Consider the following 72,089-nt stretch of genomic DNA (forward strand, 5'->3'; position numbering starts at 1 on the left):
TGGAGAATCTTTGCTTTTAGGAGACCTGGAGCCACATGGAGATGTGGTCTTCTGTACCCGGGAGCCTAGACACTGGTGAGCCAAAATGCCTTGGGGCTGCAGTCAGAACATTTGGTGACCAAGTCCCAGAATGAGAGCTCAAGCTTCCTGACCCCTGGCCAGCGTCTTTCCCACCATCTCAACATCCTTCCATGGCCTTGGAGTTTCCCCCCTATCGGTACAGCAGAGCACCTTAGATGTGGACCCAGCCCCTTCTCGTTTGGGTTTTCTGTCTACACTTGTGCAACTGCTCCTTCCAGCCGTCTACCCCGGTGCACCCTCCACACACACAGACACAGACGTCTACAGGGACTGAAAAGCTGGTTGAATGCCGTTCACCCATGAGCAATACCGCCTTCGACCCCAGGACAACCAAGGCCCCTGACCTAAGCCCTTTGACTTCGAGGGCCTTGCTCCGGCCTCCTAAGCCATGAGTCTTCCCATGAGATGAGGAGTCTGAGGGGCTAAGGAGACAAGCCCACCGGGAGCCCCCTGCCCACCTGGACTATGCTCCAATACACACGCCTACGCCTGGTGGGTGGCCAAAGAGCAGCTGTCACGGGGAGGGCTGTAACGGAATCAGGCCATCCACACATCGGTGTGCAAAGCCCCTGGGGGTTCAGGTCAGAGCTGGGATGGGAGGGCAAGTTGGGCCCCAGGCCTGCCCATAAAACTGAGTGAAGTGCCAGCTTCACAAAGGAATTATATTCTATTTGTATTGGGAAAGAGGCTAAAGAGAAGCAAAGCCAGAGTCGTGGCCAAGTCTCAGGGCCTGCCTCTAGATCTGGCTAGAGAAGCCCAGCCAGGTGGGTACCCCACCTGCAGAGTCCCGTGGCCCCCAAGGAGGCCCCACCCTGCTGGTGGAATCACCCAGCGTCACTCAAGAGTCCTTCTCCAAGGGATCAGCTGCACTCTTCATGAGAGTTGTTTCAAGCCAAGATCCCAGTTACCCTTGAGAACTCTTGCAAGTAGACTGCTGGCCAGGGTGGCGCCAGGCAGCCCAGACCTCAACAACCCCACGACCTTCTCCTGACCTCTGCATAGGAGCAGGGCCAGCAGAAGCCCTAGATGAAGTCCAGTGGGCAATGTGTTTTGGAAACACAGCTGAGGCACCAAGGACCTGCTTTCTGTGGGCAGCACTGGAATTTAAACAGGCTGGGGCACTGAACTCTTACCAGTCGGAGAAATGTAAGTCCTGGATTTAGGCTCAAAAGCTCAGCTAAACAAGAATCAAACGGAAGAGACCCCAATAACCAGATCATCGAGACCGCAAACTGCCAGCGTGCCACAAACTTATCTGAGCCAACAGCCTGCTAAAACAAAACCAGAAAACAAATGCAACCTTAGATTGCATTAACGGAAGTATAAGAGTCCAAACAAAGCAGGTAAAAAATGGGTCAGGCCATATTTGGTGTATTGTGTTCTGTTTTAGGTAGCCCATTTTTAAGACTATAATTACAAACCAGAATATTCTCTAATCAATAGAATGATATGGTGAGGAGCTTAGAAAGTAACCTTGAAAGAATTTTTAAGGAAATGGCTGTTTAACCTAGAAGAGTCAGGAATCCAGGAGATTTGACAGCTACCTTCCAATATCCACGGAGTCATATGGAAGAATGCTTGCTCCAACCCGGGTGTGACAGTGGATGCTGAGAAACACACCCCGTCAATAGAAATTGACACGCTTTCTGGAGAACAGCATGGCCTTCTATACCAAGGCCCCTAAAAATCCTCATACTCTTTGGTCCAGGATTTCTATTGCTAGGAATTTAGCTCAAAGAAGTACTTAGAATGTGGCAAAGATTTTTCTACAGTGATGTTTACTGCCATGTTATTTATCATATCGAAAATTTAGAAACAACCTAAGTGTCCAACAGTAAGGAAATGGTCACACACATTGTGATACATCCATGCCACAGACAATTTGGCAACCGTTAAAAATACGTCTTCGAAGACTATTCAGTGCTATGAGAAATGTTCACAATGTCAGGGAAAAGAATGAGCGGGATACAAAACCTATAATGAAATACAATTCTAATTTTGTAAAACACATGCATGTTTCTTCCACAAATGGGAAGAAATACACCAAAGCACTAACAGCGCTTATCACTGCATGTTATATTTATCAGTGATCTTTCTTTCATATCCATTTTGTTATGCTTTTCAAGTTTTCTGCAATGCATATGCATCATCTTTATAATCAGAAAAAGAAGTATTAAAAATATTTGAAGAACGAGGATTTCCCTGGCTGTCCAGTGGTTGAGACTCCCCGCTTCCACTGCAGGGGTCTCAGGTTCGATACCTGCTCAGGGAACTAAGATCCCTCATGCTGCACAGCGTGACACACACACCTCCCACCCCAAAAATTTGAAGAGCAGCTGTGGGCTGAATAGGTGATAGACTCACGTATGAAGCAGCAGCTAGAGCTGCTCAGTACCAGCTTCCCCATGAGGTGGAGGCCTCCTTGTCACCGAGTGTCAGGGATGGGGGGGGAGGTTGAACAAGAGGGCTGCTAAGTGTGTGAACCAATAGGATGAAAAGGGAATATGACATTTACTGTGGTCCTGCTATAGTCAGGATGCTCCAAGTCTGAGATCTACCATCAAAATAACTCCTGTAATGATGTAAAGCTGGTAACAGTTAGAGCTGGGATCTCAATCCAGGACTTCCTGCCTCTTCAGCCCATGTTTGAAAGAGCCTTTTCCCTTTGCAAGAGCCAGGCCTGCTCTAGTCACCTGTTTATATGCCCAGCCTGCATCCCTTCTTGGGATCAAGGAGCAGGTAGGAAATCTTGCAATTTATTACAGAGACTTTTCTCCCATAGATTTGTGAAGTCTTAGGGTGGAGATCTCTCTGGGACAGGAGGTGCTCAACGAGTAGCTGGAACCCAGCTGGATTCTCAGACTGCAGTGCCCCCCCATCACCATGCATCTTGGGGGGCACTCATGCGGATCAAAACTCCAGCTGATGGACTCCCTTTTAAAATATGTAGAATAGATTCCTTTTCTATCCATGAAGCATGAAGTTACCCTCAGAGGCAATTCATCCAAATGTAAAATATCCTATTTTCTCACCTCACCTTTGCTGCCTTAGTCACCTGAAGCCATTTGGCTAAGGTGTCAAAGAACACAGAGCCCAATTCCCTTTCACAGAGGGCAATACTGAGTCTGCTGTCAAAAGTTCTAGACACGAAATCTGAGACAGTGATGTGTCTGTCTCCCCTCAAGGCTTTGGACTTCTAGAGGGTTACTTGAGGGAGTTATTTTCATGAGAGACCTTCAATGGGTCCTAGGAAAAAAAAACAAGCCACAAATGTAATAGTGCTTAGAACTTTCTGAGCACAGATGCATTCTTGTGTTATCAGCCACTGCTCCTTTCCCTCCCTCCCCCCACCAGCTACACACACACACACACACAAGTACAAGCACACACACAAACACACACACACAATCTTCCCCATAAGGACTCTGAGGGTCATCTAATTCAAGCAGTTCCTGACTCTTGCCAACAGAGCATGGAAAGCAGGGGCTGTTTTCAGGAAAGTCTGGCCCAAATGTGAGAGGGTAATGTTTTCAGGGGACAGGCCCCACCAGGAACACCCGTTGACCTAAGGGAGGTCAATTACAACCTCCATTTACAGACATCAGTCTATCAAGGGACTCGGCTCTGAGGGTCAATGTCACTTGCATAGTCTGTCAAGAAATAAAATGTCTTCCCATCTCAGAACCAGGGGAGGAGGAGCGGGGGAAAGGGGTATCTTGTTTTCTGAGTTCCAAGAATTTAACAGTAGCCTTTAGTTGAAAACAGTATAGCAGTTTCTTAAAAACTAAAAAAAGAACTATCATATGACCCAGCAATTCCACACCTGGGTATATATGTGAAAAAAAATGAACACGCTAATTAGAAAAGATACGTGCACCCCAATGTTCATAGCAACACTGTTTACAATTGCCAAGGTATGGAAGCCACCTAAGAATCCATCAACCGATGAATAGATAAAGAAGATGTGGTATATCTATACAATAGCGCACTACTCAGCAAAGGGAAAAAAAATGAAATTTTACCATTTGCAACAACATGGATGGACTTGGAAGGTATTGTGCTAAATGAAATAAGTCAGCCAGAGAAAGACAAATACTGTTTGATTTCACTTATATGTGGAACCTAAAAAATACAACAAACTAGTGAATATAACAAAAAAGAAGCAGACTCACAGATACAGAGAACAAACTAGTGGTTACAAGTAGGGCGAGGGCAGTGGGGAGGGGCAAGATAGGGGTAGGGGGTTAAAAGATACAAACTATTATGTATAAAATAAGCTACAAGGATACAACACAGGAAATACAGCCAATATTTTATAATAACTGTAAATGGAGTATAACCTTTGAAAATTGTGAGTCACTATATTGTACACCTCTAACTTATATAATATTGTATATCAACTATACTTCAATTAAAAAATAAATAAAAGTAGCCTTTAGTTTTCTTAAGGTAAACTATATTTCCAGATCCTCCTACACCTGAAACATTTTCTAAGAAAAGGCAGTCTTTGGGCTTCCTTGGTGACGCAGTGGTTGAGAATCTGCCTGCCAATGCAGGGGACACGGGTTCGAGCCCTGGTCTGGGAAGATCCCACATGCCGCGGAGCAACTGGGCCCATGAGCCACAACTACTGAGCCTGCGCGTCTGGAGCCTGTGCTCCTAACAAGAGAGGCCGCGATAGTGAGAGGCCCGCGCACCGCGATGAAGAGTGGCCCCCGCTTGCCACAACTAGAGAAAGCCCTCGCACAGAAACGAAGACCCAACACAGCCATAAATAAATAAATAAATAAATAAATAAATAAATAAATAAATAAAATTTAAAAAGGAAAGGCAGTCTTTGACCATGAATACATACTTAATGAGAATCAGAAATGCCAAATTGGACCTTTGCATCCAACAGGAGAACACTTCACTGCCAACCTCAATAACATCATCTCCAGAGGATATAAATATTCCCCTGGAACAACCAAAGAACCCTAATAGCCCACTATGGGTATCTAGCTGTATGACTTGGGGAGCTCATTTGACATCTCTTGATGTCACTCTTCTGCTCTATAAAGTGAGTGTGGTCACCAAAATTCCTCCCAGTTTTAAATTGTATAATTCGACCCACCTATGAATTTACCTAGACCCAGGGTTAGCAAACTACAGTTGGCGGGTCAAATTCAGCTCGCTGCCTATTTTTGTAAATAAAGTTTTATTAGCACAGAGTCAAGCCCATTTATACCTATTATCTATGGCTACTTTTGGACCACATTGGCGAAGTTGAGTAATTGGGACACAGTTGCCACAAAGCCAAAATAATTGTTCTCTGCTCTTTTACAGAAAAAGTTTGCCAACTCCTGGTCTAGACCATTAGAAACTGAGGTAGTCTGAGTCAGACGATGGGAAACCAGATATTCTGTAGGGAACACACAACAGTACATCCATAGCCTGGGAATCTATTTATGTTTTGAGCCTGTGCCATCTCTTGGGATGGCACAGCAGGCAGCAAACTTATGGAACGTGTTAAGTAGAACTTTCTCGTCGTTGTAATCAAACTGCTGCTTCTGAGCTTCACTGAGTGTGCCCTTGGCAGGCTCACCTATCTCCTCCTGCTTCGTTCCCTCCGCTACCCACTGATTCCCATCACATCCCTGATCACCCTTCCTCTTCCCAAACTTCACTGTTTGGTTTTTTTTAAGTCTGTCCTCAAACAGAAGGCTCTCCTTCCCCTTGAGCATTTTCATTGCACTTCTCTGGACCATGTCCAGGTTCATTATGTCTCCCATAAGCCTTGCGGGCTTATGACCAAAACGACACTCTTTCAGGAGCAAACCGTGGCGTCAAGCAAGGAGGGAAGTTTGGGCCATGGGGCTCAGGGGTCGGGGGCCAAGCTCTGTGGTTGGACCTGGATTGGAATCCTGACTCCCAAACCTCCTAGTTATGAGGTCTTCATCAGTAACTGCCAGGCTGCCTCCAGAACCTCTAAGGTGGTTGTAGTCATGGGCTGATGAGACACGGAACTCAGAGAAGAACCTGCAAGAATGCACACCTGAGATGGAGAGTTGGCTGAAGATGCTGTGCGGATTCCCCTCCTCAGAGAAGTCAGCTGTGATTTCAACTGTACCTTTGTACATGTTATGTGTGTGTATATAGATATACAGTTGAACTCATAACTGACTTATCTGAAGATAAGAATCTCTCTCTCTATATATATATATGTATATACATACATCCATATGTATATATACACACATACATACATATATGTATGAACATTTATATAGTTGTATTGATATTAAGTGTGTATATACATACAGTTGTATAATATATAATACAATATATATATTACCATATATATACATATTTACTTACATATATTTATACCATATTTTTTAAACTAACAAAATGTTTCCAAGCTGAGCACACTAGGCTCCTTGCAGGCACTCAGCCTCACCCATCTTTCTGCACATCCAGGGGCCAGCGTGGCACATGTGACATATCAGACTGCCTTGGTGAAGGGAACCCAAAGGCCACAATGCGGCCCAGAAAAATAAATTCCAATAGAATTTAAAGCTGTAAATGAGGAGCTATAATTGCTCCATAAATACTTGGGAATTCATGTTTTAAGTGGAACGGCTCTCAGAACCTGCATGTAAAAAGTTATTTAGCCAACCTTGATTGAACACTGACTACGAGCCAAATCCCTTCAAATAGGACATGTTCTTTGCACCACTAAGTATTGGTTTACAACTCATTAGCCATTTGACAGGGCAGCTGGGAGCGCAGGGGTGGAAGAGAAATGTAACCCTGGAGGGTCCCGAGCCATTGTCACCTGGAGATAATGCATCTCTGTGATGTGAAGGAAAGCCCGTGAGAACCCATTTCCAGTCACAAGCACTTAGTGGATACCGAGACATTTAGGAAATACAGAATACCCCAACTCTTCGGGTCTCTGACCTTGGTGCCCTGCATCCTGTGAATACAGTTGGACAGATTTTCCTCTGAACTGCTTACCTTGCAAGTGGCTCATTTGTCCCTTCCCTGCTGGGCCACAACAGCAGAGACTGGCCTCAAGAGGCCCTTGTCCCTAACCTCAGAGTCGACCATCTCAAACACTGACAGCCAGAGGAAGATTACCTGAGAGCTGAGAGGAGCCCAGACCATCTCCCGCCTCACCTGGATTTGCCCTGGGTAAATCTGAGTGTTTCAAAAAAGCAAAAGAGTTTCCAAAGGCCTCCGCTCGAGGCTCCCATTACCCCCGAGCAGACCGCTATCTCTAATCAGGATCATGCATTAATGACAGAGACAAGTCCTCAGGAAGATGAAAGGCCTTGTATAATTAAAAAGATAAGAGCGGTCCTGGGAGAAGGAAATTGGGATTCAATTAACACGAGCGCTCTGCCCCTACCCTCCCCCGCTATCAAATGTTCCACTGAGAAGTGCCCTCTCTGCTGCCAGAGAGTGAAAGGCTGAAGGGCTCTTATTTATGGCCTGCTTGGAGTGGGGCCTGGGGCCTTCCTCGGCTGGGGAGTTTGTTTACTTAGAGCTCAAGAGGGGAGGGGAAGAGCAACACGAATCCTGAAAAAGGAGGTAACAAGCTGCTTTTGACTCCTTTTCTTTCCTCGTCTCAGCTCCTCTGATCTTCTTGACAGGGGAAGAAAAATACTCAATAGAAGGTCTATTTCCTTCCTCCTTCAGCCTGAGGCTGACACAACAGGCTAAGGGTCACTGCTGAGAAAGCTCTGCGGGGTTATTTGTGTTGGGAAACCAGGCCACTTCCCCCTTTCCGTCTTTCTCAGGTTTCCGTGGAGGCAGAGGGAAGATAAGGTTGGAGACGCAGCTGCTCGAAGGGTCTGTGGGACTGGACATGTGGGGAGACGGGCCTAGGGGAACGCTACTTCTGGGGATCCTCTGAAGAGTTCTAAAGCCAGGAGCGGAGTTCACTGGGGTCTGTGGTCTAAGCCGGGGTCGACAGGGTGGGGACAGCTTAGGGTGCTCCAGAAAAGAGCAGCCGCTGACACCAGGTCTGTGGGAGTGGGTCCCAAGGTGCCTTTACTTGCAATTCTTTTACTTCGCAGCCAACTTAGCGGTAAAGGCAGACCTGGGCCCCAGGACCTTACAGAAATATTAGAACATGGCGGTCCACTTGGATGGATGGGCTATGTTTTGAAAACTCTGCTTTGGCTGAAGGTTGGTGAAGCTTCTTTCTGCCTCTCTTTTCAAGGGGCTCATGGAACCCTCCCCACTAGAACACATCTCCCAGTCACCCTGCAGGGCCCTCGAGGCTATGTGCCACCAGGCCATTGGGGTCCATGAAGCTAAGGAGGATGGCTTTGAGGAAACCAACCCAGGACATCTGGGACCGAGAAGATAGAGAATAGTAGAACAGCTGGAAGGAGTGGAGAAATTTGCAGACAAAGCAGAATAACCAGGATATTAGATCTTGTTCTCAGCCCAGTTAATCATCTGGAAGCTCTATTCAAGGCTGTACATTAACCTCACTTGATACACTGCAGACACCTCAAGTTCAAGACATTTAAAGCCAGCCTCCACATTTTAACCATCCAATATCTTTTCCTCCCTTGTTCCCTATTTCAGCGAATGACTCAATTAGGACTTTCTAAGCCTCAGTTGTTCAATCTACAAAATGGAAGAAACAACGCCAGCTCTGTCTCCTTCAGAGTTGACAGAATCAAGTAGAGAGCCCAGAAACAAACACATTTTGGAAAATATAAAATGCAAGGCAGATTGCCAAAGCTGGAGACCTTGACTCTCCTCTCCCTCAATGTCCACATTGGTCACCTCCTTACTGACTCTCAAAGAAGGGGCTCTGTGTCACATGAAATGAGGATGCAACCGCACTCTGGAAACTGCAGTGGGCTGCACCTGTGAGCGGGTGACAAACCAGTGCAACCCAGCTCCAGAGAACTCCCTCAGGTGCAATGCACATCCATTTCTGCAGAACCTTATTAAAGACTGAAACTGAATTTTTAGTGTGGAACAAGGGGTTGACAATGTAGCAGGAATTCTAAGCTAGATGGGAGAGGAGAACGGTTGCATAACAGGTTTGAAGGAGAGCTATTTGGACCAAGTTATAATGTGAAGACCTTAGAGACAATCAGTCATAATCTCTTCATTTTTCAGGCGAACCATGTAAACTGGGAGAGGGTGTGGATGTCAGCCTCCAAGATGGTCTCCTGGAATTCATGCCCTTGTGAAGTGCCCTGCCAGGCTGATGGGGGCTGGCCTGTATAACCATTAGGATATTGAGGAAATCACAACTTGTGACTTCTGAGCCTAGCTCACAAAGCACATTGTGACTTCTGCCTTGGATCACTCACTCTGGGAAGCCAGCTGCCATGTCATGAGGACACCCAAGGTGTCTTTTGGAGAAGCCCACGTGCTGAGGAATTGCAGCCTCCTTCCAACATCCACATGAGCAAACCATCTTGGAAGCAGATTCTCCAGCCCCAGTCAAGGCTTCAGATGAGTGCAGCCCTAGACAATGTCTCTAGAGACTGTGAACCAGAACTTCCCAGTTTTGCCACTCCCAGATTCCTGACCCACGAAAATGTGAGATAACAAGTGTTTGTTATTTGAATTCACTAAGTTGTGGGATATCTATACAGCAATAGATAACTAATACAGAGAGTGTATGTTACCTACTTATGTTCTATATTTTCACAATGTATCCAGGTCATTATCTCATTTTATTCTTATACTTACTTGTTCTCTCAAAAGTAGAGAAGCTGAGGCTTGGAGAAGTTAAGTAGCCTTTCCAAGTTTACATTATGCATAGTGGCAGAAACAGGTAAAGAAGCCAAACATTGCAACTTGTTTTCTCTTTGCACACAATCCAGCTTCTGAAATCACATTATGTAGGCATCTGAATCCTTTGTCATTGTCTAGGGCCTGCTCTGTTTTCTAAGAACTGCTTGCTGCATGCTCTAGGGCACCGGTGGGGACAGCATCACAGGTAGATTAAGGAGTCACCTCAACTTTAGCACAACCTGCTAAGCTAGCCTGAGTATTCCCAGCCATCATCTGACAAGCCTCAACTGAGTGCCTGCGTATGACAAGTGTCAAAGAAGCCACATCTACAGGATGCATTTCCTAGAGGCACAGTTCAATAGAGAGCAAGGGGGTGAAATAAAAGAGAAAAGAAAAAATAAGAAAGCTATAACATTTGAGCTTGAAATGTCACAGGGAGCCAAGGAAGTTGTCTGATGGATTGCCCTGTCATCTCCAAGCCAAAAGAAAAAAAATTTCAGATCCATCAATGTGTTCCTGCCCTTTTAATCCAAACAATATTTTACAGCATCAGAATGCAAAGATACTATGTTCTTAGACATCTGGCAATGTGTGAGGATTGCCGAGCACTTCACCAGAAAACAGCAAGGGAGAACCACAGGTTGTTCTAATGTCTGCACATCTTCTTGACCCAGGTTATATGTAAAAATATACTATAACATACACAAGAGCCTACATGGTGCTATATGTTCATTTATTCATTCATTCACTCACTCATTCATAGGGAGCCCACTCTCCACGTGGCTCTGCCCTAGACAATGAACATGAGGGACACCTGTGTACCTATGCTCCAGCTGCCCAGGTCAAGGACATCTCCTGCCTGCCCTGGACCTGTTCCTCCCTCTGGCTGGCTTCCTGGTCAGTAGGCATGCTCTCCAGTGTCCTCTCCTCAGGCTTTTCCTCTACGCTTCTACCGTCTGCCCCTTGGATCAAATGTTTGGCTTTTGGGCTCAGGTAATATGGGAACATAGCTTTATTTGCAGGGTAGGTTGAAAAACTCCTAACTTGATATGAAAAGATGACTGGCAGCATGAGGTATATGCTGAAGCTTTGAGAAGGACAAGCACTAAAGTACTGGATTTGTAGCAAAGCTTCCAGGTGAGGTGCAATTTGATGGGGTATTTGCCAATCCTCAAACAAGTCCTGCCTTCCCTCATCCCCAGGTCTTAAGTCACACTGCTTCTGCCTCCTCCAAGCAATCCTTCCTGATCCCCTCAGTCAGTGTGATCTTCCCCTTTCTCATCATGTTTTGTTCCTCTATCTCAGTGATCTGCTTTGTATTTTAATTACCCATGTGTGCACCTACCTTTCCCACTAGATTGTGGGTCATCAGAGAGCATGATTGTATCTATATGCTTATACAATAACTAGCACAGCGAAAAATAAATCTTTGTTACAATGACTATCATTATCTACTCTCATTTGACAGATGATGAAATGAAGGCACAGAGAAATGAAATAGATTTCTCAGGATCATACAGAGAAGAAGTGGTAGAACTAGGATTTGAACCCATGTCATCTGACTGCAGAGCCTGTGCTCTTAACATCTTCACAAGACTGGAAGGCATTGCTTGCTAGTGATTCCGTATCTACCTGTCTTCAACTTCTCTGTTTCCTGTGGGAAACCAAGTCAGTAGACAAAACCTCTTTTCTACATCCTTTCAAATGTTTTAGGACAGCCAGGAGTGTTTCTGCTGAATTTTCTCTTTTGAGGTTTAAATATCCCTTCTCTCAAGTGTTCCATAAGGTGAGCTGTTTCTAGCTCCCTCACCATCTTGGTCACCCTGCTGAATAAATTTGAGTTTTTAATAATTCTCATAGAAGATGATACTAGAAGTAAACACCATATTGCACATGTGGTTAAACCAGCATGGAGTAAAATGAGATGATGATTCCCTGTTTGAGGTGGAGCAGAAGACAGACACCTGGGCTTAAGGAAAAGCCACTTATAAGGGGACAAGGGTGATACGGAGTCAGAAAAGGAGACAGGAAACCATGAAGTGGTAAAGCGTTAGGGAGGCTACAAGAAGGGTACATTCTAGTAAAAGTTTAAAGTGCTATGAAAATGAAGAGAAGAAAGAGTCTAAAGATGCAGGAAGATGGCTTGCAATGTGAGATTTTGCAGAGGGGTTAAGGATGATAAGAACAGAAAAGATGGACAAATCTGCTGGCTTGGGGAGAGCAGTTGGGAAAAAAATGCAGGCGTCATGGAAAGAGCAGGCAATGAGCAGTGTGACTTCATGTTACAAAAGGAAAGGGAGGAAAACAGTGGCCGGTGGGAGCAGGGGCAGGCAACAGGGTCACGTAAAACATTGTTTACTTGCCGTGGAGGTGGGAAGAGGGGTGTTTTTCAGTAGAGAGGATGAAGAGGGGAAGATTGAATTTGCTGGAACCAGGGTAAGATGAAGGGAGCAGGCAAGATGAAAGGGAAAAAGAACAATTTGCTAGTAGAGATAGAAATATTGAAAGGTCTGAAGGTGCAGAGAAGGGGGGTCTGGTAGTGACCCTCACTTCGTGCTTTATGGGGTGCAAAACTTATCCATGTTTATTATCTCATTGAATTGTACACCAATCCTGAGAGGGAGGTATTACTATGTCTGGTTTACATGTAAGACAATGGAGGTTCATAAAAGGTAAGTGACTTTCCCAAGGTCCAAGATTTTCTGACTTCTAAGCCCTTTTTCTGACACTATGACTGCAACCTATTGCTCTGTGTACCAGGGTGTTCAGTGAGGCATGAATCAAGGCCATGTTCTACAAGGGAAGCAACAGAGGTGGGTTGCTGACTAGTGTTAGAGGCTAAGGAGAGCTGAGAAGACTGAGCACACAATTGCAGAAAAGGGGTCAATGAGAAATGAATAGGAAGTTTGTCCGAAAGCATCAAGAGCATCAAGGTAGTCAGCCTAAGTTTGCACTGGTCCAAAGGAGCCCAGCTCCAGTCTTCTCCTGTTTCCTGAGAAACAATAATCCATCCATTGATTCCTCTGAGCTTAATGAGTACCATTGTGTCAAAGAACCAGTAGGCTACTCAGGGCAGGAGTTTTATGTGGCCAGAGACAGGGTAGATGGCACAAGATATACATGAATCATGACAGTGCCCATATATGGCAGAATGTGACCAAAGAGTGAAGAGTCTTCTTGGACACCCATAGGAAACGGAGGCAATTCCATGGGAGTGGGTAGACTGAGAAGGTTCCTGTGGAGGGTTAAACCCAAACTTTTACACATGCTCAAGCATGGTGGTGAAAGTAGCTACAGAAACTGAGAAACCTTGGTGTTAATGAATGTAGGTCAAGTCAAGTCCTGTTACTAGAAGGGCTGGAAAACGCCTCCAGAAGGCCTGGAAAGGGACTTGGAATTATTTCGGTGGAGAATACTTTTCCTCAAGAAGGAGAATTATAAAGCATCAGAAATTACTTAAAGTTGATACTAAAGATTCACTAACAGCCACTAAGGAGAGCCTCAGAAACTTGGAATTCTCTTAGGCAACTGCTAAACTCTCTTCCCTCCCAGAATGCTACTCTCAAGGTGCTGCCAGGGTAGGACTCAAGGGGCCAGGAGACCTAGGCTACATCCTTTTTTCGGTTTTTTTTCTGCCCAGTTCTCTATATCCATCTTCAACAAGTGATTCTGGGAAGAGCCCAGTACTGTGGGCAGAAAGTATGAGGGCAGGTTTGCTTGGGCAGAAGCCCCACAGACGAGGCGAAGTGGCCACACAGAGTCACAGGCCAGGTCCAGCTTCTTCTGTGTCGCCGCCAGCTTGTCCTGCAGCCTCTTCCTTCTTCAGTCCAGGTAGCGCCTCTGCAGCCAGCTCGCCTGTCAGTCCAGGAGCACTCCAGAGGTGAAGGCCACCAACACAGACAGCTGCAGCAGCCTCTCAGCACGTCCACCATTGGCTGCCAGGCATGCAGTGCCCAGACACATCCTTGAGGTTACTAAAGCCTGGCCAGGATCTCCTGGTGCCATCTTGTCATGTGAACAGGTGTCTAACCAATCTCACCATTGTCCCCCAATCAATATACCCCTGGAGGACCTTGGCCCTCGCTAGAACTTTACAGTAAATGCATGAGGGGGAATCCATTAGAAAATATTTCTGTGTAAAAAAAAAAACAAAAAAAAACCAAACAAACTTTAAAAGCTGCTCTCATTTTTGAGAGTGGAGAGAGCTTGTCAGTTGCCGGGAAGAATGCCCACCCCCAGTTCTGCTAGAAATCTGGGCTCAGTTAGTAACAACGCTTTCTGAACCCCAAATTGAACTGTGCAATCTCATCTACAATTGTATCTATGAGGATGATGGGACAACATGTTTGAAACTGGTTCAGCACATACAGGTAGAGTCACCATTGTGTCGTAATAAGAGTTCCAATTGGCCAACCTGAGTCTGAGCTCTGGGAACCTCACTTGCTCTGTGAACTTGAGCAAGTCTCAGACTCCCAGAGTCAACTTCCAACCTCAGAGTGCCTCATGGTGTTACAAGAATAAAACAGACCAATCTGCTAAAATGGCCAAATGATATATTATTGTTATTATGTTGCCAATAAATAGTAAGAGAGTCTTTAAGTTAGACTCCAGAGCCTAGAGTTTAAACATTTGATGATGACTTGACTATCACTGCATGACATTTTTCCTCATCTGCCATTCTCAGCTCAGTAAAACATAGCAAGTCTCCTTCTGCCAGGTATCCTCAATCATTTTTAGCAGAGAAACTTCACAGCCCCATGCCCTCTAAGATGAGTTTGGAACTAAATCAGGAGGTTTGAGGAAGGGCGCTCCGTGAACTAAAACTGATAATTCATTTGGGAGCCTACGTCTTATTTTCATGTAGGGTACTTCTGAGATTTGACTCACTTTGGACTGGAGCTATTAGAAAATATCCACATGGCCTTAGTTTGGGAGTGCTACCAAAGCACATCCTCTGGGACCATTCTGACGCCAGGCACTTTCACATCCTTTAAAATACACAGTTTAATTCAATCCTCAATGAAACTTCTAGGGTTGAAATAAGTATTCCCATTTAACAGACAAGGAGACTGAGGCTCAGAAAAAATTAAGAATGTACCCAAAGTCATACAAATAACTATCAGGGCTGGAATTTTAACTCTTTTCTTCAAGTCCCATATTCTTTTCACTATACTACCCCTGTAAAGAAAAGTCTCAGGGAACCAAATGAATTATTTGGGGCTCCTTCTCATAGTATATTGACTCAAGAGCTTCACTGAGTCTTCTAGTCCATCAGCAGGGCTGAGATAGACAAAGTATCCAGTGAAATAGACTACAGAACCCAGAGACAGACCTGCATGTGGACGGACACCACTTCATATAGAACACAACTGGTGTTGCAGATCAACAAAGAGAGAATAGACAGGTCAACAAATCTTGCTGGGACAACTGGTAAACCATAAAGAAAAACTAAATTTTAATCTACTTCACAGCACATATAAAATCAATTTAAGATAGCTTAATATCTGTGGAGAGTAAAATTTAAAGCTTTAGAAGAAACTGTGGGGGAATATCTTTATGACCTCAGGAGACGAAATACTTTTATCTGAAAACACAATATAAAAAATAAAGCTCATAAAGAAAAGATTGTTAACTTTGACTAAGTTGAAATTAAGAACGTGGGCTCATCAAAATACACCATAAAGAAAATAAAAAGACAAGCCACAAACTGGGAGAAAATATTTGCAACACATAATCAACAACAGATTTTCAGAACAGAACTTTTGCAAGTCAGTGAGGAAAAGACAAACAATCTGACAAAAATAGTCAAAAGAAATCATGAATAATCATTTTACAGAAGAGGAAATGCAAGTCGCCAATAAACATACAAAACTTCACTCAACCTCACTGGTAATCAGGAAAATTAAAATTCAAACAACAATGAGAAACAATTTTGCACCCCAAAATTTAAAAGTCTGATAATACCAAGTGTTGATGGAAAAAGTGAAGCAAGCAAACTCTTATTACTGGTGGGAGTGTACCCTGATACAGCCACATCGGAAAAAAATTCAGCATCATCCATTACATTGGAAGATATGCATTCCCTGTGACCCTGAAGTTATACTCTTGGCTATATACCACGAAAGGCACTTGGCCCTTGCAACAAGAGACAGTGAAAAGAATGTCCACGGCAGCGTTACTGTAATAGAAAAATATACTGGAAACACATCAGCCAAGCAAATGTTCATTAACAGGAAGATGGATGAATACCTTTTGACATAGTCCTGCACTGCAATAGCATACAGCCATGAAGAGAAAGTACAGATGCCAACATCAACACACAGGAACCTCACAAACATCTACCGAACAAAATGAGAACAAACTCAGCTGCACAAGAATATACATATTGCATGATGCCACTTACATAAAATTCAAAAATATGAAATATTAAGCAATCTATTGTTTGGAATACATAGATTCAGGGCCAACTACAAAGAAAAGTAAAAGGAATAATGAACCCAGAATTTAGGATCCTGGTCACCCCTGCTGGGAGAAAGGGGTCTGGGGTCTCCAATGGTTCCACAGGTGATGTTCTAACTCTCAAGCTGTGTGATGTTTATATTGGTGTTCATTATGCAAGTCTTTCCACCTTATATATTCTATACAGGCTATATTGTGAGTATGAGTTTGGTGGAGGACCCAAACAAGGAATATTAATATTTATAATTCAGAGCGGACAACCATCTAGTGCTCTGGACACACCTCAACCCAGTACCAACACTAAGTTCTTCTTATTGAAGTCTATACAGCCAGTGCCTGGCACATAGATCATTACAGATGCATAATGATAACTTTATAAGGGAATAAACGGTAGAGCATTGATTAGATGGATGGGTGGGTGGACAGACGGAAGACTGAATGAAGTGGCCAGCTCAGGGCCTAAATAACATGAAGGTATTTAATAGAAGCTCGAAGGCAAATGGGAGAAAGAAGCAGGAAACTAAATAAGACTTGAGAACTGCAACTAGAACTTTCTTTCTCTCACCTCTTGAATGCACGCAATAAGATAAAATTAGAATCATCTAATTTAACATAAGCCTAATTGAATCCCTCTTTATTAAACGGAAAGAAGACTGACTGTTAATTCTACACAATCCTCTCACCACTACCCCACCCTCACTAGTCGGCTTGGAGAATTGCCTCTTCTTTCTCAACTCACTCGTGCTTTGCCCTGACCCCTGTTCGGTCTTTCAAACGCACTTTGATTATGGACATTCTTTACTAATTTGCAAGCGTGATGCCCTTCTGGGCCCTTCTAGGCTGTAGGCTTGATGAAGGGAAGTGTGTCCTATTCATCTGTTAATCCTGCACCTATTACAGCACTTGACAGATCACATGTTGGACACATACTTCTTTTGAAATGAACAGATCCTGATATGCGTTAAAAGCAGTGAATCTAAGTCAATGACTCCAAAACTCAGGTATTAATAGATTAGCAGAGTAGGGATCTGAAAATCAGAAGGAAGGGTAAAAATACAAAGTAGACTCTAGGCTGATTATGGCTAGGATGTAAAAAAGCAATTTAAACCAAGCCCTGAAGTCTTGCTGAGTCCTCTACAAGCCAAGCAAATCTGATGTACATAATACACCTAGCCTGGGCCACACACAGCCCAGGGTATAAAGTGGCTCCATAAAGTTTGGGCTGAGATATCTTTAGAAAGTTGAATAAAAGCCAGCTTTGTGAAAATACAGCATTTGAAATGAAAATTCTTTCGGGTATTGATCCCTGGAAAACACATTAGGGTGCCCTGGAAAAAAAAACAGGCAGGTGACAAGGCCAGGAAGACGTGCAGAAATACAGCGAGGTGAGTGAGGCGGGTGGAAAGTCATGCACAGAGAAGTGTGAACCTTGGATGGAATTAATCACACCTCTAACCGCTCAGGCCACTGTCTGCATTGATCCTATAGTAATTCTGGTGCAGTAGCCAAAACTCAGTTGAAATTCTTCTAGCAGACACTGCTGGAAACTCCTCTTTGAAAAATCTATCCAAGTTGCTTTATTTTGTTTTTACACTAAATGCTTCTTTGCATCCAAATGTAAAGGCAGAACTCGAAGAAGAGATAGGTTAGAACTCATAATTGGATCTGATGATTACTTCCTTCTTCCTTTCGGGACTATTTTCAAATATTGGTAGTTTAGCCTGATTGGTGAAAGGTGTTATTGTTCAGATGCTGGATGACATGCCTCACAACAGCAAACAGGGGGGTTACAACTTGTTGACCAGTTGACTACTCACTGCGTGCAGGCACTATCTTAATCTGTGAACGTGCATTATCCTTGTAACGGTCATAATAGTGCCCTCAGGTCAGGATTATTACCCCATTTTCTATGTGAGAAAACTGAGTCTTGAGAGATAAAGTAGACTGAGCAGCAGTTTGTCTCCAGGGCCATCTAATTTAATCTCCTTCTAGCTGATATTCATAAAAAGACATCTCTAAGGAACACTGGGCTCTCTACAAGTATTGTCAGATATTTCTACCCACTTGGAGGGCAAAAAACAACCACCATTAAATCATGGGAAACTTGTGGGCAGGAATCAGCACAGAACTGGGTGTCATGAAACTCAGTACATCTACTGACTGAATTTTGTTTGGAGACCACGTGGAGCATCAGGGCTTTGAGAATGTCAGCCGATGAGAACTTCCCATTGTCAGTGGTCCTTCTTCTTTCCTTTTCCTCTTTTCTCCCTTCTTCCCTTTTCCTTCCTTTCTCTCCTGCCTGCCTTCCATTAAATGAGTATTTTCAAGCACCTACTACGTATAAGCTTTGCACTTGAGGTGGGATACAGAGATAAAGTAACATGGACCCCGCACTCGGGTACCTTGAAGAATAGACATGGGAACACACCACAGCACAATGAGAGAGGCTACACAAACTCCAGAGGCAGAGTCAGGTTCATCTCCTTCTCTTCGTGTTCAGCCAGTAGAGTACAGGGCCATGCTTCCAAATGGGAGAAGACTTGGCATGTGAGGGCAGGTCTGCAAATGAACCAAACCGCACATTACGTATAGGAAGGACGGTGCAATCACATGAAGGAAGAGCCATCTGCCAGGGATGGAGGGAAAGAGGGGACAAGAGAGAGAAATAATTTTCCTGAGCCCTAGAAAGAGGGGAAATCAGCAAAATTCCTTCCTGCCCAGTCACACACTCACTCCCACTTTCAACCCTTCCGTCTCCCAAGGAGGACTTTGACTTCTCTCCATACTAAATCTTGTAAATAAGAATGGGGAATGTAAATTTCATCAACACGGAAGAGCAGGACAGAGCTGGAGCCCGCATGGCAAGTGGAGGGGGAAGATCAATTCCAATATTTATTTTTTATTATTATTATTATTTCGAGGACAGGGAGAAAAGGCAGAAATATTTCCAAAATGTCAACACTATTAAGGAAATCGGAACACCTTAATCCATTTAAATGTCAGCTAGAACCAGGCGTGGGTTTTCAGGAGGGGAGAATGAGAAAGTAAGGAGGGGCAGAGGGAATTAATGCCAGATTCCACATAATCTATCAAAGTTTCTTTCTTTTCTTAATATATTAAATATTAAATGCTTCTTTGCATCTGAGTGAGAGAGGAGAGAGAAAGGGACCAGTGTGGAACTCATAAATGCCTAGATAATTGGTTTTGAGGGTTTTTTTCTTCTTTCTTTCTTTCTTCTTGGCGGATTCTCAATTTCCCTATAAAAGAGAAAATTCATTTCCAGCCGCTAATGTAATGTCAGCGTGCTGTTTACTAAGCATGGATGATGTATAGGGGGACACTACTTTCAGAGGACTACTTAATGATGCATAGAATTAAATCCTGAACTCCTCAGCTGAGCCTCCTCCCTCCCTCCTGGTTCCCAGGCTCCCAGTGCATCCTGGGAGAAGCAGGATTGGCCTAACCTGCCTCCCTGGTCGCTAGAATTCTGGGGTCTCTGCCGGGGAAGCTTGAAAATAGCCCCTTAGCCTCAGCAGACACATTTGCCCCTGGCATAGCCTGGGATGACCTCCTGGGCAGAAAGAAACTGATGGACAAGGGGAAAGATGGCTGCTCAGTGCTGGGGAGACAGAAGAAGGGCTTAATGGGAGGCACTGGTTGGAGGGTGAGGGGGATGTGGGGGATGGGAGGGCAGAGGGCAGGGTGAAGTTGGAGAGCCTTGGGAGGGAGAGGGCTGACCAGGAAGAGCTGGAGGTGGAGCTTCTCTGAGCTCACCCTCTGCACTCTGGAAACTGTAGCATTCGGATGTCTAGGAAAATAGATGTGGGCAGTTCAGCTGCATCCCTGGGGGCCTACGAGGCTATCATTGCCAGAGCAGCACCTTAGTTCTTCTCTTGCACCAGCAGCTCATGCTGCTTTCACAGTGGGGCTGGGCAGCCTGAGGGGCAGCACCCCACAGTGGGACAACCCAGCTTCCTGCCCTGTGGAAGTGACCCAGCCATGCCACCTAAGAAACCACTGGTGGGCCGGCATGGCCACCTGGAAACTGGGAGAGAAGGTAGGAAGGTAGACAAAGGGGCTGGTGGTGAGCTGAGGGTAGTTGGGGAAATGCACATCTAAGTGTGACAGTGTGAGGAGGGGGTAAACACAGTCCGCTCTGCATCTCCTCCAGGGCTGCTCTGGCCCCCTCCATCCTACTGAGGCTGGTCCCCCTTCTCCCCCTGGGTAAGACGGGTGGCCTCATTTTCTTTGTCCTCCTGGGCATTTGATGTCACTGACCACTTCTTCTTTCTGGAAGCCCTCTACTCCTCTGGCATCCTTGACACTGCTCTACTTCTGACAGCTCATTGCCTGTATCCCTCGTGTGTGTCTTTTTTCCCTCCAGTCTACACACCTTAGACTTTCTATGGGCACTTTCTTGGGAGCTCACTCCTTCTCCGTGTGTTTTCACTCCCTATACAGAGGAACTGCTATCTCTAGTCTGACCACACTCCTGGGCTCCCAGGACACATTGGCAACCACTCCTAAGCACCTCAGTATAAGTGCCCAGCTCTTGGGGGCACATTCAGTTTCATCCCTACAGTCAGCTGCCCTTCCCCCACCCCATTTCTGCCCATGCATATGTCATTTTTCCAAGCTCTCAGATCAGAAAACTTAGAGTCATCATTGTCTCGTCTCTCATTTATCAGTTTTGAAATGTCCCCTGGCTTCACTCTTTCCTATTCATCCCCTGACCCAGCATCACCCTGATCTAGCTCTTATGCCTGGACTCCTGCCAAGGTCCCCCAGGTTTTACCTGCCCCCAACCCTGAACTCTGAGGCCAGACTCATCTTCACAAAACAACATTTCCACTAAGTCATTTGACAGAGGCTGGTCACCACCTACTCAATTGTGTCCAGACTACACAGCACCGAGCAGACCCCACCTGAAAGAAGAATCAGCCCTGGGGGAACAGCATCATGTACCAGCCAAAACTGGGAGGAGACCCCAGGCTCCAGCCTCCCTGTGGAAGAGTGATTGAAGAAACTGAGAGTTTCCAAACTGGAAGAAGGGAGGCTAAACATTTGAGCTTAATCTGAAAATCCTCCAGGAGGATCAGAAGCTGATTGACACAGAGGGACATGTCTGGAACCAGAGGACACAAGAGATCATGAGCTAGGACTTCCCTGGTGGTCCAATGGTTAATACTCCGTGCTTCCAATTCAGGGGGCACTGATTTGAGCCCTGGCTGGAGACCTAGGATCCTGCATGCCACGTGGTGGAGTGAAGAAAGAAAGAAAAGAAAGAAAGAAAGAAAGAAAGAAAGAAAGAAAGAAAGAAAGAAAGAAAGAAAGAAAGAAAGAAAGAAAGAAAGAAAGAAAGAAAGAAAGAAAGAAAGAAAGAAAGAAAGAAAGGAAGGAAGGAAGGAAGGAAGGAAGGAAGGAAGGAAGGAAGGAAGGAAGGAAGAAGAAAGGGGGGGAGAGAGAGAGAGAAAGAGAGAAAGAAAGAAAGAAAAAGAAAGAAAGAAAGGGAAAGAAAGAAAAGAAATCATGAGCTAGATTTTAGAAGACCTTTCCAACAGTCAGAGACATCTAAGGATGAAATTGTCTGCCCCTGTCTCTATATATGTTTCAACAAAGGTTGATGATCACAAGTAGGGTTATCATAAAAGAGACCCACGTGTGGGATTAGCAAGGTAGGAAGAGTTTTTCTAGAAGGCTTTAAAAAGTTCCTCCTCACCCAGAGGTTCTAGACTATTCTACCTGACTTCAAGGCCCTCGTTCGCCTGACCTCATGTCTGTATCCATCTTCTTTCCAAGTATGTGTCCAGACAGGCTAGATTCTTCACTGTCCACACCATGCTCAATGCATCTCTTCGCCCATGTGGCTTCTGGAGTGAAGAATGTCCTCTTGTTGATCCTTCAAACCCACTCAGTCTTCTCTGCTCTCTCCCACCCTTGACTGACAGCCATTCAACCACCTGATCTCATACTGTACTCCTTCTTCTTACCCTCAAATTTTTCTAAGTGTGAATCCCTCGTGACCTCATGATCTGATCATGATGCTTCTTTTGCACTTCCACAGTATCTAACACAGACCCTGGTGCACACTGACCATTAATAAATATTTGATCAGTTAATTGATTAACCACTAGTATATACACATTTTCATTGCCCACCTTGAGTCTGGCTCTGTCAGCCTTGCCAGCCCAAAAAATGTCCTTGAAAGAAAGATCCTGTGCATGGCTTTCTATCACATACTGAATAAAATGCCAGTTCCTCAGCATGCTACTCAGAGCCCATCACACCCCGATCATCAGCTACCTTTTCAAAATGTTTCTTAAACCCTCAAAACCAATCCACACACTTTGCTCTGGCCATGACAGACTCTCACTGTTCCCCCTGCCTGATATGTACCCTTCCCATCTTTGTTCATCTGGAAAATTCCTATTCACTCCTCAAAAGGCAACTCAGAAATCACCCTCTCTGTGAAGCTTTTCCTGATGACCTCTAAGGCGGCTCCTTCACCCCCTCCTCTGTGCTCCCATGACACTTTGGGCAGGACTCCATTATATCACTCAACATATTTTATTATAGTTAATTGTGTACACATCTGCCTTCCCCACCGTGTGATGTGCTTGCCCTTCAAGGGCAAGGATAATGTCTTACCCATCTCTCATCCTTCTAGTATCCAGCAGAGTGTAAGGTGTATAGTAAGTATTTAATTAGTAGGAAAGGGGAGAGGAAAGGGAAGGATGGAGGAAGGGATACAGGAAGGAAGGAAAAGAGAGGAAAAATCATGGGCAGTGAGGGTATTATGACAAGAAACTGATGAAGGACATATGCATGGCCTGCAAGTAGTAAGTGATGAAGAAGAAGGCACTCTGTGAGACTTCATGGGTCTTAGACAGGGATCTTTGCCTTATCTTAGGAACATCCACTCTGGAACATGGTTACAGCTTCCTTGCATTATAGGTCATGCTGATTGAAGCAAAAATCTCTCTCGGTTCTGGGACCCTGAGGTCCTCTTCTGTATAAGAGAGAAGAGAGTATTTCCATGAAGGCTGGAGATCTTGAGTGATGGGATAACTTGGTACAGGGACTTGGGAGAGTGTATTGCCCGGCATTGTGATTCATTAAGCCCATGGGTAGAGAAGGTGGTCCTGGGCCTCACAGTGGTGTCAGGATAAGTCAGAGTAACTCTCCTTGGTGCCAGTTCTCAGCAGAGTTGGTCCTCAGGAAGGCTCTGACCCTGGGCCATCTGCCTAGTCAATGCTGTTAACTGGAATAACAGAGTCTCCCAGTTAAGCCAGAGCAGAGACTCTGGTACAATCTGGTAGACAGACTTGAGAAATATATCTCTCCCAAGAATCCCTCTGGATCCTTGCTTATAGCAGAGCTGAGATGGTTCCCAGAAAAATCTTGAACTGAGTCTGTAGGAGTCTGTATATAAACAAACATGTCTGATGAGCTCTTGGGTGGTTCCCCCTGGAAGCCCATTTGTAGGAAGGAATGACAGGGACCTCGTAAGATAATTCACCATTAGGAAGAAAATCTTTCAAAGCAAGCCAGACTCAATAGCAGCACCAAGGGTTAGAGGGTCATGGTATTGTGTGCAGCATGAGTTACTTCAGGAACTTGTCCCAACTCAGCCACCTTGAGGACACAAGGGAAAAAATAGCTCTGTGTGCCTATAAATTGAACGAGGTGTTTCAGTAAATTTTGATTCTTTGGGGGTATAGGCAACCCTGCTTGGAGATTTCCCCCAACTGAGCACAGAGGGTACAATGTTCTCACTTCCTAAGAGCATTAGTGGTTGAGCAGTGGCTTCGGATGAGAGAGCCCCCAGTGGTGGCATTTCTGGGAAGAGCAAAGGCTCTTGCTGACCAGTGGAGATGACAGACCAAAATAACAGAAGCCAGCACCATAGCAGCCCAAACTAAAATGCCTACAGACACTACCCCTTGGGTAGTACAAAAATGTTTGAGAGAAGGAAAAGATTGCATGGAGAAGTGGGTGTCAAAGTTAGCAAGCTCCAAAATTATTATTAAGGTGTCATCACCTGAACCCACAGACAGGTGAGAGTGAAGACATTGAGAACTGACATTCTCAATGAGAAATTGAGACTCTCTTTAGTTGTTGTAGTTGTCATTGTCATTCTAACTTTTTTTTGTTTGTTTAAACACAGAGGGTGATCGTGCAGGCCAGGAGAGGAGAAAATAAAATAACACTGGCAGATTCAAGTCATGACACCCACAACCATGTTGTTCTCTAAGTTCAACAATGTGTGTGAGGGGCATCCACCCCCTAAAGGCGAGAGGTTCCAATTGGGAGACTTGGCTTCAGCCCTGAGAGTCAGGTATACTGAGGATGAGTTGGTGAGAGTGGGAGGCAGAGCTCAAAGTCTGCCTCAAGGGTGTCTGAACTGTTCTTCCTTCCTGGAAGGCCCCTCAGCATCAACAGAAAGAGATTTCAAAGGGTCTTGAAGAAGGCAGACCCCTTGTCATTGGTTAGTCCAGCCAAGAACTCTGCTTGGCACCAATTTTGTATGTATGAGTGTCTGTTCCTATGGCCTGGGCACAGCCAGTATTTCTTTGTCTTTGTGTTATTTTTGGAACCCTTGACTTTTCACCATCAAATATGAGTTCCTTCGGATTATGTCTTCTAGATTTTGCCTTTTAACGTACTGACCTTTGTAGAATATCCTGATTTCTCTCCCTTCTCATCTCCTTCACAATCCAACCCACCTCCATTTCCAGGCCTTCGGTCTTAAAAAAATGGGCTGGCCCAAGGAGGACGTGAAGACCATACAAAATCTGCCCATCCAATTGTTCAGCATTCCTCTCCTCCAAGTCGTTGGGTCACCAATGCCTCCAAACCTGGCCCTGGACTCGGCCCCGTCTCTTTCCTCAGCCCCACTGCTTCCTGCTCGTCTCAGACTCCAATATTCTGGGTTCTGTAAACTCTTCTGGGTTGAAATGTTAATGGCTCATATGAGTAAATGGGTTACATTTTCCTGGGGCCTTTTGAAGTCACCAAGGCAGGAGAGTTCCACTCAAATTCTTCACTAGGAGGTACTTGAGACATGCATATTTCTGTTCTGGGGAAAGTATCATGAACAAGCTGCTGGGAGATCTGTGCCCCTGAGAGACACACCCCACCTACTCCGTGTCTCTTGTGTTATGTCCTGATCAGTCTCAGGTTTGGGTCAGTGTCTCAGCCTCACGGCTCCTGGGGGTTCCCCACATTGGGGCCAGTCACCACCCCCAGAGGACTTTGTCTCCAATCCATAGTGTCTGGTTGTTCTGGTTACATCAGCCAGGAAAGAAACTTACTTACTTGGAAATTCCCTGGCAGTCCAGTGGTTAAGACTCTGCGCTTCCACTGCAGGAGGCATGGGTTCGAGGCCTGGTCAGGGAATTAAGATCCCACATGCCAAGCAGAGCGGCAAAAAAAAAAAAACAAAAAAAACTTATGTACCCCTCCACCTCTCTCTCTCTCTCTCTCTCTCTCTCTCTCTCTCTCTCTCTCTCTGTCATAGGCCCTCATTCATGCTTACCTGCCTCAAAAATAGTTCCATGGATTTTTTTCAAAGTTAAAGGTAGAAAGACTTTAAAGATCCTATCTGGGGGCTGTGATGAAATAAGGGACATTTCATCCCTCTGGATAACTTTTGAGATGGTTATAAATGACTAAAATTAGAAATATGGGATGGAAAAAATTTCCCAGTTGTTAGTCTCAAAGCCAAGAGTAGAAACAGACCCTTCACAAAGGGAGAGGGCAGGGAGGACTACAGGGGGGCACTGAGAAAAGTGAGGAGTAGAATAAATGTTTCTGGACTAGGAAATGAGACCTGGGGACGGGAAACACTACTCCAAACCCTCCTCAGGCCATAAAGACTCACTCACACACCCTCCCACAATGGCACTTCCCACACAACATGTATAAACAACAGAAGGGGCTCCAGTGAGCTGGGCCATGAGCAGGGGAGGAAGGAGGGTGTGGATCAGTCTGAACTCCAAGGATCTCAGTCCAAAGTCTGATGAAGCATCCCTCTCCCAGGTTGGGATTTGGGAAAAGTGTGCCTCAGTTTCCCCATTTGTAAACGATAATAATCAAAGCTAACAGCCACTGAGACTTCTCGATATGACAGACACCGCAAAGTTCTTTACATGCATTCACTGACTTACTCCTCACAACAACCCCACGAGGTGGGTCCTATTATAGATCCCATTATACAGATGAAAAACTAAGGCTTGGAGAGATTAAGTAGGCAGCCAGAGGTATACAGTGCACCTGCGATTCAAACCCGAGTCTGCCTATCTTTCTACACTGCTTGTCTGGAGGCTCGTAGCATAGCCCTTGCATCTCATTATTCCCTGGGGCTAGAGACATCACCCTGGGCCTTCTCCCCTCCATGGTTCATTCTCCTAATCATCAGACTAGAGGCAGAAAGAGGGTGAGTGAGTTCCCTTAAGTTGGTCAACTAGAAAGTTAGCCAGTGCCAACAACCCACACACATGGACAACACTTCTGGTTTGTAAAGTTTTCTTATATGTGTTCTCTTTTGGCTGTCACAGTAACTAAATCTATAAACAGAGGCATGTTGCCTTGCCTATAGAATGAGCATAAAATCACCTGCCTTGCAGGGCTGGTACAAAGATGAGACAATTATGGGAAAGCCCCTGGAACAGAGTCAGGCACAGAATTTGCTCTTTCAACAAATGTTGAGGTCTTTTCCAACTCTCTCCAAAGACTTCCTCTCTGGAAGCAAGCATGTTTTGGCATCCTGTGTCTCTTCTCTGGGCTACCTTTCTCCTTTCCCCTTTCTGCTCCTCCCGCCCCACCTCAAATGCCCCTTAACTGCAAGTCCTAAATGGATTTACAATGTGATACTGTGTTTTAGGACAAGAATCTAAAAGAAGACCCAGGTTTCGAATGGGTAAGGGCTCAGGTCACTGAGGGGAGAAAAGGCACATGGCACTGAGAGATGGACAGGTGAGTGCACACAAGTCAGTTGGGCATGAGTAGCATGCATGTACACATGTGTACACACACACACACCAGTAGGGGCCTGGCTAGGGCACACCTCTGGCAGTAGTGATCTCAGCAAATGAGCCCCTGCTTACTCTAGAAAAGAGCTGCTCAGGCAATCTGGTATCCAGGAAACACTCCTTTTTCAGGGCATGTGTCAAATATGTATAATCATATATCATTGTTTATGTGGCCAAGTGTGTGTGAGGACCAGCCCCCTCTGCTGCCCCTGAGGTACCTCCATAGTTCCTTAGGGCTCCACGGAATATACTTTGAAAAACACAGCCTTAAACCAGAGAAGGAAGAAATGTAGAGTTTTGAAGTTGGAGACAGAGGGACCATGGTTGACCTTCAGATCGCATGATGTGGGCAGTTGCCAATATGGCTTTGGAGGTGTGGGTTGCCTGGGTCTTTAGTAACTTGGTGGAGTCCCTGCACCAGTGCTTGGCTGTCACATCCACATTCCTTGCTTTGGGAGAGACTGATACACCCCTGCTTTATTTAGGCCACTTTATTTGGATTTCGTGTTACATGCGGGTCAACTCTGGCCTTACCTGATCCATCATGCTATTCATTCCTCCCCTGGCCTCCTGCGTCACAGGCTGACCTCTCAGTCTGACGCTCGCTCTTTCCCCTGGAGTCGACATCTCTTACTCTCTTCATCCACACAAATCATTCAAGATGCCTGCCCTGCCAGATTCATTGCAATATCCCCAGGTCTCAGATCCATGCTTGGCACACAGTAGGCACCCTGTGAATATTTCTTAAGCAGAGAAATGAATTATCTAAGCAGCTCTGCCCTGTTCCCATTATCCTACGGCTGTTCAACGTCCATCTCAAACCCTGACCCCTTGGCCCTCTCCTATCTCATATTTCTTATTGTCCATGGAAGATCTCTATTTGTTTGACCTTCCAACCCCTGCAACAAAACTTGTCTAAAGCAGAGCTTGTTATCTTTCCTTCCAAACCAGAGCCCCTTTCCACTTTCCCTATTACTGCTGGCAGCTCAATTAGCCTTAGGACGGCACAGTCATCGCTCTTCATTTTTCTCTTTTCTTGGCATTTACTCCCTCTTTGGGTCCAGCCTGTTCTTTCTCAGCAAGGACTCCAGATTCCGAGTTCTCCGTTCTCACACACCACTCCTGATCCAGGCGCACCCTCTGTGCTGGGAGCCCCAGAAGGTTTCCTTCACGACACCATCAGGCATCTCCATTGCCAGTTCCCTGATACAGACGTGTTCCAAAGTGAGTGTTGGGTGCTGGATGGATGATCTCCACACTGGCTTCTCCTTGGGGAGAGGGGTCTTCTCTGTCCTATCTTCCCAAGGTGGACACAGTAATTTCGAGGCTCTTCTTAATTCTTCAAGTTTCTTTCATCCTCAAAACCAATCTGAAAACATATCCCTGCTCCCCTACCTTCACACTATCCACTCTCTGTCCCTTTCTCCTGATTCTGGACCACTGCCCTTCACTGAGTGGCATCCACATGACAGGTGCGGAAGGGGCCGTGATGGGGAATCACTGGTGATCTCAACAGCCTGCTGTGGGAACAGATGGTCCGGTTCATTCACCTTCTCCTGCTACTGGACTTCCCAGCTTTTTTCTTCACCTCTGTCTAGAAAACACTTCAGAGTTCCTATTCCCTTCAGTGTTAATCCTATGATGTTATCTTCCAAATAAATAAACAAAAAGAAAGAAAAATTTCTCCCCAGAGGCAAGGCCAGCTCATTTTCCTCACCACCCACCCGCAAACTCCAACCCTAAACCTACCTAAAAGTGCTCCTCACACGAAGAATGGGGGAGAGGATTTTTGCCCACTTTAGCATGCTTTTTGGGTATAACTGTACAGCCAGGATGAGGCTTTGGGGTCCCTGCACTCTCCCCTTCCACACTGCTCAGAGTCTATCTATGTTGACTGACGTATACGGGGCTAAGACTCTTCCTGAGAAAACAATTTGGGATTTGGACGTACACAGGTGACACTGATGGGGTCTTCATGGAAACCAGATTGTGGTGAGGAACTCCAGTCACCATTGAATCAATCTGGACATGGGACCTGAGCAGCTGATGGAAAGGACTCCGCACAGGGCAAGACCTCCACTATGTGTACTCAGTCTGCCCAGCCTTGCTGGTGGCTGGGATGCTCTTCCACAGAGAAAGGGCTGTGTATATGCACAGTTAAATGAGCTGCAAAGTCTTAGGGTTCAAGCAATTCTGCTCCAACATGCTGTAAGGGAATCACAGAAGAGAGGAGCCTTTTCCTCTCCTGTTTTGCAGATGCTCAGCAAAGAGCCATCCAGAGCAACAGGTGGCGGCCACACTTCAACAAGCCACCTGAGCAGAGTGACAATGGGACCACGGCCAAGAAGCAAGCAGCCTCAGCAGATGAGGAGAGCAAAGAGATTCATGAGAGCATCATGACACCCCAGGCACTGCCTGAGATGGATGGGAGGAGCCATGGGAAGGTGAGGGGGTGGGGGAGGGGGGATGATGGCCTCAAGTTCCCAGAAGTGATCTCTCCAGTACCAGGAACCAAGCACACAGATCACTGTGACCTCGTTGCACCCACAGGCAGTGAGGTGAAGGAGCATTCAGATTACATAAGGACTCCTCCAGGTCAAAGTACATCAAACAAGTCCAAAGAATGAAGTAGGGAGAAAAGAAAAACAAGACGACAGGGCTTCCAAAGCATTGAGCACATATGAGACAGCTGAGTAGAGACAGTGCTTGGTCAGAGGCTCAGTTTGGTTGGGGTTGGATGGGAGAGGAAGGATGCAGCAGGAAGTCAGTTCCTGGTTCTCCTCCAGCCCACCCGGAGCCACCACTGTGCTCAGAGTCACGGGGAGCTCAGGGTGGTCCAAAAACAGTGAACGCCTTGGAGACTGGTGACTCCAGTTCCTCCTTTTCATCGATGGGCAAATGGGCTTCGCACAAAAGGAAATAATTAAAAGTAGCATTTGGATAGCACATCACACAAGACCCCACTAGTCCACGTAATTCTCACATTATCCTCAAGAGATATGGCTGTCATCGCTTTAAAGCTAAGAAATAAAGGTTCAGCAACATTAAATAATACCCAAGGTGCCTTGGCTTCCCTGCACACCTGTTAAAGGGAACTTGGTGGGGGTGGGGAGTGGTGGTTATGAGAACTTGGTGAAATACTGGGCCAGCCCCTTTACCAGTAAATATGATGCATATGAGAACATGTTCAATATTTTTAAAAATTATCAAACACAAATTGGGCAGATTTTTAAGAACTGGAAAGTGCCATAAAATAGTGAGAAAATATGAGATTCAGAACAATTCAGGAAATACCTGGTCCAGTGTTTGGTGTGCATTAGAATTCATTTAAAAATATATACATGGGACTTCCCTGATGGCGCAGTGGTTAAGAATCTGCCTGCCAAGGCAGGGGACATGGGTTCGAGCCCTGGCCTGGGAAGAGTCCACATACCGCAGATCAACTAAACCCGTGTGCCACAACTACTGAGCCTGCACGCTATAGCCCGCAAGCCACAACTACTGAGCCCGCGGCACCTAGAGCCTGTGCTCCACAACAAAATAAGCCACTGCAATGAGAAGCCCTCTGCAACAAGAGAAGCCACTACAATGAGAAGCCCGCGCACCGCAACAAAGAGTAGCCCCGGCTCGCCGCAACCAGAGAAAGCCCGCGCACAGTAATGAAGACCCAACACAGCCAAAAATAAAAAAAATTAAAAAAATAAATAAATTTATTAAAAACAACAACAAAAAGAATCCATCTGCTAATGCAGGGGACATGGGTTCGATCTCTGGTCCAGGAAGATCCCACATGCTGCAGAGCAACTAAGCCCGTGCACCACAACTACTGAGCCTGTGCTCTAGAGCCAGTGAGCCACAACTACTGAGCCCGCACTCCACAACTACTGAAGCCTGCACGCCTAGAGCTCGTGCTCCACAACAGGAGAAGCTACCACAATGAGAAGCCCACGCACCGCAACGAAGAGTAGCCCCCACTCGCCACAACTAGAGAAAGCCTGCGCACAGCAATGAAGACCCAATGCAGCCAAAAATAAATAAATAAAATAAATAAATTTATAAAATATATATATATATACACATGTGTGGGCCCCATCCATAAACTACTGAATGGGGATTTCTGGGGCGCCTCCCTATACCCACCAAGCTGCCCAAGTGACTCTGCTGTATGTGGAAGTCTGAGAACTAATGATCTAGGTTATAGTTTACCTTAGTTTATAATTATCAAGACAAATAATTAACTAGTTTGTAGAAGTCACGTTTCTTGATTACTGTCACGTTTCTCTCTGATAATAATAGTGGATCTTCATGAGGACTTACTCTCTGCCATATATGTATATTCTGATTTCATTTTCATAAAGAACTCTGCAGGGTGAGTAGTATTATCCTCACTTTATAAAGGTAGGACCTGAAGTTCAGGGAGATGGAGTGATTTGGTTGCTATTAGGCATCCTGTTAATACGTGGCAAAGCTGGGCTCTGCCTCCAAGCCCGGGTTCGTTCCATTGTACCCAAGACATCCCTCCTCCTTTGCCAGAGGCTAGGTTGGGAAGAGCAGGAAGAGTGTCACGTGACTCCAAAAAGAAACTGATGAGTTCTAGTCTCAGCACAGGTGCGGACATTTCTCACAGCCACAAATAAAGCCTTTTGAGAAGAAGCTGGTGAGGAAAGATGAGGAGCGTGGATGGCCTCAATAATGTCCAGAAGGAACAGGGAGCTTGTCTGCAAAAGAATGATGAGAGATTCGAGAGGGAGTTTGAGGTGAAGGAGATAAGAGCGGATGGAGAAAGGGAGGCAAGCTTGAGGAATGTAAGTAGTTTGGACCTGGAATCTGGGGAAAGTGAAGGAGTGAGGTGCTCTGAAAGGGAAATTGGGTAGAAGGGAGAGGAAGGAAACTTCCAGAAGGAGGGGAGGGGTTCAAGGATAGGGCTGCTGTGAATGAAGGGGGTGGAGTATGAGAGCAAGAGAGGGGTGAGGGGGTAGGGAAGGGGGAGTGAAGGAGTGGGCTCAGTATTTCTAAGCCAAATTCAATCAAACGTATAAGTAATAAATTTCAGAGACACGCTCTGGTCCCACAGTTCTCAAAAGTTTGCTCTCAGGGTCTCTTTACACTCTAAAAAATTACTGAGCAGCCCGAGAGCATTGTTTACGTGGGTTACAGGTAGCTATATTTGTTGTCTTATAAATCAAAACTGGCACATTTTCAAAAGATATATTTATTAATTCACTTTAAAGTAATAATAAGCTCATTCATGTTAATATAGATAATATATTTTTATGGAAAATATATTTTGAAAACCGAGTGAGCCAAAGGTCATTAGTATCCATGTTTGCACATCTCTTTAGAGTTTGACTTAATAGGAGACGGCTGTCTTCTCACACCTGCTTTGACGCTCAGTGTTGCCATATGTTGTTTTGGCTGAAGTGTATCTAACAAACTCTGGCCTCACACAGACATGTAGTTGAAAACGGGGGGAGTATTTATTAACTCCTTTTCAGATAATTGTGGGCATTCTTCTTTGACACGACCTCACAGTTCAACAAATGGCAGTTTCTTAAAGGTTATTTGCGATGTGGAATCTGAAACCCTATCAACGAGGTTTTTGTTCCCTCCTACTTTTAAATGCATTGATCTGATTTGCATCCTGAGTGGATGTTTCACCCAAGCGCGATTTGTAACATCACGCATTGGTCACTTGGAAAATGTTAGCTCACTGATCTCTGCAGATCTTCCAAATGTACAATAGAAAACCCATTGTACACTCGGGAACAAGTGAGCAAGGCAGAAGCAAATGATTTTGAAGTAGTGTGGACCTCACAGGCCCCCTGAGAGGGTCTCAGGTAGCCCTGGAGTCCCAGACCACACTTTGAGAATCACTGCTGTTGTATATTGAAAAGTGTCCTGAACTGGGGATCAGACAACCCCAGGTACTAGATCATACTCTACTTCTCATTAGCTTGGACATACCCCTGAACTTCTCTGAGCCCCTTCAACCAAACTGGGTGACTCACTATCTCTTAAAAATCCCCATGAATCCCTCCCACCAAGCCTTTCTTCGCTCTGTCTGAAATATACTCTTCTCCACCAAGTTCTCCAATAGCCACCTGTCACCCTCATCCCCTCTGGAGGCCCAGCTGCTTAGCCAACCCTTCTGTGACGTATTTCTGATTTTCCCTCCTTAGGTCCTCTGCTGCTTTTGTTTGGACCTCTCTTGGGGATCTTACCTCATTTTGCTCCAAATGAGACTGTCATATTGAGTAAAGTAGTCAGAGAAAGACAAATATCATATGATATCACTTATATGTGGAATCTTAAAAAATGGTACAAATGAACCTATTTCCAAAACAGAAATTGTCACAGATGCAGAAAACAAACTTACAGTTACCAAGGGGGTAAGGGGGGGGTGATTCATTGGGAGATTGGAATTGACATATGCACACTATATATAAAATAGATAACTGATAAGAACCTACTGTAGAGCACAGGGCACTCTATTTGGTGCTCTGTAATGACCTATACGGGAATGGAGTCTAGACAAGAGTAGATATATGTATATGTAAGGCTGATTCACTTTGCTGTGCAGCAGAAACTAACACAACATTGTAAATCAACAATAAAAAAATTTAATTAAAAGAAAGAGAAAATGACCAGAGTGCTTGTCTGGCCCATCCAGCCCCCCTCCCAACCGCACTGTGTGTCCCTGGAGAGCGGAGACCACCAGTCATTCATGTTTGCGTCTCCTTCAGCTACAAGCCCAGTGCCTGATGTGGAGTAGGTGCCCTGTGGAAGTGAAATTAATTGGGTAGCATGTTTCAGAAAGATCTATCTGTAAGGCTGAATGGATATTTATGGGAGAAGAGGCAGGGACGAGGTGACTGGGAGGTGAAGAAAGAGGAATGACAGTAGATGGAAATAATGAGAAGACTGATGGAAGGAGACAGAGAAAAGAGGTCAAAGTACGCACCTAGAAGCTAGCTGAGGAGAGGGGATGGGACCAGGGCCTGGTGAGAAGATAAGAAGAGCATTTTAGGGTGGATTTAGACGATCGAGGCAGGAGGGATGCTTGGGAAATGGCATTCCACTGGATTAAGAAAACTAAAGGATGCCCGGAATGACAATCCTGAGAGGCTGGTGGGCAGAGAGGGCTGAGTCCCGAGCAGCCCTGGGATGGATGCCTGCGTGAGAGAGGGGCGTGAACAGCGGCTGTGGGAAGCCGGTCCACGTGGCCATGTTTCTAATTCTCTCTGCTAACAATTTCAAGGATGCTGCTGGCTCCCAGGCACCCAGAAACCCGTGTCGGCTCCCACACATCTGGTGAGGAATGAGCCCGCACGAGGCAGAAGTGGAAAAGAGCAAGACACTCAAAAACTCTATTTTTTTCTCTTCAAATATTTGCAGAGAGGGAGTGTGGCGTAGGCACGGGAGATACGGTGCTTATGGCTCACACTACATTAAAATTCAGATTGGCTTGTGCAATATCCCCGGCATAACCGCTCTGCACTGATATTTTTATAACTCTTAATATCAAACAAATTGCCTCTTCAATGAGACAGTTTAATGTGACGGGGGCTGTGCCCACTACCTTCCTCACGCCAGCCCCATAAAGATCACCGTTCTGTTACTGGGGACAGAGGAGCCATGAATTTCTTATCAAATATATGGCTGGATTATGCAGAGTAAATCTTGGACCGTATTAAAGGGAACACGTTGTTTTAATTTCTTTTCTCTCCCCCACCCCCATATCCCCCATTGCATCTCTTCCTACTACTAAAATCAAATGAGGGGCCTCCAGATTGAATCAGCCATGAATCATCTTTTTTGGCTGAGGTCCCTATTTTTGTCACATTCATGCCTCTTCCCCAGTCATCAATGGATGCCTTCCGCCCCACCCACCCTCCATAGATGTCATCTCTCTCTTTCATGATCTAAGAGAAAGAGATTTGAATGGATTTTCCTAGGAAATCCCCACCATGCTGTCAACTGCAGGGTCAAGAGTGTCCTCTTGTTTGGGCAGGATTTGCCTCAATGGCAGTGGCACAGAGAACCACAGATGACATTCTACTCTGCATCCCAAGCTCGTTCCCTCAGAGACCCCCTTTACTACCCACCATGAACTCCTACATGATTAGGGAAAACAGACTGAGTTTATTAAACAATTGGCTTTCCCTTCCATGTATTAATCAAAGACCTAGAAAAATGTCAATCAGAGCAATCCATCTGAGATAATATGTAGAAGTATCATAAGTTGGTAGAAATCAACCCAAAGCAAAGAAATTGACATTGTATTAGCCCAAGATGCTTTACAGTAAGTAATCCACATATTTTTTCAAATATCGAAAATAGTTCATGGACTCCTCCCTCCTCACATTACTGCCTCAGAGAGCCACTCAGGACACTGAAGTTTATAACAAGTGATGTAAAGTGTCCTCAAAGGCCCCAAGAAGTAGATTGATTGGAAGTGTTGCATCCGTAGAGATCTCACTACAGTACACGTAAATTTTTATTTGTTTATAATAAAAGTGCTGATGACAGCACGAACTCAAAGAGCAAATGATCAGGTTGTTTTGCTTCATCTTTCAGCCTTCCACGCTCCAGGCTGACAGACAGACATAAAGATGGACACCTTGCTTTCCAAGGAAAGGTGATGAACCTTCACCTCAAAAGTGCCTGATCACTTGGGTTACCTGTGTGGGGTCACTGAATTCCAAATTTTTCTGCAACATCTTTACACCTCAAATTCCTTTCTTCTTCACTCATATGCTATTAGACCCTCTTCATATTAGACTCTTAGGATGATCCCACCATTTTCAAGTTTTACATTTTAGGACACTTTGAAATTAGTAGGTTTTTAAATTATGTAATTAATTTGACTCACATTTTATTTGCAAATGTCTTACAAAGATTCAAGCTAAACAACCCTTTTTCTTCAAATACGGTGTCTTTGTTGGTTCTTAGAGAAGCTGGAGACTTGTTTGCCTGTCTTGCGGGCAGAACATTCTCAGATCGCCCTGGTTTGTAGATTCCGGTGGTCTTTGAAACCCTATAAAGTTCTAGAAGGGCCGATCCAGGGTGAGCTCTCAGATCAGGCCCACTGGAGTTGTCGACTTTTAAAAATATGTCACGTCTTATTCTTATGAAGCCAGGAAGGAGCAGAGATCGTTGCTTTTATCACGAACTATGATAAGAAGAGGATAATTTGGATCATGCCAAGGTTGGCATATCTTTATAATAGCAAAAATTTAGAAAAAATCAAAATGGACAAAAACGCGTGCCTTGTTAAAGAAGTTGTACACAGAACATACAAACATAAAATCAATAAACTGTATCCATTTAAAATTATATCTTAGGAGAATATTTAGTATCATAAAAAGGTAGGTATGCACAATATTCAGTGGATAAAGCAGATCCAAAACAATGTGTACAACATGACCTTTCTTTTCAAACTAGGATAGATACCAAACTATAGAATTAACAAGTGATTTTTATTTTCTTGCTCCTGCTTATCTCTATTTTCTTAATGTTTGACAGACTAATAAGTGTATTGTTTTTAAAATAAGGGAAAACATCGTCTGAAAAACTGGCACCAGTGCACATCCCATGGGAGTTGAAAATGGAGGCTTGAGTTTGCAAGACATTCTTGTGTTGGTGCAATTACTTCCTCCATAGATAGTACTTAGGGATTACCGTGAGCCAGCCCTAAGGTAGGGCAGGAAAACCCAGGACCTACCACCTGCCCTCAGGGATCTTACAGTCGGCTGCGCAGACAACCAGAGGAGTTAACCCCCCTGCCTTGGAGGTGAAGCCTTGGGCTTGTCCCAGCCAAAACCTCCCACTGCCTCCCATCCTGTCCTGAGTGGTGCCTGTGACCCTGTGACCAGGACATGAAGCTGTTTGAGCTCCCATGGGACCTGGGTATGACTGAAGTAGCCCGGAGCTCAGACGCGGGTGCCCACGTGCACCCACCCATCCAAGGCCGCCCGTGCCCTCGGACAGCCACGTGCCCACCCACGCTCTTCCGTCTCCTCCCCACCCCTTCTGCCTTTGTCTGGTTTCTTCCCGGGCACCCCCAGAGACCTGCTGCTCCAGCCCCGATCTGTTGCTTGTGCCCTTCTGGGAAGGTTTCTGCCCTTTTCAGCGCCACATCCTGGGGGAGAGAGAAAGGCACCCCGAGGCTGGAAGTTCTTCTGGGGGAGGGAGTTCCCTGGAGTCTGCGGCAGATGGGGGAGGCCCCAGTGGGGCGCACGTGGATGAATTTCTGGGAGGAAACCGTGTACCATCCGCTCTCGCTCGCTGCCATCCAGTGTTTTCTTCCCCCAGTGAGTCTCTTAATTTTGCTCATTTATCTTAAAGAGCTCCGTAAGCGCCGTGGGCTCCGGTGGGGGGCCCCGCACGGGGGCTCCGACACCCGACCCCCACGCCTGCCTTCCAGAGGAGCCATCCAGCGCGGACCAAATCTCATTTTCCTACAAATAGTTTGTCAGAAGCAGCAGGGCAAGTAATAAATCACCGAGAGCGGGAGCGGTGAGGGAAGGGGGGAGGCTGGGCGAGGGGAGGGCGGGGCCGGGGGCGGAGGGAGGGCTGCGGGCGCAGATGCAGGCAGCCTGGCGGGAGGGGGCGAGAGGGAGGGGTGGGTGGGGATGGGGGCACCCGGGGAAGAAAAACAAACAGAAAAGGAGGGAAGGAGATAGAGAGACAAAGAGGAGAAAACGAGGGAGGATGAGGAACGGAGAAGGAGCGAGGAAGTCGAGGGAAGGAAAGGGGGGTGGAAGGGAGGGAAGGAAAAGAGAGAGCAAGGGATGAATCAGGAAGAGGGAGAGATGAAAGTAAACGAGACGAGAAAATGAATTTCCAAAGGGGTCGTGAGATGTCTGGTCAACAGGTAGACCAGAAAAAGGATGGTGAACAGAGGCGCCCCTTGCCCTCCTCCACCTTCTGTGTCCTGCGCTGTTGGGGAACCTGCGGTCTGCCTCCTCGTCCTCCTCCCCACCTCTGTCGCTGCTGCCTGCTCCAGGTGGACAGATGCAGGATGGAGGTCAAGTGGGGTCATCCTGGTCCACTACGTTAGCCAGCCTAGAGAGAAAGTCTCCAGTCACTGCATTGAGTGTGTGTGTGTGTGTGTGTGTGTGTGTGTGTGTGTGTGTGTGTGTTATAGAGAGGAGAGGGGAACCTGCATCCCGACTATTATGATGATGCTATGTGGCCTTAAGCAAGCCGCTTGACTCCTATGTGCCTCGGTTTCCAAATCTAGAAAATGGGAACGATAATCCCTATTTCCAGGTTTGGGAGGACTGGAAAAAGTCACCCACATGGAAAGGCATCTAGCACACAGTGCAGGCTGTTGATTAGGAAAAGGAGCCTCCCTGGAGTGTCTGTGGTCGGTGAACTTGGCCTGGTGGGGCCTTCAGATTCTGCAGTGCCTTGCCACCCCCGCAGTCTGTGATCCCCAGCCAGGCACTCCGATCCTTCAGCTGTCAACACATGCACACTTCAGTGCTTTCTGCTTTGCCTTTGGTCTCCCCTGGGAAGCTTTGAACACTAGTGAGATCATCATTGTCAGGCTCTCTGGGCTTCTGGTGCAAGGGCAGCCAGATAAGGAAGACCACGGAGCTGCCTGCCCTCCACTACATCCCCAACGCCAGTTCCTGCTTTTCCTCCCATTCACCTCCTCCTCCTCCCTGGCTGCTGGGATGGAGCCAGCGACCTCGGGGAGAGCTCTCCGGGTACCTTTACAGACGGGAAGAGGGAAGTGGTACCTATGGGGGTCCCCACTGTGAAGGCTGGGCTCTTGTCTGTGTGGATCACAGAACTATCCCCAGCCCCTAGCACAGCAGCGGCACATAGTAGGCTCGTAAAATGAATGAAATTCATCTAATATCATGAATATGTATTCACTCATTCACGCTTTATGGCAGTAAAGAAACTGTTGTTATTGCATTTTATGGAAAGGGCAACTAAGACCCAAAATCACCTGTCCAGGAAGGGGCAGAGCTGGGGTTTGACCCCCAAGCTGTCTCCAAAGCACGCATTCCTTCCACTGCAGCCCAGGGCTGGGCATTCTGCCCATCAACATTACTCTTCAAACAGCCTATGTTGATCAAGGGCCTCCTGATACCCAAGGTCAGAGATGGCAGAGAGCCCCAAACGTGCGGTGCCTGCCTTGCCTTCTCCTTACCCTTGGGATCCTGGAGACGGGACCCCACAGGGAACTCCATTTGGGGATGAATCTTTCCTTTCTGGATCCTGTGCCATTGGTGTCGTCTTCTAGCCCTGGGCATCAGGCTATGCCACTCTCAGACAGACACTGAGACCCCAGGCCTCTGCCCAGCTTGGGGCTTTGAGGATGAGGTCATGTAATCCAGAACCTCTCTGCCCTCAGCTCTTAGGACCTGGGTCACGGTTGCTCTGCTCCCGTGCCCTCTAACCCTCCAGCAAAGTGAGCATCCCCTGGGGACCTCACGTCCAACCCTGACAAGGAGCACAGCCCAGGGAAAAGAGAACCGGGGTCTGCCGTCTGCCATTTACCAGCTAGATGACCCTGGTCAATTATTTTCACCTCTCCAGGCCTCAGGTTCCTCAACTGGAAAATGGGGATTGAAAAAAAAATCCATGCCTAACTCCCAGAGCTGTCATGAGAATCCCTTAAGGCAAAAGCTGGAAAACACTTTACAAATGAGAAGGCCTCTTACTCTCCACCTCCTCCTGATGGCAGATCCCCAGCTCTCCTTCATGATGGCCCTGCCCTCCCAGCCCGATGTGCACACGATCCTCAATTCCATGGTCTGAACCCTGAGGACCACAATGCCTCCCAGCCTGCCCGTCATGAGGAATCATGACACGACACCATTTAAAAACCCAGATGAAGGCTCATAAGTGAATCAACTTAAAGAAGGCAGATTAAAGCAGTGGCTAAGAGCTCTGGTAGGATTAAAAAACCAAGTTTTAAAATTCCAGCTCTACCACTTATTAACAGTGTTAAACTTAGACAATCATTTTCCCTCTCTAAGCCTCAGCTTCCCCATCTATAAAATGGGATAATAATAATAACCATCTTATAAGGTAGATAATGTATATTAAGCACCCAGTAAATGGCTACGATTGTCATTTCCCCTTATTTTTGTCTTGACTCCTCAACAATAAATCAGTTGCCAAACTTTGTAGCTTCTGGCCTCTTTCTCAGTTGTTCCAGTGCTGGTACCTTAGTCCACATCCTTCTTCTCTCCTCCTTCAGCTGTGCCTCTCCTCCCAGCCTGCAAACCACCCACTCAACTTTGATCTGGCCTCATGACCAAGGTGAAAACCACCTTGGGTTCCCAGGGTGCCCGACAACAAAAAAGGGGGAGGTGAACACAGCAGCCATCCACAATGATGGGGTGGTGAACAAGGTGGGAGAGGAGAGGTGACCTGCCCAAGGTCATGGGGGTGCTACCATCAGAGCCACTGCTAGACTCCTGGACTCCTGGGGCCCATCCTTTCCATTATCCCCACCCAAAACCCTGGTAGGCTATTAAATTCCTCACAGCCCAGAACTGGCTTCCCATCTTATAGAACCCGCTGCCTCAAGCTCTTAGCAAGGTGCCCCCAAAGCCTGATTCTGTCCCAGACCACCTTCTCAGCCCCTTTCACTCACCCTCACTCTCAGCTTCCTCTAATGTGCTGCCCAGCTTTCACCTGTCACCCACACAATTAGTTCATGGTTCATTCACGACTGTGCCGGGCCTCCCACTGGCTGCAGGAACCAGGAATGTGTGCGTGGTCTCTGCCCTCCAGGAGCTCCGGTGTAGTGCGTGAGCACCCAGCCTTCCAGCCCAAACCCGCTCCTTCAGTCCCTAAAGCCCGCTTCCTCCAGGAAGCTCTCCCACTGATGGAAGACTGCTTCCTAAATCCTCCCAAATGGTGCTGTTCCTATCTGGAAATTCTCTACGTGTGAGATATTTTTATCTCCTATTTAAAATCGGACTTTTCTCCCTGTTACTATGGCTCACATTTTTTATTAAAGTTTTTTTCTGTGTCAGTATTTTAATTGCATTTGATAGGATGTCTTTCTTTATAAAAGCCAAACAAACATTTGTAATAAAATTTTTATTATCTAAAAAAAAATTAAAGTTCTTAAAATGCTGTCTTGTCTATGCTTCCTTAATATATAGAAGTCCACATCGCTGTTGCACTGCATTTTAAACACTGAGGCAGACCTCAGTTCCCTGTGACTCTTGGGGAATCAAGACTCAGAAGGCCACCGGTGGCAGGGGCAGGGGTGGGCAGCCAGACCTGCCTCGGGGAGAAGGGGAAAGGTACCCACAGAGCCGGCTCCAGAATCTCGCTGATGCCATCAGAGAGAGGAGACAAAGCGCAATGGAGAAGGAAAAGACCATTTCTGGAATATTAGTCAGCCATAAAAAAAAAGGAATGAAATAATGCCATTTGCAGCAACATGGATGGACCTAAAGATGATCATACTAAGTGAAGTAAGTCAGACAGAGAAAGACAAACGTCCTATGATATCACTTATATGTGGAAATCTAAAAAAAATGATACAAATGAACTTATTTACAAAACAGAAATAGACTCACAGACATAGAAAACAAACTTATGGTTACCAAAGGGGAAAGGGGGGGTGGGAGGGATGAATTAGGAGCTTGGGATTAACAGACACACAGTACTACTATATATAAAATAGATTAACAACAAGGTCCTGCTGTATAGCACAGGGAACTATACTCAATATCTTGTAGCAACTTTTAATGGAAAAGAATCTGAAAAACAATATATATATATACATATGTATGCATGTGTGTGTGTGTGTAACTGAATAATTTTGCTGTACACCAGAAACTAACACAGCATTGTAAATCAACTATACTTCAGTTTTTTTAAAAAGGCTATTTCTGGATGTGGAGAATCCGGAGAGAAACCACCATCAATTCTGCTCACCTTCAACGTGCCTGTCCTTGGAGGAGCAGCTAAAATGCCATGCCCCGCCCGATAGCTGCTCTGATCCCCACCTGCACTGGCTCTCCTCCTACGGAAACACCCCACTCTGTGTACACCTGCCAGGGGTGCTTTGTGGATTCTCTGCCAGAGTTTTGCACACTTACATCTGTGCACAGCTTTGCTTTCTCTCTGCAGCTCAGTTGTGCAAATTCTTCCCGAAGAGAGGCCAGGGTCTATCAACCTTTGTAGCCCCTCTCTCCACAACATCCACCTTGACTTAACCCCTGGTACTTAGTAGGTGCTCCGTAAATGTTTGTTGAAGGGAAGCAAGGGAGAAGGGAAAGAGAGAAAGGAAGAAGGAGGAGAGAAGAGAGAGAGGGAAGGAGGAGAGAGGGAGGAGCAAAAAGGGAAGGAGGGAAGGAAGGAGGATTTGGATACGTTCTCGGGTGGAAACAATACTCTATCAACAAAGCCGGGGGCTCTCTGTACCTCACCTCTCCCTCCCAAGTGCCGACAAGGGGACCTGGGGAACAGATTGAATTTTCGATTGTCTCCCTCGGGGTATAGATCTCCTGTCTCCCAGCACCCTGTGTGGAACCCAACACTTTATGGATAGCGCTAAATATGTGTTTCTGATGAGAAGTAACAGCTGCAAACTCATTTGGATGATTAAGATTCTCAGATCAGCAACCTTGACCAGGATCCAGCGAGATAGAAGAAATCCATCAGCATAACCTCCTTCGGGAACAGGAGGTTGCTGGGCAGAGGGGGAGTGCCAGCGGCCAGGGTCCTCTGGCCAAGAGGCCAGTGGGGCTTCCAGGCGAGGACAGAGCCAAGTGATGGCTGGAAGGTGGGGCCTCTGAGTCTAGAGCCGGAGGTATTAAGAACGGAGTCTGCTGAAGTGCAATTGAATGGAAATGTACTCCCACATTTCTCTTTTTGTTTCTGAGAACTGGGGGACCTCACATTCCCATGGTCGTTTCTCCCAAGCAGAGGAGGAATTCGCCACACAATGCAGAGGTGAGTGGAAGCCCGGGAAGGGGCAGCAGACTTTGCCAGAGCCTTGGATTCTAGTGCCAGAGATGCTAAGAGCTGGCAGCATGGCCTTGGACCACTTAGTTAGCCAACCTTGTCGTCATCTGGAAAACCTGTTTTCCCACTCAAGGTGGTCCCATGTCCCATCTTCGGTCTTTACAGACTCTTTGTGAGCCAAGAAGCTTCAGTGGGATTTGGAAAGATGTGGGTTTTTTTCTTTTTTTGCAGAAAAACCTTAGGCTGCACCCCTTATTTAAATTCAGAACTAATTCCACTTCCACGCCACATACTTCTGGTCTTTCCTCAAGTGTTGCCAACCGAATGAGAAAATACTCTGCTCTCAAACTCACTCAAGAACCTGGTTACTCTTTGTCACACGTTCAAAATGTCTTCACCCATTCATTCGTTCATCAAATGTCTTATTGAGCACATACCGTAAGCAAGACTACAAGGGAAACAAAGACGGGTGACATAGCCCTGTCTTTAAGAAGTTTCTTTACAGGAGAAAGAAGTTAAGAAATAAATCAATTATTGTATATACAGCATCATGCATTCCATACAAAATAATGCCCTCTAATGTCAGAGTTGATCAAAATCTTAGAGGTCACCTAGCCTTTAAAATACACAGTTCCTCATGTATCAGCCTTACAAATACGATCACAGCATCATCTTTGCATCCAGCATTTGGAAGGCTTAAGTTCTGTGATCATAAGAAAGAGATCAGAGCTTCTTTATCAAATCATCTAAGAGAAATGCCTGCCCTTCCTGATGCTTCCACGACTCTCTCTATCTGGCTGGCCTTTTAAATCCAGAGTTTAACCTCTCCAGGTCTCACTTCCTTCCCCTGCTAAATGAGAGGGCTGAACTACATGACTTCTGAGACCCTTCCAGCTCTAACATTTTACGATCTACGATTAAGACTGAGATGACATTGCTCAACCGGCTGTCCAGAGGGTGACCCACCACCTTTCATAAAAACAATCATCATTAACCTATCTTAATTGGTCAATAAAACCATCACAGTTTTATAGCATGAAACTTGGGAACTGCCGAGGCCAATGCTACTGAGGAGACAAGTGGAAGTTCAGTCTTAGAAACAAAAAGAGCTAATGAGTAACTGCCAGAGCCGTACTAGTCAAAGTGACACAGATTCAAACTTATTTGGGCTGAAATGAGAACAGCTAAGGGAGAAACTGAGTGACACATGAAACGATCTCAGGGTTGGAAGAACCCAGGCCAATCAGATGGCGGAGGAGGCTTTGTGGGATAGGGTTGGTACCCAAAGAGGAATCCAGAGGGCTTTTCCCCCCAACACTACACAGAAGTCACGCCTTCGTCATGAACCCAGTGACCAACTCCTTCCCAAGCCTCTGTATTCAAAAAAAATTAGGAATCGCTGAGGGTTTTTTGCCATTGTTTTGTTTTGTTTTTTAATTTAGCCCTTGCCCCAAGACTGCTGGGGGTAGCTTTTTAAATAGAGGGTGATTTTTAGCTTGTCCTAGAACTTTCTACCTTCCCTGCCAGGGAAGGGACATTACAAATGAATTAAATCACTGACGCGTGTTCCTGTCTGGCTACTCCTGGGTCCTTCAAAGACCACCACTGTCACCCCTGGGGCCAGGCAGTCTGTGGTCAGTGAATAGGGGCTGAGGTCTGCCTTCCAGCCTCATCTGAAACTGCTCCCCACCCTTCCTCAAGTAGCATAATCTGCTCAGTATCTGCTTCCCTTAGATTTGAGGACCATCTCTCAGCTCTGACTCTTCATTTGCCCCTTGGACTTGACAAATGTCCAGAATTCTGCTGAACTCTCAGCTCACCCTCCAAATTGTCCTATTGTATGCCACTCTGATCATAATAAAATGAGAGTTATCATGCGTTACCACCTACTATGGATTTACATACTATATCTTGCTAAATCCTGACAACACCCCTGTGAGATCAGAATTGTCCTCACCGTTTTATAGCTAAGGAAACTGAGGCTCGGAGAAATGAAATAACTTGCCAAGGTCATATACAGGTAATGGGTGGAGCCAAGATTCAAACCCAGGTGGGCTTGCTTCCAAAGTGCTTTCTCCATCATCTGGACCCCGCCCCTTTCACACCCTGGCCCTCCCTCAAGGAGGAATGCGACAGCTACATTCCTTGTAAATTATCAACAACTTCACCTTGTCCCACAGGGAGAGACGAAATGGTGACAAGAGGAAAGTGGAGGTTGATTGCTGTGAGAGACTGGCCCAGTGGCGAGTCAAAGGGCCCAGAAAAAAACCCACAAGGGGACAGCAATGGGTTTGGAGGTCACGAAGGTAAGGAGCCAGAGCAGTGCATATGAAACCAAGTGCAAGACACTGGAGGCTGCGCTGAGAGGTGGCTTTAGCACAAGGCACATCCTGCCAGGGGGAGGGCAGTTCATTACAGATGCTGCGTGTGGCTGGACAGGAGGAGACCTTGAAGGTCAGCCACCCAGCTTCCATCATCCCATGTTAGCTCTGCCAAGAAGCCTCCCAGCTTAGCACAGGACGCCAAAGTCACTCCATTCGTATAGATCATTAGATAGAGACCCTATATGGTAACTACCAGGTTAAAAAAGAAAAATATATACCAGTGGGGAGAGGTGGGGGAGGGAGAATACAGGGGTAGGGGAGGGGGAGGTACAAACTATTGGGTGTAATATAGGCTACAAGGATGTACTGTACAGCACGGGGCATATGGCCAATATTTTGTAATAACTGTAAATGGAGTGTAACCTTTAAAAATTGTATAAAATTCTTTTAAATAAAAAAATAAATTGAAAAAGGAAAATATATAATTTAGACCTGCAATCTATACACCTACCATCTTCTCACATAAAGACAGTAAAATTGTTGTTATAATGTTCAACAATCAGCCCTGGAATACTCCAGGTAGGTCCCGCTTTAAGAAAACTTGTCATACAAAAAAAAAAAGAAAAAAAGAAAGAAGCGTGTCATACAAACATGTAAAAGCATGAAGCTTGGTTCTGGAAGAAGAGATTCTTCAGGCTTCCTGCAGGTTTTGAGTTGCCTGAGTTCAACTTAGAGATGAGTTTTCCAGAACACGTCTACTGTGTAGAGTGAGGAGGTCTGCAAATGTCCAACCCTACAAAGTGTGGCAGGCAGTGGCTGCGATCTTCTGCCCATGCCCCTGGGGCTGTGCTTTTCCACTTAACAGAGCCCTGCTTATTCTTCTGTTGTGGTATCATTAACCAGAAAGGTTCCAGTAACTTACGTTTGAACGTTAAGCGAGGATTTGACTGTTTATATGTACATTTGTAATCAATGCTTATGTTAGTATAAGACATTACAACACGGTGTTGTATGTGGATTCTAGATGCTTGATTAGCAATACATAATACTGTTAACGTTTTAATGAGGGATAATAAGATGGATGGTCTTCCCCAAGTCCTCACATTGAACAAAGTACCGAATATGTGAAAACATTCGCCAAAGACCACTGACTTTCCAAGCCATGAGGATGGAATCCCAGGTCTGGTTCTTATGAGTTGTGACAGTGTTCAAACCGCTTACCCTCTCTGAGCCTCAGTTTCATCCCCTGTAGCTCCTGCAAGGGGCCCGCCTCCTAAGCTCCGTCCTCCCCACACTCTCCTCCTGCCCAACCCCAGCGGAGCTGACCTTCTTGGGGAGCCACGTCCCCCGCCCTGGGCTTCTTCCCACCACGCGGCTGCTGTGCCTGCTGACCACTCTGCCCGCTCACTTTTTCTCAATTCTCAGCCCACTTGGCATCCGTCGTCCTTCAGATCTCAGTTCAAGCATCATTTCCTTAGAGAAGCCTCACTGCAGAAACAGCCGGGTCCAATGCTTCCGTTAAAGACCATATAGCACCGCATTTATCACTAATGCAGATGTATGCGCATCTGTGTGATGCTTTCATTCGTGTTCCTCTCCTCCACTGTACTATAAGCTCCTGAGAAGAGAGGCTGTCTGTTTGTACTCATCACTGAACCCCAAGAAGTAGAATGTAGGGAAGGCTCAATTAATATGTGTGGGGTGAAGGACTAAAGCCAATCAACTGATATAAAATGGGATGACACCACCTAATAAAAATAAAAATAATAATAATAATAGAAGAACAGCTTATGCCCACCACCATATGCCCTTCCCCAACATATGAACCTTATTTTCAGGTACATATAAACTCATTATAAACACCTGACCTTACAAATATTTCATTCCTTCTGCCAGCTGCCCACTGCCCACCACTGATCTACCCAACCAGGGTGTCCTGTGTGAACAGCACCCTAATGTCAGGCATGAATAATTGTCCACCTCCTGCTGTTTCTCCACCATTTCTTTTCTCTTCCTGAGCATGTTGTTTGCCTTACCTCTTTGCCCCTCTCCTTCAGGAGCTAGTGCGGAAGACCCTAAACCATTTGATCAAATCAGCAATGGTTTAGCGTCTTTAAAGAAATCTGTGTGTTTCCCTCCTTCCCTCTCTCGTCTGCCTTTCCTCCTCCTCAAACCTCCCTTTCTTATCCCCTTCTTCCTCTAGTCATTCTATTTGTGAGTCAAAAATTGACTTTAATCATGACTGATAAATGCAAGAGCAGTGCGCAAGTGAACCATCTGAATCAATGAAAAGGATAGTGGAATTAGATGCCATAAAGAAACCAACCTGAAAAAGTCCTTGAACATTCTTGCCTACTTCCCCAGAGTTCGTACAAAAGTTTACACCTTCTGCTTTCCCCAGGCAATTCTATTTCTTTCCGAGTTCAGTATTCAGGGCAAATGCAGATACAGTATATTCAACTTTCAGACGCATTGTTTAGTTACTAACATGGCAATCATATTATATGATAGCTCCTTTCCTTGTAGATGCGCAGGATCTCAGCTACACTGTGATTGACTGATGCGGGAATTCTAAAGATTAATAATATTTCTTCTATGCAAAAAGTCCAGATTCCTGAACGCCTTCATAACTTTCATCCTCCCTTCTGAGAAGTTGGAAGCAATCTGGTGATCATGGGGAAGATTTGTTGAAGGTAAGACCACCCAAATTTTAAATTTTATTTATTTATTTATGGCTGTGTTGGGTCTTCGTTTCTGTGGGAGGGCTTTCTCTAGTTGCGGCAAGCGGGGGCCACTCTTCATCGCGGTGCGCGGGCCTCTCACTATCGCGGCCTCTCTTGTTGCGGAGCACAGGCTCCAGACGCGCAGGCTCAGTAGTTGTGGCGCACGGGCCTAGTTGCTCCGCGGCATGTGGGATCTTCCCGGACCAGGGCTCGAACCCGTGTCCCCTGCATTGGCAGGCAGATTCTCAACCACTGCGCCACCAGGGAAGCCCCCAAATTTTAAAAGAGTGCTGGTAATGTCGGGTCTCTGGTCTGGGATCTACACAGAGCTCCCAGCTGTGCAGGGCCTGAGGTCCATGACAAATGAAGTTCATGAAAAGCCTCCGGCAGCAGCAGCAATGATACTTCCAGAACTCTGTCTCCACCCCACTGAGGGCACCCCTGTCCCTGAGCCTTCTGTCTACCTGTCTCTCGGGTAGAGGTGACTTCTCCTCTCTCACCACCTCTCCTTACCACCACTCAGTCCTCAAGGGAGCAGTCACAGTTTAAGAAAAATCACAAGGCAATGCAGCAACGGCAGCCATCTTTCATTAAGCATTTCCAAAGTATGTGCCACATCTTTTGCAAACACTGCCAAGCAATCCATAAGGTAGGAATGACTGTCCGCACTTTGCAAATGAGGAAACTCAAGTTAAATGACAGAGGCTGGGTAGGGCAGCTGAGGTCCCAATGTCTCCCCCATCCCTCTTCCCTCTAAGGCCCTGCATCTCCTGTCTCTCCCAGTCCTGGGGGCTGAGGTGCACATTTTTGGGTTCCTTATCCAAGGGGGTACTTTACAACAGAGTCCAGAGTAGACAAAGCCCAAATGGCGAGCACGGCACGCATACAGAAGGGAAGCCAAGGTGAGCCCTAGAGAAAAACTATCAGGGGTCCAGTCACAGGGGTGACAGCCCATAGCCAGGAAGCCAGCCAATAGATCTGGAGCTAGAAGGCAGGGAAAGGTGAGCAGTAAAGATCAGGCATCTCCAGGTGCAAGAATCAGGATGGGGCTGAGAAGTTTGGATCTCTAGTGGCACACACTTACTCGGTCATGTCACAGATTTCAGGGCAACTGGGACATCCAAGGAGGCAGAGCCCACGGCCCCTCCCAGGAAGGAGCAGCCAACTTCTGAGCATGGAGGCACACACACCTTTATACAGTTGTGAGGGCTCTGAGATGTTATATCAATGACCCAAGTCCAATTTTAAATGCACCGGGGAGAATCACTTGTTAAAGTTCCACGAGTGGAATAAAGGAATTTAAGACGACTAAATAACCAGCCACCCCCAGGCATTCTGGACTGCCAGCTTGTGTTCTGGCAAAGCAGGGCTTCTGGAAGTGGGATGCCTGGGCTGACCCCAGTGGATATTTTAATCAGCCCACCCTGGTTTCTGATGAGCAGCGAACCACTGATTATTGCCACCGATGGCTGCTGTGGCCTATTTGTCATGGTCTCCGGGGAAGGAGAGCCACAATCTTCTTTACAAACTCATTTCAGCTCCTAAACTTTTTCTCCTCTGCCCCCAATCCCACACCCTCACTTCAGGAGGGGGGGGTCACCATCCCCTATAGTCTCTTTGTGGGCTGACAAGCCATTTTAACTTTTCACAATCCTGCTTTTTCTTTTTCCACAGGATGCCCAGATGCACCTTCTTTTCCCCTCAAAATAGGGAACCTCTGGCTAAAGAGGCGTTGGAGCACAGTGATGGCCCGAGGCTAGATGGGGGTCCCAGCTCTGCCACTTATGAACTGGGTCAGCGTGGTCTTGTGGCTTGACCTCTCTGAGCCGCAGCTTCCTGATCTGCATAAGGTAGATAGAAACAGCACCCACCATGTAGGGTTCTCAGGATTGAAGAAAATCAAATGCATTGTACCTGGCAAGGTAGCTGTGACCATCACTACATCAACTGCAGTCCCCCTCCACCGACTATAATAACGTCTTCCGTGTGGTTTGTGCTTCACAATTGTCCGAGGACTTTCAGGAGCCCCTTCATGGGGGCTGCACTGAGCCCCTCAGCTTGCATGATGCTTACATATGTGTGGCCACATTGAGGTCTTATAATACCTGTGCGGTTGGATACTGTAGCCCTCAATCTACCATTTAAATCCCTTTCTCTTAAATATGTATGCTGTATAGCGTGTTTTGAAGCAGATAAACCAAAAAGAGATTTAAATCTTGTTTACAAATATCCACTGGGACCTGCGACAGTAAGCTAAGGAATTACTTGGGAGATGAGCATGAAATAATAGAAATGGTTCCTGTCCTGGGAGCTTATAGGTAATTTGGCAGAGATGCCCAGACACCAGACACACACGTACACACACACACACGTGTACACACATGCACACCCTTCCGTGCCCCACAGCAAGTAGTCCAGGCCAGGTTGTTGAATGGAAGCAGGTTCTCCAGGGAGGTGTCTGCCCTCTGGTCCTCTGAGGTCTCTGTGAGGTCTGTGGATTCTGCGCACTGTAGATTTAGCTGGAAGACAGGCAGAGGGTCTGTAACCAAGCGGAAGAGGTTGGGGAAGGAGAAAGGACCTGATGTCAAACGGACACTTCCATTCTCACCCTTGTGCCACATGTATATTCCCATTATTTTGTTTAGTCCTAGGACAGCATAGCAAAGTATTGCATCACCCCGATCCCCCTTCAAGAGTGAAGGGCTCATGTGCCAGCTCTCAGATCTCTCTGGAATTACACTTGGCTGAAGAAAGCCAAATTCACCCAAGGTCAAGCCTCACATCCCATGAGTGGTCAATATGGGGCTTTAAAGCCCTGGACCCTTCACCCCATCTCGGGACAACTCTGCAGGGCTATCCCAGCTTTAGAGCTCTGCGTGCGATATACCGCAGTCAGCTTCTGTCTCTGCCTGATCCTGCTTCCTTCCCTTCCTCCTAAGGTGCTGGTCCCAGAAACTCTCCACAATAAACTTCCAACATGCTAGTTTCTGCATGATGAAATAGAGGCTCGGGGAGGTTTAATAACTTTCCCCAGGTCACACAGCTTTTAGGTGGCAGAGCTGGTCTCAAGCCCAAGTTAGTATGACAGTAAGACTCTTTTTTTCAGTGCATAAGATGAAATGTCCCCCATCAGTCCTTGAACTCTAAAACTCCCTGAAAGAAACAGGACGTCTACTTCAGGCCATGAGAAGTCCAAATGAGATCAGGTCTTAAGGTTTAAAATAGATTATAACCCTTATCCCCGGACCCCATGGAGAAGCCATTATTGACCATCTATATAGGAAGTCTCATGCAACTGACAAGTGCAGGGGGACTTAACGGGATGCCCTGCAAGAGAGGAACAAGGCCCCAGGGCTGGTTCCCACCTAACTGCTCACTATTTGTGTGACTTTGAACAAGTTCCCATCTTTGGGCTTCAGTTTTCTCATCTACAAAATAGAAGAAATAGCTCTGCCCTAAAATTGTTTGAGGGATTAAATGACATGATAAATATTTGTAAACTATTTTGAAATGTATGATATTTTCCAGTTCAGTAGGAATGCAGAGTCTTGAAAAGGTGATGATAAAGGGCGTTTACCCAGAAACCCAAGGCCAATTCCAACAGCCTCACAGTTTGCCTGGCCCAACCTGAGTCCCCAGGGTTTCATGAGAGACTGTAGATGCCCTCAAGAGAACCTCAAACGAACATTCACTGACCATCCTGGAGCCGCATGCAACCCTGGGACAAGCAAGGTTTCAGGACACTGGGATTGCAGTCCTGGTTTTCTCAAAAATGAGCTCTGTAACTTCACATGCCACCTCCCCACTCTGGGTCTGGTTTCCTCTTTTTTGAAATGAGATGTTGGACTGGACACTCCTTAGTATCCCTTTCCTCCGAGGTGTGTAGAATTCTATGATATCCAGTGCCTTCAAGAGAAAGTATTCTTCCTCCTCCACTCCACCCTCATTCCTACCAACTGCCGCCTCCACACTTCACCCTGGGGGAAGACGCCCTTGCAACCCAGGTCGGGGGCCAGGGATGGCAGGAAAGGGAGGATGAAGACTGCCAGCAAACCCAGGGTCACTCAGAGTCTCTGGAACCCATGGGCAACATTAGCCAACGCCGGTGACTCTCTCCAGGTGGATGTATGAATGCTGCTTACCTAGATGCCAAACCCTCACCAGGCAGGTCCAAGCGTGCACTGAGGCAGTTGGCTCCCATGTGCCGGCTGGTGGTCCATTTGTATCAAGCCTCACAACACACTCAATTGTTTCATCCTGCAGAGCATCTCAGGAGCTGCACCCTGGTCCTACAATGAGTCAAAGCAAAGACAATTGGGAGAGAAAACATACTGGGAAAGAGTTAAGTGAATACACGCCAAAGCTCAATAGACTACAGTTGTTCCAAAAGTCAGTTTGCAAAGTTAATGACCAACATGTTCTGCCCTGGGTAGGGCCTCCCACCTCGTCTCCATGCACCTTGGCATGTGGGGCAACAGGGAGGTAAAGCAGCTGTAACTCTCACCTCTTGGGGGGTTGGCACCCTTCTTGCAAAGTCTCACCCTGAGAGAGATGTGCTTCTAGAAAAAGAGGGTGGGTGGCTTGGTTTGCAGGGGTGGAAAATGTTTCCATGGCAAAAACTCATCACCTACATGTTGCAGCTTATAGAGAGAAGGCTTTCACTTGACAAAAGTTATCAAAGTTATTCTAAAGTTTCAGGAAGAAATACAGAGTATTGGTGACATTGAGAAAAACTGGAAGAGCTTTAATTTCATTCATTCTTCATTCATTCATGCATTCATTCACTCAAAAGTACTTGATAAGTACCTGCTATGTGCCATTTACTTGACTGTCAACCAAAATTGTAGGAATCCCTATGTGATTTTGAAATTAACTAGAAAGGTGATAATGAGTGACTTTTTGTAATCAATTTCTGAAGAAATTGTGAATTTACTTTGGTGCAGGTATCATGGCAGTGGGACCATCGGATATTTTATATTATCCATGCTGCTCCCATCCACCCGCAGAGGTGATATTTATAGATGATTCTGTGTGGTTGCCAGAGGAAACATATCCTATAGGTAAACCCAAAGTCATTTGCTAGTTTCAGGATTAACGCTCTAGTCCAGAGATGGTCAAGTGTTCACTGAATGTGGCAATCCCATTGACTGGCGTCATGTGTTAAGACGTATTCTGGGGCCAACGCGGAGCAGTGGGAAAGAATGCCTTGGGACCCGGGAGGGAGAGAGATGGGTGTTTGGCATCCTGGCTTTTCCATCTCGAAGGCTGCATCCTAACGTCCTTCAGGTCTGCTGATCAGAAGGGTTCTCCAGCTATTCATTGTCTGCTAAGAATGCATTCATGCCGAGGTCTAGGCTCTTTGTCAGGGGTGAATATCTGAGCTGGAGAGATGAACACATGACTTGAGCAAAGTGCTGAAGTGCTGGAGCCCAGACTGTCTGCTGTGTCCCTCCCTGGGCAATGGAGCCAGAAAAAGGAGCAAGCTCTGCCCTCCCAGCAGAGAGCAAGTGTACAGCACGGTGTGGGACGGACAAGCCCTGTGGATCTATTCCCCTGGGACTTGAAAAGCCAGCTCCCCACATGTGGCCGGGAGCTGATTGCAGAAATTGCAGCTCCTTATGAGATGGCTCTAAAGACAGCTGCGCTCCTCACCTTGTGTCTGCGTAATTAACCAGCAGTTGTTGCTGCTTTGTGGAACATGGGCCAGGCCACCCCGGCAGCATCCTGTGGGGACGTTCCAAGTCTGATTGGCAGACAATTGGCGGGCAGGCAAAGCTTCTGCAATGCTTGGCTGGAGGGACTGAGGACAATCCACTGTTTTCTTCCCCATCTCACATCATCCTAATCGTCCTTTCCCCTCTCCCTCCGGGCCCTCCCAGAGTACCCATGACCAGCACTGCTGGACACGGACCCCACCACTACCCTGAGGTGGTCCAGCTCAGCCTTGATTTCCACTTCTGGATGGGAATTTGGATTGAATCCCTAAAACCACTGAATTCTAGTGTGTCTAAGCTAGAAGAAACCTTCAATATCTTGAGGGCAATCTCACCATAATGCAGAAGAGGAAGCTTACCCTTGGTATAACCAAGGACACACAGCTGGCTGGGGCAAGGCTGCGCTGACTCCCAGGGTTGGTCATGGCCACATTCCACTCCCATTTGATCCTCCCCAAAACCCTGCAAGACATTCAATCCACAGAAATCTGGACCCTCATGATCTTCCTAGATAAGCCTCACTGCTATCTTAACCCTCGTTTCTGTATGTTCAGCACCAACCTCTTTTTTTTTAATTGAAGTGTAGTTGATTTACAATATTGTGTTAGTTTCAGGTGTACAACAAAGTGATTTGCTTTTATATATATATATATATATATATACACATAAAATTTATATATTAGGTTATACATATTAAATATATATATTAAAAAGAATATATATATTCAATTTAAAATTCTTTTTCATTATAGGTTATTACAAGATATTGAATATAATTCCCTGTGCTATACAGTAGGTCCATGTTGTTTATCTATTTTATATTCGGTACTGTGTATCTGTTAATCACATACTCCTAATTTATCCCTCCCCCACCTTCCCCTTTAGTAACTATAAGTTTGTTTCCTATGTTTATGAGTCTGTTTCTGTTTTGTAAATAAGTTCATTTGTACTATTTTTTAGATTCCACATGTAAGCGATATCATATGATATTTGTCTTTCTCTGTCTGACTTACTTCACTTAGTATGATAATCTCTAGGTCCATCCATACTGATGGAAATGTCATTATTTCATTCATTTTTATGGCTGAGTAATATTCCATTGCATATATATACCTCATCTTCTTTATCCATTCATCTGGTGATGGACACTTAGGTTGCTTCCATGTCTTGGCTATTGTAAATTGTGCTGCTATGTACATTGGTGGGGCATGTATCTTTTAGAATTAGAGTTTTCATCTTTTCTGGATATATGCCCAGGAGTGGTATTGCTGGATCAAATGGTAACTCTATTTTTAGTTTTTCTATACTGTTTTCCATAGAGGCTGCACCAATTTACATTCCCACCAACAGTGTAAGAGGGTTACCTTTTTTCCACACCCTCTCCAGCATTTGTTATTTGTAGACTTTTTAATGATGGCCATTCTGACCAGTGTGAGGTGATACCTCATTGTGGTTTTGATTTGCATTTCTCTAATAATTAGCAATGTTCAGCATCTTTTCATGTGCCTGTTGGCCATCTGTATGTCTTCTTTGGAGATATGTCTAGGTCTTCTGCCCATTTTTTGACTGGGTTGTTTGTTTTTTATATTGAGTTGTATGAGCTGTTTGTATATTTTGGAAATTAATCCCTTGTCGGTCACATCATTTGCAAATATTTTCTCCCATTCCGTAGGTTGTCTCTTCATTTTGTTTATGGTTTCCTTTGCTGTGCAAAAGCTTATAAGTTTGAGTAGGTCTCATTTGTTTATTTTTGCTTTTATTTCTTTTGCCTTGGGAGACTGACCTAAGAAAATACTGCTACAATTTATGTCAGAGAATGTTTTGCCTATGTTCTCTTCGAGGAATTTTATGGTGTCATGTCTTATATTTAAGTCTTTAAGTCATTTTGAGTTTATTTTTGTGTATGATGTGAGTGTGTGTTCTAACTTCATTGATTTACATGCAGCTGTCCAGCTTTCCCAGCACCACTTGCTGAGGAGGCTGTCTTTTCCCATTGCATATGCTTGCCTCATTTGTTGATGATTAGTTGACCATAGGTGTGTGGGTTTATTTCTGGGCTCCCTATTCTGTTCCATTGATCTATATGTCTGTTTTTGTGTCAATACCATACTGTTTTGATTATTGTAGATTTGTAATATTGTCTGAAGTCTGGAAGGGTTATGCCTCCAGTTTTGTTCTTTTTCCACAGGATCAGCACCAACCTCTTATTTAAACTCCAGAGCTGTTTTTTCAGATACCTAAAGATCCCTCAGATGCACATGATAGAACCCTGTTGTCCTCCTCTTTCCTAAAGCTATACTGTCATCTGTGTTCCTGCCTGTAACTGTTAAATTCTGGGTGTGGATCTATTCTGGGAGAAAATGGGTACCTGATCCTCTGGTCGCAGCCAGGTAGCCACAGGGGAATTGCTATGCAGGCTGCACCTCAGACACAAAGATAGACATGAGGCCACCGGGATGATCGGCATCCCCTGGTGGAAGCTCAGGGAGTGGGCAGAGAAGCTTAGATATCTGACAGCTGTCCACATTCAGGGACTGAAGATCTCTTTCTCCCCATGTGGCTCCATCTATCTCAGGGGAGGGGTGTTAGAACCTAGTTTTGCCCAAGGGTGAAGTGAAACCCACATCTCTCCAAAGTCCACAGTACTAATTAACTCTACGTGATAGCCTTGCTAATGTTTAAACGTGACCCCAGGTACCTCCAGACCAAATATCTCCTCTCCTTGTGTCCAAGCATCCCCAGATCCCAGTACTCATGGGACCTAATCCCCAGACCACCCCAGGCACACACCCTGGTTAAGCTCCTGGAAGGGAAACCCCATGTACAGTGCTCGGAAGAAACCTGAATAGGGGGGAACCATGGTGTCACCTTCCATGTCCCAGCAGTGATGACCACCCTGGCAGCCTGAGGTTATGCCAGCTGTCTGGGCAGCCAAGTCCACAGGGCCTCTTCCCAATTTTCTTAGAAAATGGGGCTCAGTCTGCATCAGCAGTATCTCCTTCCTACAGTCGGCCAGGACACCCCGCCTTGTCTTCTCACAGCCTCTTCTATACTTTTTTCAAAGTCCTTCCCAAATCCCTCCTCTTCCGTGAGGTCTACGCTATATACTCCTCACTTGGGATTAGGGGTGGGTGACTTCTCCTAAACACTATTTGTAAAATAAGAGGCGATCACTCAGGTCTCTCCCAGCCCATCTATGCTGTTAATCAATTGACTTCTGGGTTAACCAAATCACAACTTCTGGTTTATCTTCCTCCTCAAAGCTATGATCAGGCCTGGCCCAGTGATATTGTTTAATAAACACTTGCTCATTAAGTTGAATTGATGCATAGCTAGCGATGGAATAGAATGGGGAAGGTAGATGTTGATAGGGAGTGGGTCTGTCATTCAGAAAGAGACAGAGTAGGAGGCCTTTTCCCAGGAAAGTGACTCAAGGGGGTCCAGGGCTGGAAGGGATGACAACACTCAAAGGGAAAGAGGAGAGAGCCCTTATCATGGCTGTGCCTCTTGTTTGGGATTCAGGGTTTGGGTAGAGATAAAAAAGAGATTGGAAGACAAAGGACATGATTGTCATTAGGCCAGGAGCTTTGAAACCAGGGTTTTCAAGGCACCCACATCCACACTCTGAGCCTCATCTGCAAAATGAGACACTTGGAACCGGAGTCTCAAAGGGTGGGCCGAGCTTATTAAGAATGCAGAGTTCCAGGCCTACCCCCAGGACCGAATCAGCATTTAACCAGATCCCCAGGTGATGCTGTGTGTGCTAAAGCATGAGTAATGCTGTCCTGGACAGCCTCTCTGTGACTCCAAAGCAGAAACTGTCAGAACATGAGTGTCAGGCCTGCAACAGTGCTCAAATGCTGCTGCACCCCAAAATCATCTGGGAAGGTCTTAAAGTCTGATGTCCACAAGGGCTCTTTCTGGGATGACAACTTATTCTGTATCTTGATTGGTCAGTGGTTCTATATGGGTACATATTTGTCTAAACTCGTGAACTGTACCCTTTGAATAAGTATATTTTGTTAGATTCAAATTATGTCTCAGTAAAGTTGAATTAAAAAGAAAACTATCAGTAAACCTAAATCTTTTACTTACAGTAAAGCTGTAAGAAAGAACACTGTATTCAAGGATACCAAGAATGTCTCAGGACATCGTCCACTTCTTCCTCTAGAGAAGGGCTATGCTCAAGCATGAATGTGAGGTGGCATGTTTTCCAAGGGGACAAATCAGTGTTTCTTTACCTGTTTTTAAAAATATTCTCACCTGTCACACCCACCACACACACACAGTCCCGATGCCCCAGCCCATACCAATTAGGTCAAAATTTCTGGGTATTTTTTAAACCTTTCCAGGTCATAGTAGTGGACAGCAGGGCTGAGAACTACTCTAGAGCCTCTTGCATGTGTCAGCCGCCAATTCTTGTGGCTTCAGTGGGATCCCTACACCACCCTGAGTACCCAACACTGTGCAGACGGAAGAAGCAGAGATGGGGGAAAAGCCTGTGGCACTTCATGTCCCTGAGTAATTTACAATCTGGTTTGGGATGCAAGACAGGGGGCTGCATAAAAAAGAAGTGAAATTGTAACTGAGGCAGGGCCACTCCCACAACTGGAGAAGTTCATGTCCCCCACAGGGGTGGCAAGGGCGGGGCAGCCCCTGGATGTGGCAGGTACTCACCTGTCAGGTAACTTTTGAGCGCCCTCCCCTTGACTCCCATCCCACTCCTGCTTTTAGAGATGAATAAGTGGAGACTCAGAGAAGTTAAGCAGCTTCCCCAAGGTCATGAAGCTAGGAAGAGAGGAGGGAGGCCTTGAACCCAGGCCAGATGTCATGCTTCCCATCAGGTACAGGCTGAGATCTCCCCAACCTTATCAATTTGCCGGAACCAATCAATTGCTAAACTCTGTGGTGCCCTGACTCAGGACATGGGAGCAGCAAAATAAACCAGAGCACTGGTGGTGTATGTTGAGGTGTCTCCAGGGGGCAGCTACCCAGCTTGCAATCACAGGGACATGCAGCTGATGGGAGGGCACAGGTGCCTGGTGCCTCCTCGGGAAGAGGAACTGCCATGTGCGAGGGGAATAATTCAGCTCCAGGAGGTGAGGGCACAGCGAGCCCCACTGCCCCTCCTCCTTTGCCAGGGCAACGTAGGATGTCAGACAACACTGTGGCCGCCTCATTATTGGGCTGCTCGGCCATTGTCCCCAGGACAATGGTTTCCGGCCCCGGCTTTGTGTGGGGCTGCCAGCCGAAGTTATTAACCACAGGAGCTGCCTTTGAGGGACATCCAAGGGAGGGGTGAAAGGTCACCCGGAGCAGCGAGGGGAGCGGAAGTGGGAGGAAAAGAGAGCACAAAAGAGAGGGATGAGCCCCCATCCCTCTCCCCCTCCTCCTGCAGGAACCCCGAACAGAGCTGGGCCCAGAGGGAGGCATGGGGGGGTGTGAAGAGGAAGTCTCTGCTGCTGCTGCAGAGCAGAGAGGAGGCTGGGATGGCTGGCCATCCTGATGGGCCTTGGAGGTGGGAGCACAGAGGGGGACACAGGCTGCATGGGGCGAGGACGAAACCTGGGCGATCGGAAACAGGAAGAGGTGGCAGAGGCTGGGCCTAGGGCTTCCCCACTCCCTCCTAAAACAGGTGTCTGCTACCCAGGACCTCTGATATCCACGTTACCTGCCTGCCTTGCTCTGGGCAGTAGGGGAAAGGACACCATGGTTTAGGGCTGCCTGGGCAGGTGGCCATGGGAATTAGGCCATAGATAGAGCTGGTGACCACCTGCCTTTAATTGGACAGGGAAACTGGTACCCAGACAGGAAGAGGACTCCATGTAGGGTACAAACCCAGTGATGGGCAGAAGTGGAACTTCCTGCCCTGGGGAGAAGGCCTAAGGGCCTCTAGCATTCGCCTGGAGCCTCCATCCTCGCCGCAGACTTCTCCAGTTTCCTGAGATCCCATGGCAGCCCCAGCTTCCTGGATAATGCCAAAAGGCACGAGCCCTCCTAAGATGCCAGGCCTGGGGACGACAACCTTGTCCTGCCTCTCAAACGAGAGTAAGGCAGAGAGAGCTGCTCCCAGAGCTGCTACCACCCGAGCCAGACCCCCGCTCTGCTGGCCCAGCAGAGAAACATCTAAGAGTGTGCGGAGTCCACATGGAGCTGGGAGGCACCAGAGTGCAGCCAGTTTGGGGCAGCGTGCAGTTGGAAAGGCCCCAGGAAGGCCTGCATCTCGTCTCCTTTCTCCATTTCCTCGCCCAGATCCCGTTTCCGGTCCCCTGAATCAGACTCATCTCCTTATCTTCTCCCCCTCAGCGTGTGCCCCCTCCATGGAGACCTCCTGGTCCGGCCCCACCCCCCGTCAGCATCTCTCCAGCCTTCCTCCTCCCAGACTCCAGCTCCCCGCACACCCCACCCTGATTCCAGACTTCTGCATGGCGCCCCCCTCCCCTCAGGCCACCAAGGCCTGACAGCTCGCCCTTCCGTCCCCTCTCCCTCCCACCCAGCATACCCCAAGGAAGCCCAGATGAGACGACCCAGCTGTCCCCACAGACGCCCTCCCGAGCTCTGCTGATCTCTGGCATTCTCTCCCTGCCCTGCTCTTGGAGATCCCGCTGGCTGGGTGAAGGCTGCCCGGTGTATCCCATAACTGCCCTCTCAGAAGCCAGACACTTGACCTTAGTGGGATAAACAGCCAGAGGGAGGCCTTCATTTTAACAAACCCATAGTGAGCAGATCAAACTAAGGTAAAAGTGGAGTCTCTCTCTCTCTTCTTACAAAGACTCATACATACATGCACACGTTCACACATACTCTCTCACACACAGCCGCACCACAACCCCACAAATGTTGCCTATATTCCCGTGGTCATTCCAACCATCCTCTTTGTCTCTCCAGAGCCCAGGGCACTATCCCCCTGCCCTCTGCCCTGGGCCCACTTTGGCCCTCTCCTCACCAACACCCAAGAAGCCCAAACTTTCCAGAATTTGGCCACAGAGGAAAATCCAAGCCAACAACGAGAGGAAGAAGTGGGGGGAATAGAAAGCAAATGAAATGTTAAAAAAAAAAAATTAAGCAATACTTGCATTCTCATTAGTAGGAACATGTGAGATGAAACACATTATGTTATTAGGCATTCTCTCGATTCAGTAAACACAAGCTGAATACATTTATAAATATCAGCATTAAGTGAGATTTAACGGGAAGCTGTTTATCTTCCGCCTGTCAGGCAGGAGGTGACGCTCTCTATGTATCACTCGCAGGCCGTGCAGTCTCCACTTGCCTGCCCTGGGCGCCTGGGAGCTGCATCCCAGCAAGTGACTGGGTGACTTGAGGACACTCGACACCACTCTGAGTTCAGGGTCCTGAACTGCAGCGTTAAGAAACCTGGACGGCCTCATAAGGCTGTTGGAGGATCAAATTGGGTGCTGTTCAGCCAGCACCCGGTGTGCAGTAGGTCCACAACCAGCTTCCCTGCTTTCTCATCTCCAGCACGGAGCTGGAGGAAATGTCCCTGTGGCCGCGGGCACCGCCAGCCTAGATGGGAAGGAGGCAGGTGACAGGTGCAGGGGATGGCAAGGCAGCCCAGGGGAGGATGTGCACCGGGGGGCCTCAGTGTGTATTATCCTGGCTCTGCTGCATCCACGTGTGGGACTTTGTGTAGATGATTCCATCTGGCTAACCCTCCATTTCCTCCCTTGTATCCTGAAAGTCCCTCTGACGCCCCAGCCTAGGTGACAGTGGTCCAATGAGGCCATATGCAGTGAGTACCAAGTGTCAGAGAACAAGGTCACTGAGACCAAGAAGGCTTCATGGAACGGGGGACCTGAATGTTGGCGACATGTGGTCCCCGCTCTTCTGTGATGCCTGCAACCTGCCTCCTCCTTGCCTGGACTCCACCTCTGCCCGAGCCTGTTCACTGGCTCCCAGATTCCGAAGACCTTCCCAGACCACACAGCATCTCCTGGAGCTGTCAGCTTCCTGTGCAGAGCCTGGACATCAGGTCACGTCTAGGCACCCATCCCATGCTCTCTCTCTCTCGCTCTCATAAAATAAATTATATTACATCAGATAAAGCAAAACCTGCACTCCTGGTCTGCCTTGTTGTGTATGAACTGCTATATCAAGAAAAGGCACAGCAATAGGCCACCAACAAAGAAGTGCTGAATATGTGACTGACCAAATTTTCAGCTATTGGGTGAGGCTTCCTTTATTGAAAGAAGCCATAAAGGTCCCAGCAGAGTCCTTGAGAACAGAACATATACTTGGGCTCCATATGAACCAGGACATACTCAAAGGTTTCTATTTCCCAACACATGACAACCCCTGAACACCCCTTCTCTTCCCTCCTCCCTCTACTGAGCTCTCCAGACTCCAAGCATCCACCCCGGAACAATATCCCTAAAGTTATCCCGAGATGCTTTGCCGCCAGGCAGTATTTCCATGGTGCAGTGTGGGACAGCACCTCACCCCCACCCCCAACACACTGCAGGCAGGTGAGCTCATTTGAGACCCCCTCTGCCCATCCCAGGAATGGTCATCAGAGGTCAATGCTATCCTTTCTAAAAAGAAAGTAAATAAAAGCAGGTAGCATGTAAGGGGACCACACACGGGGCCCCAGGGAAGTCCCTGAATGTCTCAGAATGTCTGCCTCCTTGTCGATGAAGTGAAGGGTCATCTCTCCAGTCTTCTCCAGCCCTGAATCTTAAGCATCACCATTATTATGCTCCCTGGCTGTGCCTGGAATGAAGATTCTGGGGAGCTGAGCTGCAGAGAAGTAGCATCAGCTGCTTATTTACAGATCCTTGAGTGCAAGTGTATTGACTTTTATGGCTGAGATAAGCACTCAGGCAAATTCCATCGTTCAACCACATTTATAGGAAGCTAGCAGTGTGTGAGGTTCTCTACCAGAGATTCTGAAAAAATTGCAGAATTAGTGTGGAAATCATATATCCCCAAACAAACAGCATATGAGAGAGAGGGTGCCTTTGGGCCTCATTGCACCTGAAACCAGGCCTAGAGTTATCTATATGCCTAAGTTGTCTGCTACACATGCTCTTGCTATTGTTGCTGTGAGAGTCTCAGCCTGCAGAATCAAGTGTAGACCAGACTTTCTCAGGCCTCGATAGCCTGAGTCTAAAGCTGGGATCACAATAATGGCAATAAGGCACATGTCACTGGATGGGTCACACCCACTCTTGTGGGAGTCTGTCCACATTCAAAGTGCCATAGTATTTCTGGAAACCTCAGAACAAGTTCACAGAAACTGACATGAATGCATGGAAAATAAAGACCAAGAGGGTGGTGGTGTTATTACCAGCAATAGGGAAGCCAGGAAGAGAAACAGTTGTTTCTTTGATCAGGGGATGTGTGTGATGTGTGTGATTGTGTGTGTGATGTGTGTGTGATTGTGTGTATGTGATGTGTGTGTGTAAAGAGAATGTGTTGTGCTTGGGATTTATTACCTTTGAGGCTCTTCAGTGATTTCCAAGCAGCAATGCTTGCCCTGAGCTCGAGAGACAGTCGGGCCAGAGAGACATATTTGTTATCTACTTCGAAGAGGGCACTGAAGCATGAAGGTTGGGAGTAGGCCAGAGGAGAGAGTGAGTTGAAAGAAGAGAATACGACCAAGGCCCCAGCATTAAAATGCACTTTGAATTGGAGATGGGGAGAGAAGGAAAAGACATAGAAGATGGTATACCTGCAACAGTAGGGAAGACAGAAGGAGTCACAGGTGTGCACAGAACCTGGATGTCAGCTCAGCAGAGGGATTCAGGGAGGAGAGAAAAGGTAACCATGACAAATACTGCAGGGCAGTCACAAGGATAGGGACTGAGAAATGCCATTGAATTTGACATTGATGACCTTCAGGGGAACCATGTGAGTAACAAGGTGTGGAAAGAAACCTAACTACAAAAAGCCAAGGAATGAGTTGGCAGAGAGAACATTTGTGTCCCCACAAAAGATATGTTGAAGTCCTAACCCTTGGTACCTGTGAATGTGACCTTATTTGGAAATAGGGTCTTTGCAGATGTAATCAAGTTAAGATGAGGTTAAGGTTAGGGTTAGGGTTGAGGGTTAGGATTAGGGTTAGGGTTAGGGTTAGGGTTAGATGGGCCTTTAATCCAATATGACTGGTGCTCTTATAAGAGAGAGGAGAATGTCATGTGAAGACCCGGACACACAGAGGGCAGGCAGCCATGTGGATAAAGGCAGAGATTGGAGTTATGCCACCATAAGCCAAGGATTGCCTGAGTGACCCGAAGCTGAAAGAGGCAAAGAAGAATCCTCCCCTAGAGGTTTTAGAGGAAGCATGGCCCTGCCAATACTTGGATTTCAGACTTCTGGCCTCCAGAACCATGAGAAAGTAGATTTCTGTTGCCTTAAGCCACTCAATTTGTGGCACTTTGTATGGCAGCCTTAGAAAACAAATACAGGCAGTGAGTATAACTATAAGAATTTGTTCATGAGGAGATGGAATTGAACACTTTTAGTAAAGGGAATGCTCATTTTCATGGAAATCCTTGAGTGTGTTCACAGACTAAGAGAATGGAGTCCATAGAGAGGGAGAAGTTGGAAACTCAAAACAATGAAAGAATTAGTGTAACTATTATATCTCCAAAAAAAAAGGAAGAATAGTTAATGAAGTGTAGAGGAGGCAGAAAGAGATTGAAACGAAAACCCAAGCGACAGAATTGGCCTTAAAAAGTGGGAGGGAGGCACTTTGTCCTCTGAGGCCAACTGTCTTAGCCTCAATTCTATGGAAAGCAGAGCCTGAGGCAAGGATTGAAGTGCTCACACTTTATATAGGAGAAATGTACAAGCCCAGGACAGTGAGGGTTAGGAAAAATCAGAAGGAAGGGAAGGGAAGATGTGAAGCACTTGATGAAATGCATTATTGTGCAACTTCACAACAAGCTGTGAAGACACACAGTGGGGCACCCATGAGGCATGTTTGCTTAACGCGCTGAGCTTCTCCGTAAGAGTTACAAAGAGAAATCAAACCTTGAAGTATCCACTGAAAGGAGGAGAGGAATTTATCTGACCCCCCTCCAGTCTCTCATTTCCCACCAATCAAGATTTATCCAACAGTGAGCAAATGCCCCTGAACTTCCGGATCGCCTCATTCAGTCTTTGTCCGCCAAAACACCAAATCTCATGGTGTGATCAAGTCCGTAAGTGGAGGGATGACTCAGAATGGAATGGGCACCAAACAAGAGAGAGAAAGGAGGAATCCAAGAAAGCACACAAAATTTGTGTCTGATATAGGCATACCTTATTGCGTTTCACAGATACTGTGTTTTTAGCAAATTATCGTGGCAACCCTGCATCAAGCAAGTCTACTGGCACCATTTTCCCAACAGTATTTGCTCACTTCATGTACTCATGTCACATTTTAGTAATTCCCACAATACTTCAAACTTTTTCATTATTATTATATTTGTTTTGGTGATGTGTGATCAGTGATCTTTTATGTTACTACTGCAAAAATGACACACTGAAGGCTCAGATGATGGTTAGCAACAGAGTATTTTTAAATCAAGTTGTGTACATCTTTTAAGACATAATGCTATTGCACACTTAATAGACTACAGTAGAATATAAACATAAACTTTTACATGCACTGGGAAACCAAAAAATTTGTATGACTCATTTTTTGTGATATTCACATTATTGTGGTGGTCTGGAACTGAACGTGCAGTATCTCCAAGGTCCGTCTGTACACCAAGAAAAAGGGGAGAATGGATGAATGGAAATACAGAAACTTGTTTTTATTTTATTGAGAAAAGGTGAGGAAATTGACATTGAATGGTTATTGATGAGACATAGCTCAAGTAAACCATGGGAAAGGAAGGGGTGGGGAATACAGCTGAGATCCCTCAGCCTTAAGGAAGTAGGAGAAATCAGTGATAACTAAGATAAACCTTATTACAAATGTTATATTCTGGAATCCTAGAATTTATTTTCTTTTTAATATTTATTTATTTATTTTGTTTGCACCGGCTCTTAGTTGCGGCAGGCAGGCTCCTTAGTTGTGGCATGCATGTGGGATCTAGTTCCCTGACCAGGGATCAAACTTGGGCCCCCTGCATTGGGAGAGTGGAGTCGTATCCACTGTGCCACCAGGGAAGTCCCTGGAATCCTAGGATTTCAGAGCTGGACATTAGAAATCACTTTGCTTGCCTCTTTCACTTTAAAGATAAGGTAACAAAGTCCTGGAGAGAATTAGTGATAAGTAATTTCATAAATTTACAGTGCTTGTTAGTGGAGGAGTCTTTCCTCAGTAATGAGCATTTTGTGATTTTTTTGTGGACAGTTTTGAACCTGATAGTCCAACTCTCTATCTTCTTAGTTACCCATGGCGGTGGGAAATCCTGTGGGTCAAGAGGTTGTAATCCAGACACTTCTCCACCTGGTGGCATCTACCTGAATTACAGGTAGAGTCTAGCCACTGGGAAGAAACAGCTGAGGACAGTCTGGGAATCCCAGAAGGACACTTTAAGTGCCCAGACCTCCTTCACAGACCCAGACCAGCTTCTCCTGGACTTTTTTCTTCCTTTGCCTTAGTCCTCAGAGACTCAGCATGTTTGCTGTCCCCGCCTCTCCCCCAACCCACACTGTGTTCCCCGCTCTGTAGCTCCCTTTCCTGTAAAAGGAAATCAGAACTAAGGAGAAAGAAATTAACAAAACTTGTGACATTTGTCCAGCGCTGGTCCTGGCCTCTAATTCTTTGAAAGATGAACAGCCACACACAGATACGAAGTGCAGGGACTGATACTCTATACCTGATGGACCTTCTCTCTCTTTTTCCTTGACTCTGAAAGGTGAGTCTTAGCAACCTCAACCACTGCCTGCCACCCCCATTGCTGTCATTTGTTCCAACTTCTCTCTAGGAAAGGCCATGTGATCTCTCCCCCAGGATGACTCCTTGTCTCATCCAGAAGGTCCAGCCAACGCAGAATAAAGCAACTACTGGACTCAGAGGAGCATCCCTGATATCTCCAGACTAGCTTCTGGGAGGACAGACTCCCTTGGGGAATTTGACCACAGTTACATGTAAAATGCCAAGCAGGAATGGATGTGTTAATTCACCAAATCTCCACATCAGGGCTAGAGGCAGGTTTAAAGCTCAATGAAGTCAATTGAGGACAAAGAAAGAAAGAAGAAGAAATTCTATTTTTTTGCTCTAGCAGTGAAAATATTCTCTGAGCCATCTGCTGACAAAACACTCTTACAGCCAAGAATAGAATTTCTCAGAGCAGATAGAAGAATGAGTATAGTCTTAGTTATCTAGAGCTGTGTAACAAAGTACCACAAACTTAGCAGCTTAGAGCAGCAAACATTTATTATCTCACACAGCTGCTGAGGGTCAGGAATCCAGGGGCTCTGCAGCTGGGTGGCTCAGGCTCAGGGTTTCTCAGAGGTTACGGCCAAGCTGTCTGTCAAGCAGGACTGCGGTCATCTAAAGGTTGGACTTGGTCTGGAAGATCCACATCCAAGATGTTTCCTTCACATGGTTGTAGGTGGGCAGAGTGGGGGCGGGGCTTAGCTCCTTGCTACACCTTCCATTTCACCCTCGGTCTTGTCTTCTTGGGTAAAATATCCTCTATCCTTTTAATTCATCCTCAGTAGGTATGGTTTAGAGTCCCTTTATGCTCCCCTGGTCCCCTCTGTTTCTGTTTCTCATCCTCCTCCTTTGAAGGTCATTAGAACTGAAGCCACAACCCAGGTATGGTGGGACTCAAAAGGAATGCGGAGGGAATATCAGCACTTTTATCTTGGAGGTGCTATTATTACGAACGTCACCTGAGACTATAATCTTTCTGTCAACCCTGCATCTGCTGCAAATTGTACCTGCCCTAAAGATCTAGCCCTTGAGGGTCATGCTTTCCGCTTTTTTGGGTGACAGTAAGCTAATCGAATGGCCCAGGGTTTGCTAACAAGTCCGATGGGCCTTTGGATTGATATTGTCACACTCTTCTCAAGACAAGCACCTCGGGCTTCCCTGGTGGCGCAGTGGTTGGGAGTCTGCCTGCCAATGCAGGGGACGCGGGTTCGAGCCCTGGTCTGGGAGGATCCCACGTGCCGCAGAGCGGCTGGGCCCGTGGGCCACGGCTGCTGAGCCTGCGCATCTGGAGCCTGTGCTCCGCAACAAGAGAGGCCGCGATAGTGAGGGGCCCGCGCACCGCGATGAAGAGTGGCCCCCGCTTGCCGCAACTAGAGGGGGCCCTCGCACAGAAACGAAGACCCAGCACAGGCATAAATAAACAAATACTTTAAAAACAACAACAACAACAACAAAAAAAACTTCATGTTATCTCATCATGTGTAATAATTCCCACCTTCCTTCCCTGAAGTTGCCTAGAGCACTTTACTTAGGGAGTATCATAGCAATTAGGAAACTCTGTTCCACCGTGAATTACCTTTAAAAAAAAAGAAAGAAAAAAAAAAAAGACAAGCACCTCTAGAGTCACAGTGCCTTCATTAGAGGAGACACCTATTGAGGGTCATTTCAAGCAAGCTGTTCTTTCAAGTGTTCTTTGTCCAGAGGTCAAAGCCTGGAGATTCAAGGGTCTTGCCCAGCCACTTGTCTTTCAGATAGTCTTCCTGGTCGCTGACCCCTGGTCTCTGGAATCAGAGGGTCTGGGCCTAGAATGGTGTTGACTGTCTGTCTGTCTGTCTGGGCTGGCTCCAGAAGGCAAAGGAATCCCCTGGGCTCCCAGTTCCAGAAGCTTCACAGGATAAATTGAGTGGGAATGTTGCCTGATTTCCTCTGGAGCATTGCAGGAGGGGCTGATGTCATGACAGCCCCTGGGTTTACACTCGGGAAGATTACTGGGACACGAGCCAGTGAATTAGAGGTTCTGAACCCTTCCACATTCCGGTCTATGTCTCTTTTCTCCTCTGTCTTTAACATGGAAGACTGAGTCTAATTCTGAGCCCATTCATTCATTCATTCACTATTTGTTGTCTTCTCTGTATCAGACACTACATGGAAGAAATCACAGCAACCCCCAGTATCCCACCCCATGGTGTCTGTCTCCTAGTCTAAGGAAAAGAAAAGGGATTTGTAGAAAAGGAAGAACTGGGTCACAGAAGCTGGGAGGTAAATCATCAGAGTCAATCTGGGAAAAGGGATAACAACTTAGCAGAGATAAAGAAGCCTGCTCTGCATCTCCTCTTCCTTATCTTTAGGGACAGGGCCAGCCACATAGAGGAGGGTTGACCCTGCTCTTGTTTCCCTGGCCTTGAGACATTAGGGCATCCAGAGGGAGAAGCAGGGTACAGACCTGGTGATGGAGGAGACTCAGGTGAGTGGGGCACTGAGCAGGCTGGTGGGAGATTATGGAGAAAACGTCAGGTCTTGAGGAAGCCAGATCCATGAGATAGAGGCAAGTGTAGGGTCAGAAGAAAAGACCTTGATCTAGAGTCTCCCAGGTCTGTGTCTTATCTTCTCACTAGAGCATAAGTACCTGAAATAGAAGGAGTCTGGTCTTTCCAAGGTGGAGCTTCCTCTCTTCCTGAGAAAAGATGGGCCTGAGTTTAAGCCACCTACGTGACCGTGGTGAATTTCCTTGATGCTTCGAAGCATCAGAATCTTCTTTTGAATACTAATCGGTAAGTGTCTGGCATTGCCTGGCGGTTCACGCCCTGCTTCCCTCTGAACTCCAGTGCCCTTCAGGTGAAGCCTTCCTGCAGTTTTACCCACCCTCTGCCCAACATCACGGTTCTTTGTGTAATCTCCAATACAATTCTCCTGATCAGCGATCAGTTCCTTCGGGATAGGAGTTGTGATCTGTCCCGAAATACCAGAGGAACTCAGTCCAGGGGCCGGCAAACATGGGTGATTGGAAAACACCTGCCTTCCTCGTGGATTCAATACGCACGCACCAAGGACCAGCCCTGAGCCTGCAGAGACTTAGAGGACTCGCCTTGGCTTCAGGGACCAAGGCGGATTCGGTCTGTAAAGGCCCTTTGAAGAAGGAAGCTGGGGCCACGCCAGGCGCGTGGTTGCGGCCCCTCTGCTTCCGTTGGCCCGGGGCCGAGCCAGGCGCGGCGGCCAAGGGGCTGGAAAGCTGGCAGCTCCCCGCCCGCCGTGCGGGGTCCCGGGGAGCAACGCTCAGGGAACCGGGGCGCAGTCGGCTCTGTCCCGCCTTCCAGGGCACCGCGCGATGATGCTCCGTTAACCTCCTGGCTCATCGTGATACTGAGGCTGCATAAAGGGAAGGATCCCATGCAAATGAAGGCCAGTGTAGCGGAAGGCTAAGTACCTTTAATTAAAAGGAAGGCACCTGGAGACCCAGCCGGTGGGAAGGGAGCAAGTCTGCCGCGCTGCTGGGGGATGGGGGAGACGGGCCCCCGAGGGGCTCGCCCTTTGCTCGCGGCCCCTCCTCTCGTTATCTCCTCTCTCCTCTCCAAACAGAAGCGCGGGCGGCATCACCTTGCCGCCTTAGGGGCAAGGCCTGGGCGCCTGGAGAAGGAGAGGGGTTTTCTGTCCTTTGCAATAGTTCTGACTTTGTGCCGCTGGCCCAGCACCCTAGGACCAAACTTTCAGACCCCAGTCAAAATTGTCTGGAGGAAATAATTGGCCCCAGGTGACCAAGCAAGTGAGAAATAGAGTCAGGCCCCCAGGACTGCCAGTGTCAGGGCCATTCTGCTGCCAGCTGGAAATCCCAAGTAGCCATGAGGTCAAGAGTAGCATCTAGGGGAGCCTTTTAGAGCCCACACTATTTCAGCATCTTCATCATCATCATCCTTAAAATTTGCTTTTCAACCCTGGGCCATATGCTTTTCTTATCTCATTTAATCCTCACACACCCATGTAGGTGTTCTAATTATCCCCATCTCAGCCACTGAGACCCCCAGAGGGCTAAATCACATGTGTAAACCCTACAATTGGTGGCAGAGCAGAGCCTCCAAGACTATCCAACTCCAGAGTTCAAGGTCTCAGACCCTCTTCTTTAGGGGTGAGGGCAACTGGGAACAGTGGAAATGGCATACACACAGTACCTTGCATAGCACCTGACACATAGTTTGTGCTCCCAGAGTAGGAGCTCAAAAATTGCAATGCTCTTCGTCCCGTGCCCAGACCTCCCTTCACGTGGCAGGGGAGCATATGTTCCCCTGGAGGATGATTCTGGAGAGCCAAAACATGGGATGCAGAAATCACCCGCTGGGCCCTAAGAGCCAGGGTTATGGGCAAGGGTATCTCGGGTACCTGGGTCCCAGCCTCTGGACCAACGTCTTTCCTGCAAAAGTAAGATGGAGAAGGGTAAATGCTGGTTACTGTCTCTTCCTCTCTCTTTGTGGAAAAGGGAGGATTAGATCCTCTTTGTGCTGAGGATTAGAACAAAGCCGAACTGGGATCTCTAAACCCATCATGAGTACCTGGAACCCAAGGTGGCCTGGATGACTTCAAGCTCCTTGATTCAGATTCACCTCTTTTTTGCATTTACTACATACCAGGCACTGGAGCATCTTGCAGTGCACTAAGCAAAGGAATAGTCCTTCTTCACCTCCCTGTTAAAACTGAGGTTGCTGCGGCCACCAAGCTGAATGCTACCTCATCATGCCCTCTCCCTCAGAATCACTTCTAGTGAAAAACATAAATGGCCTAAGCAGGTTGGCATCCCTTACAGTCACTAAATGCCTGTGAAATAAAACCTGACAGTGAGTTTTGCCTGAGTGTCACCACGGTCCAAAGCCCTGTAGGACCGCTCACTCCTAGAAGGACGGTAACAAACGCAGTCTTGTTGTGCAGGCCAATATTTTACAGACCTCGTTTCAAGATCATCTGCAATCATGTATGATAGGCATTATCATCCCCATTTCACAGATGCGGAAACTAAGGCTCAGAGAGGTTAAGTAGCTTGCCCAAGGTCACTCAGGTTGAAAGTAGGAAACATGGACTGTCCCCCCTGACAGCTCAGTCTAACTCCCCAGAAACCCACCCCTCCAAGCTCTCTCTGAGCTCAGCAGGCTTCACCCAGAGTTCGGTAGCCCCAAATCCTTGTGTGGCCTGCTGAGAATCAGTTCTGTGAAGGAAGATCT

The sequence above is a fragment of the Eubalaena glacialis genome, chromosome 14 (genome assembly GCF_028564815.1).
Source record: "Eubalaena glacialis isolate mEubGla1 chromosome 14, mEubGla1.1.hap2.+ XY, whole genome shotgun sequence".
NCBI classification, from domain to species: Eukaryota; Metazoa; Chordata; class Mammalia; order Artiodactyla; family Balaenidae; genus Eubalaena; species Eubalaena glacialis.